Raw genomic sequence first — 72,089 nt, 5'->3', positions numbered from 1 at the left:
TGGCATATTATATAGCTACTACACCTACTAGCAGGATTATACACAGGCCATCATATATCCATCATTTCTTACAAATAACTAACAAAAATGGAAGACTAAATTAGATCATCTTTATAGAAGATTTATACCATTGTATGCCAAGGTTAGGGTAGAAATAGAGGGGGAAGGGGAGGGGGAAGAGAGGGGTGTTGGGGGGGGGGGGTGGTGCTCAGCCGTTCTATTTTAGTAATAATTAATAGATTTGTTTGTTTTGGGATAGTTGGATATCAAAAATTACATTTAATTAATTCTATGTATTGAAAGGCTATTAGCTTAATTGGTAGAGCAATGTGCTATCTTGCACTGTATGTGGGTTCGACTCCCACATAGCCTAATATATTTATGCCGAATCATGAATTTTGGTCATTGCTAATATTTCCTTTGTTTCAAAAAAAGTTGCTACATTTTTACTAGACTTTATCAAAATTCCTAATAATTAATTAGAGACTCAGTACTCAGTACCCCCACAACGTTAAATTTTGCTGATGATATACTTTGCTTAAACATCACAATTCGCTTTTAGACTCTCGAGATTAATTTTGCAAGATTGGGGGTATTATGTATTGTCACTGCGAGACTTTATCAGGCTTAACTAACCCGTTAATAATTTTGCCAAATATTGACAGCTGTAAATGCATACTATATCGAACACACCAACATTATTAATTTAAATGTTTATCACATAGCCTCTTTAAACTTACATATACACCACAATCCGCTTTTAAACATATACATTTAATACCGCTCTTTTGATAAAAAAAAAAAATCACGCAAGTTATACTTTCCGTTTCATTTCACAAAATTTGGGGGGCGTCCGCTTTGCGGGTGCTCCAACAACTAGTAATATAAATATGAGAAAAACACCTCATAAATTAATCTTGAAAAAGTCAAGGACTTTATGAAAAAAGTCTAATTTCTTCGGAAATTAGACTATTTCTGACCCTTTAATATTGTTTTTCTATAGCTTTGTATTTTAGGTTTCAATAAATCTACACGAGTAGTGTAGATATTCGTCGTCTCCCTATGGTGGAGTCGTTAGGTTTTGTTAGTTTAGTTGTTTGTTTTTCGTTAGAGTTTATTTGTGTGTCAGGGCTTATCAAAAAAGTAATCATCCTTTGCCCTATTATCAGTTCATTGGTAAATTTTTATTCGGGATCGCAACGGTTGTCGAATTCTCAAATGTGTTCATGCGAATCATATAATAATCATCCTTACAGCTACAACAAATCGTTAGACCGTCTCTCCGAAAAGGCTACATTTTTTAGCGATGTGTGCGAGGGATGTACCACAGGGCAAGATCTTTTCAACGATCGTAGCTTTGGTAAAGGAAACCTTTATTTGATTCAATTTTATGTAATTGTTAATTTAAATTTCATTTGTAGATGCCGGATGGTTTGTTTATTAATGAATTGATTTTGTTAAAAAAAAAAAAGGACTTTCTCAAAAAAAAAAATGAAAGTTCTTTATTTCGGATTTTTATTTGATAATGTGAAAAAATACATTAAATATTATTATTATATGTATTAATAATTATGGATATAATTTTTGCAGAGGAAGAAAGCTATAATAGCAGAAGTGACAGAGAGCATCCACTTCTTTTAGAAGCTCCGACAACAATAGCGAGCAATTGTTTGTAAAAGTTGCCCAACGCTTGATAATCATAACAGCTCTGTGCTCACTTTATTAAGGACAAGAAGTGATATTACAGGAGATTAAGAGATTACAGATTAAGAAGAGTAAATGCTGACAGAGTTTAAGGCGGATTCATTTGGGTGGATATGGTTAACGTCAATTGACGGAAATGGTTACTCTACCACTCCAACCAAACAAGTTGTAACAGGATCTCTTATTAGAATATGTTTCCAATCCCTTGAAATGCATATACCAAACATGCCCATGTACTGTGCCTCTTAATTCTTTATCTAACATATCTGCTACTGGATTTCATGTTAGAAGATAAGATTGACATAAAGAAGACATTGGCTCCGGGCAAAATGATAATATTTTTGTTGAGTAAATAATTTGTTTTTATAATTATAAATATTTATGTAATTTGTAATTGATTCATCCGTTATTTTAATTGCACTATTTGGACTTTTTCACTATTCACACACATCCTTTAGGTTGTAATTTGTTAATTGATTCATCCTTTAGGTTGCTGACCCTGAGACTAAAATGTTATTGTTTGTGATTGTTTATCTAAAACTAATTAGTCCCTTAATTTAATTGGATCAATAGATAATGTCATTCTTCTTCTTTCTCTATGAAACTAGAGAGAAGTTGGATATAATTTAGCTTATGTTGCTTTTGTATCGAATTGGTTTTGTATCGAATTGGTGACACTCCTCTCATCCTCTGTATATCGGATGTTCTATTTATTGTCTTTTATGTGAAGTGTGCTTCTTATTTTTTACTTATATCATAATGAAATTAAATGTTCGCTTATTCTCACAATTTTGTCTCTTCTTCTGATTCCTAACTTTTGAAGGTTTTCAGGTTGTTTTAAGGGTTTTCCAAATTTAATTACCCTTTTTAGTAGGAATTGGAATCTGTCATAGACAATTGGGTCTTTTTTGAAATTTTCTTTGTTTTGGATTTAGATCTCCCGAACTTTACTGCAAATAAGATATCTTGAGGTGGACTATGTTGAAAAGCTGGAGTTATTGTATACAATGGTTATGGACTTATGGTCTTTCATGTTTATCACAGGTTCATTTACTTACTTATCAGCTAATGTTTACAGATCTAAACTTGGTGAGGAGCCAGGATGCGATACAAACTTAAGATACGATATTGGACAAGTAGTTAAATGCGGAGTAGCAAGATCTGATCCTACATCTCGTCGTATCTATCTCAGTCTCCTTAATTCTCCAACAGAGACTTGTGAGGATGACATGATCAAGTTGGGTTAGAGGTGTTTGTTGAATAATCCGTACTGTAAACCAACAATATCACACTGTATTTTTGCAGTATTGTGTGGTTTGCAGTCTGAAAATATTGTGGTGCAGTTGGTGTTATCGACAGAGTGCGTTTGCAATATAATTATAGCATAAATAGATTATCAAGTATGGAGTAGTTGTATTTAGATCTAATTAATATTTTGGATTTTAAGGGTTACGCCCTCAACTTATGTACCTAATCTATTACTAGTAAAATATTACTCACTAAACACATTTTATTCTCTAATGTCTCCTATATATTTGTTAGACTCCATTTATATCCTACAAGTGGATAGTGTGGTTTATGGAATTGTCGAGATAGTGTCACTTATTACGATGATAAACTCATCCCTCATACGATACTCTACACGTCTTAAACTTATCAACTTACTAATGGAGTTGCACGTACAGTCCTAAACTGTGACATGTATCATAAAACTTATCTACAATTCATATGCTCCGTTAAAATCTCCACTCAAACAAAATTCAATGAAAAATGTCAAGAATAACCTAATTTGAAGTAGTTAAATGTAAATAAATGTATGTAATATCTAATGGAATATGATCAATACTCCAACGAAATTAGTGAAGATTTTAATAAGTATAAGACTTTAATATGTAGATTGAGAACAATGAAAATAAATAAATAATAATAACCATATCTAATTAGAAATAACCCCGTGCCTTTCAAAAAAAAAAAAAAAAAAATTAGAAATAACCCCGTAGGAAAATAGTCACAATTGAAGTACCATCATATTTGCTAAAGGCACAATAATTAATTAGATACTACTCCGTATCAATGACCATGTATCACAATAGTCATTAGTTTGTTACAACCTCAGCCTACACATTTCAAAAAGACAAATGAAGAAGTTCTGCAACTCTGCAAGGCTTGGCAGCTATGGCTAATCCCTTATTCATTATTTAGTTATTTCTTCTCCCTCGTTTTCTTTACTATACATCGCGATTAGTACCAAGTACAATAAAACTGGTGGCATAAACTTAAGCTAAATTTTCCACGTCAATGCTACTACTACGTATCACAATTCACAAGCAGTGATCTTGATAGATAGTCTATTCAACGATAATAAGACTTTAAGTTATTCAATGACAAGACTATAATCAGGCAGACTAAGGATATTGTTAGGAAATATGTTCAAAGCAATGACTGGTCCATGAAAAATCCTTCGCTTCTTTCCAAGTTGATGGAGTTGATGCAGGAGCTTCCAGCATGTCTGCGAGCTCATTACAAGCATGCTGAAGCTATTGAGATACAGCAACACATCAGAGAGTTTATAGTAGCTAGCTTCAACAGTGATTTCCTGCCCAAGTAGCACTATAAAGCTAGTAATGTTCAGATCAACTTGCCCATTGCTGTTGTTTGCTTGTTGGTTTGAATAAAAGTCTGCTTTCCATCTCACAAGCTTCTATTGATATTGTACCATCTGAGTCAGATTTACATTCAGCCGATAAACCCAACCACCGCATCTTCACCAGAAGTAGCCAAGTGATCTGAAGTGTGAAGACAAAAAAAGGGAAATAAAGTCATTTTTCTGTGGTACTTGAGTTTTCATGTGCAATTCCCCTTGAAGTCTCTTTATAGAATCTGGAAATGAAAGAGGTTAAAGAAAACAAGGTTTGCAAATGTGTCAATACATTCATCAACACCAAACATACAAACAAAAAAGCTAGTTAAAATATTGTTCGTTAAGGAAACAAACAAAACTTCAAGCTCGTTTTAAACAAGCCTACCTTGAACAACTTGGAAGGCTCATGAGTAACTCATCATATGCCACAAGCTCTGCAACATAATATATGCCTATACGGTGTGTTTTGGATCATGCCAATCATGCTTAAGGAGGAAGCTTATTTCTAGCTCACGAAAATAACCCAACTCAAAGTCATAACCCGAACTCACAGCTCTTCCCTTCAGATCCCCAAACACGTATAGTGCCAGGGAAACAAAACGAAGCCAACAACTTTCTGACATTCAGTGATCCAATCGAACCCTGCCTATAGCCATGATAAATGATCTTACCAGACACAATGACCAGGGCCCTCAGTGAACTAGCTCCATATAGGAGCGTGTACTGAGCACATTTGTAGTCTAATACATTGAAAGCTTCCCCTTTTCATCAAATAAGAATACTGATATAACAATTTACTATAGCATTGAATGGTATCTGTAATTAATCATCAATGTCTTTAAAACGATTTGCTAAGAAACTACGCCAATGTTTACAAATTACAACTACACATCATTGGTACAAACATGTAGACTACATTGATAGACGAAAATTCACATAAAAAGGGAGAGATCATTTGAATTCACCTGCAGCATAAAGCCTATAATTTCTGGAAGATCATGCAAAACGAGATTGTAAGTCTGAATCAAAAAGCCAATATTACAGAGTTGTTCATGTAAAAGCGCCAGGGATACCATGATACAGAATTACAGACATCAGAAGCAAAGCAACAAAAAAAATAAAAAAAATAAAAAAATAAAAACCAAAATGTGAATGAAACACCAGGCCAACAGCCAAGTCTGAACTATACAAAAAATAACAAAAGTAGTAAAGCTGCAGCAATAACATATAACTGCATAATTTATGCCATAGCTAAATTCAACAAGTCTATACATAATCTTAAGCAACCTCTTCTCTTCTCTGAATGCTCCCAAGTAATAAAAGCATGGAATGGCTATCCAATTATAACTTATTATCACTACTACTTCACACAGGAATTATGTCAATTGGAGCTAACAGCGGTCTGATATTCATAGATTGTCTAGGAGCATCCTACTCCATCTCAAATTTCTCTGCAGAGAACATATTCATAGATTGTCCAAAAACTTTGCATACATTTTAACAGGAATTCAGCTGATAAACTTCTTAAGCAAGTCCTTGTTTGAGTCACTTAAGTTACCAGAAGAGATAAGGCCAACAAACAATGAGAAAGTGTCTGCATCAGCTTCAAATCCTTTTCCAACCATAAGATCACAATAGTATAATGCATTTGATAAGTCATTATTGAGTATATAACCTCTGATTATCGTATTATAGGTTCGATCATCAGGGGGGCAACCATCTTCCTCCATTATCCTCAGCACTTGAGCAATTTCACTCATGAGCCCTTTCTTGCAGAAGCCTTTGATTATTGTAGTGTATGTTTTAACATCAGGTTGCAGACCTTTTGTTACAAGATCTGAAAAGAACTTTGCTGCATCTTCAAGTTGTCCAGCCTCACACAAGTTGTCTATTAAAATATTGTAGATGACAATATTTGGCTTAACACCATTATCCTCCATTTCTTCAAGTAGTTTCACTGCCTCATCAAGCAGCGCACTTTTGCAAAGGCCGTCAAGCAAGGAGGCATAGGTGACAACATTTGGAGCAATTCCATGAGCCAGCATTTCCTTAAACAGCTTACGTGCAGATGGGAGTCTATTGGCTTTACACAGCCCATCGATAAGAGTGGTATAGCAAACAACCTCAGGGGTTATCCTTTTCCGAAACATCTCATGGAATATGGTTAGGGCCTTGTCAATGTTATTAGCCTTGCAATATCCATTAATCATAGTGCTGAAACTTACAAGATTAGGCTCCCAACCATTTCCAGCCATGAGATCAAGTAGGTTCTCTGCATCTTCCATCTGACCACGCAAACAATAACCATCAAGTAATGCACTATAAGTAAGGATGTTTGGAGGCACACCTCTCTCAATCATGTACTTTATAATGGACTGAGCTTGATCAACACAGCCATCTTTACAAAACATGTCAACCAGCATGTTGTAGGTCTCAACAGTAGGTGTTATGTTGCTCTCTAGCATTTCAGTCAACACACGCTGAGCCTCATCCCCAGAGCCAGAATTGTAGAGGCCTCGAACCAAGGAATTATAGGTGACAACATCGGGTTTAATGCCCTAAGATTTCATGGAGGAGAACAGGTCTAGGGCCTCTTGTAACAACCTGTCCTTGCAAAGACTATCGATGATAGTGCTGTATAAAACAATGTCAGGCTTAAAATGAGATCCAGATTGTATTTTCTTAAGAAAAGCGAGAGCAGACGCATTGTCGCCAATCCTACAAAGCCCTTTGACAATAGTATTATAGGTAACAACGGAAGGTTGGAGACCAAGCTTGACAATTTTATTCAACAAATGAGCAGCTTGGGGTAGCTTATCACAGTGAACATAGCCGTTAATTAAGGTATTAAAGATGACAGAATCAAGGGGATAACCAAGCTTAAGTCTTTTAGCAAGGAGAGAGAAGCCAAAATCAACTCTGCCCAGATGACAGTAGCAATTGGCAAGAATACCAACAGAATGCATATTGGGTTTAATACCATACAACTCAAGCTGCCTGAAGAGAGAGATAATGGTGGAATGTGGATTAAAGCGCTTCAATTTGACAATAGCAGTAAAAAGCTGATTAAAATAGATAACAGACGGAAGAGGGCGCAAATTAATCATTTGATTGTATAGAAAAAGGGGGGATTTAAGATCAGAAAACCCTAATTCGGATTGTTCTGTAACTGAACTTAGAAACAATTGACGATCTTGTAAAGAAGAGAAAAATCGAAAATGGGAAAGGAAAGAAGGGGAAAGAGACTTACCGCCATTAGAAAAGAAAGAAGAAGCTTTAGAAGAAATCATCATCCAGAGAACTGAGTAGCGTAGTGAGTTCTCGCAATCTTCTTCTTCTCGTTGTTGTTATGCTTTGAGTTTTTGACAGTGTAAGGCTTAAAAAAAAAAAAAAAAAAAAAAAAAAAACCTTTCCAAAAAAAGTGTCCTAGTGCAATCAATGACAGGTAAATTTGTCAATACGTAACATCCTTCTCCGTTTTGTTGAGTGTTACGAATTACTACCTGTTTTTTTTTAATGAATCAGTTTGACCGGTAAATTTATCAATACGTAACTTTGATTATTAATATCTATAATTGTCGATTAGTAAAACCTGTAACAAAATTATATTATGAAATTATACATTGTGACGAATCTAATGATATACTCCCTCTGTTAAATATTATCTGCAACTTTTGTCATTTTTGTCCGATCAGATTTATGTGCAATTATCTGTTTTTTTTCCATTTTTAGTAAACACACCCTTAAAATTACATATTTACCCTTAAAAAATTTAATGTTCTTAATTTTACCCTTATCTTATTTTAATCACAATAACCTTTTTTAATCTAATCTAACATCATGAACCTAATTCTACCCACTCATCTCCTAGTTTACCCACCACCCATTCATCTCTTTCTTCAACCTTCACCCTCTTCATCTCTTTCATCTCTTTCACCTTTACCCTCTTCATCTCTTCCCACCACCATTCTTTCTCCTCCTTCACGACCACTGCCCCTCCCACCACCATTCTCTCTCCTCCTTCACGACCACTGCCCCTCCCATCACCAATCTCTCTCCTCCTTCATGACCACCGCCCCTCCCACCACCATTCTCTCTTCTCCTTCATGACCACCGCCCCTCCCACCACCATTCTCTCTTCTCCTTCTCGAATTTTAGCCGGATTTGCTTTGGGGTTTGATTTTGTACGTTTGTCGTTTATTTTTTGGGTGATTTACGTTCGAATTTTCTGGGTTTTTTTTTTCCGATTTTATGAGTATTGATTTTATGGGTTTTGATTTCGATTTTATGGGTATTGATTTTATGGGTTTCGATTTTATAGGTCTTCGATTTTATGGGTATTGATTTTATGGGTTTTGATTTTATAGGTTTTGATTTTATGGGTTTTGATTTCGGTTTTCTGGGTATTGATTTCGATTTTCTGAGTTGCTGTTCTTCCTCTGATTTTCTGGGTTTCTACGGTGGTGGGTGGGTATAGGGGGTGGGTGGGTTAGGATTAAGGGGTTTTCTACGGTGGTGGGTGGGTCTGAGTACATGGGTGGTGGGGTGGTCTGGGTTGGAGGTGGTTAGGGCTGGTGGTGGAGGGGAAGGTTAGATTTCTGGGTTTTCGTGAGGGTGGTGGTGAAGGCGGCGGTGTGGGTGGTGTTGCCTGGTCTTAGTGGTGGCAGTGGGTTTTGATTAATTAATCTCTCTCCACCTTAATTATATATCACAAGTGCATTAACTTTCTCTAATCTTTGCCCTTTAAAAATTGCATTGGCAACCGTGAATTGTACTGCAGTTGCAGATAATATTTAATGGAGGGAGTATTTATTTTATAATATCAAAAAAATTAAGTCAGACATGACATGTGGATGCATTGATAGGCCGTCGTCGAGCCTACCAAAGATAAATCCTATCTTGGTCTCACTAACTAATAGCAAGGGTAAGATAGGGTCGAACCCAAGAGAGGCGTTGAATCAACCACCGAGGTACTACCGTTCAAATAAGCTAAATGAAGTCGAAATTGGTTTGGTTTTAGGTAACTTCTACTAGTTCAATTCAACTAAAAGCTAAGGAGACTAAAAATATTAAGAGGAATCTAGGGCTCAGGTTACACCACTCAACTTCATTACAAATCACAATTAACATGCATCAATCAAGGTAAATTAGGGGAAGTCATCTGAGGTACCCAACTACTCTCTCAAGCTAGAGGGATTACTTGAATCATGAATATAACCTACTACCGTGGTTACAAAGCATAAATCAAGTATTGAAGCATAATCACGATGACATAAACATTCGCTTGAGTGGAAATTCCTATTCTCATGGCATTTTAAGTCAATTAAGCATAAGGGAGCTAACTCAAGTTCATCTTTCGATCCTCGTTGAGAAATCTTGATAAATAGTTCTTGCAATGGCCATATACAAGAACTAAACAATGAAACCACTTAAGCTCAACTAATTAACACCCCACAACAACCAAATTAGCACATGTAACAAGTTCTTTATGACTACATTGAGGGTTTTACCCAAACCTTAGAAATTAGACTACTCACAATCCATGGAAATTAAAGTAATTAAGGATTTCAAACAATTCATGAGCAAGATCAAATTAAGAATTAAGCTAATTAACAATCTAAGCATACAAGAACTAAACAAGTAATTAACAACTAAGATGAGGGAAGATAGAAGAGAAAGGAAAGAGAACGTTACTAGAAGCTTCAAATTTGAACAACAATGGTGGAATCTTGTCTTCTACAATGGTTGAAATTGAGTTTTCCAAGCTAATAATTAAAATCTAACTAATGATTTGAGAGTTTTAATGTTCTAGGATTACAAACTAAGAGAAAGCTCTAAAAAATTCAATGCCCGTACAAGGGGAGCCAAGGGGGTAAATATATCACCCTCAAAACAAAAAGGACGGAGAAAATGAGGAAAGAGCCCGAAAACAGGCTTGCACGGACGTGCCAAATTCGGCACGGACGTGCAAGGCTCTGCACGGACGTGGCGAGTTTGGCACGGACGTGCAGAAGGGTGAAAAAGTGGGCAGTAGTATTGCCAAGAATCGAGCAGGTCTGCACGAATGTGTAGATTTTGGCACGGGCATGTAGCATTGCACGGGCGTGCCATTTTGTTGCACGTCCATGCAGAATTCCCTGCCTAGACAGCTTAACTTTGGGAGGCTGAAACTTCTTCGTTTCTTGCCGGAAATGGACTTGTGACCATTCGTTGGAAAGTTATTGAGACGAACTTTAATCTCCAATTTGAATCACTTTAAAAGGTTGAGTAGATCAAAAGTTATGGTCAGTTGAAGTTGACGCTTACGCAAACAACCCTTCAAGGCTCTCCAAAAGCTTTTCATTTCTCTTTAAGGCACTCCTCCTTCTTCCTCCATGGCTCTATCAACCAAGATTGCCCTTATCCTTGCTCACTCATGCTTGATCACATCCATGGTGCTAAAAATAGCTACATTACATCAAAAACACAAACAACCCGTGAAGCATGGATGGTACAAAATTTGCATAAAAATAGGATTAAAAAATGAACTTTGATGCCGAGTAATAACAAAAATAAGGTTCAAAAGTACCCTAAAATCATACCAAATAACAAGTTATCATGCATTTAAAAAAAATGGAGGGAGTACTCAGTTATTGTAGTTACATAGGGCAAACCAAGTAAAATGAAAATGAAGACCATATGGGTACTACTGTAATATATGGGGGCACTTTTGTATTAAAAAGTAGATAGACAAAGTGTAAGAGATTTATTAAATAAAATTGAGTCCATAAGTTAGGATTATAGATGATAAAAAAATGAATAAAAAATGAAAAAAGTAAAGAGAGTAAAAAGTTTAATAACGGATGAAAACGAAAAGTGATTAAAACTTAGAAAACGGAGGTAATACATATAATTAAGCTTCAAATGTATACTACAGATAAGGCACAAGTTCAAATTCTCCACCCCTATTTGTAATTTATATCGCCCTTTTATGCCTTATAAGTTGTGGCTCATTTGCGAAAAATAAAAATAAAAAAAATAAAAAAAAAAGTAACTAAAAGGTAATTAAAAACTAAAATTATAAAATAATTAAAAAATATTTTTCTACTAAAAAATCAATTTTTTGTTTCACTTGAACTTAGGGTTCCTTTGTTTTATATAATATCATCTTGCTGTATTTCTTTTCAAATAAAATACTACGTTTAGAGTTGGTGGAGTCGTAGACATGGTTAACTAACTACAAATTAAATAGATTAATAGGAAGAAGTGAGGCAACTCATACAAGTGACACAAAGAAAGATTTCAGTCAAGTAACTCATATGATGATTTAAGCATTTGTTCCCCCGAAAATAAGTTTGTTTACTAGTTATATACTTATATACGAAGTCTTAATGACTTGTCTTCAAAAAAAAAAAAAAAAAAAAAAAAAAAAAAAAAAAAAAAAAAAAAAAACTTCCAAGTATTGAGATTCTACAATAACCTTGAAGACAGACAAGTAGACAACATCGTACCTCTATATATAAAAATTTTGCATTAGTACAAACATTATGGAAATATTGACAATATTGAGGTAAAGTCAATAAATTACGACTACGATTCTCTAATAAAGTAATACTAGTAGTCGAGTATTATCTCCCAATCTGAATTCCAAGACCAAAAATTGATAGCAAAAATGAAGCACCAATCATCTCCTACACCTCATATGCTCATCTTTTTCACTTCCATGACAAGGCCATATAACCCCTATGAAACTTTGCTGAACTTTTTATGCCTTGCAAACATCAAGATAACCTTCGTTATTACAACCCACAGCCACCAACGCCTGACCCAGTACACTGACATCGAAGCTCGCTTTGCCTGCTATCCAGGGTTCACGGTACACGATAGGCTTCCTGATGAGCTGTTGGTAGGAGCAGCAGAAAAAGATAAAGTTACATGTTCTGTATTGGATGGATGAGCTTTCCTAACGATGTAGCAGAAGAATTAGAATATTTAGGTATAGAGAGTGAGGGATAGCTCAAGTGGGGTTAGAGCTCCCCTCCCGGTTTCAGGTGATCTTGGGATCGATTCTCATCACCCGCCCTTATAGCTCTCTAAACACCAAAAAAAAAAAAAGAATATTTAGGTATACTGATGCATGATTCTATTAGTCTAATTACTGAATGTATTACAAAGCTCACCGAAGCAGGGGAAAGGGAAATACTCTTCAAAGGTATGCTATATTCTATATGTACCCCTTCATCTCTATGCAAAATTATTTATTTCTATTTTCAGAGCAAATAAGGGAATAGGGATAGCTTAAACTACTGTAGTTGTTAAAGAGAGGCGTAAAGGCCAAATAAGAATCAAACTTCGAACTCCTAAGATCATTTTTAACAGACAGACAAACAGCATTTGCCTGTTGCACCAGCTCTAGCCACAAAACTCTATAGTAATGGTAATGTGTGGGGGAGGGGGACTAGATGATCACAAGGAACCCAAGGGAGGGAGGACCAAATCCAAGACCAAAGTCGCAGCATTTCATCAGCAGTAACTGACTTAAGTGAGAGCTTGTTTCGTTCACCTTATTTCAGGTCAAATTTCTATTTTCAAATTATAACAGACTGAAAAGAAAATATCTAAATCAGATCACCTAAACTTTGAGGAAACATAGAAATACAAGTTATAGTAAGTATAATCTTTTTTTGCTTCCAATTAGATGTTTAATACATAATGTGACACAAAATACAGAAAGTTAAAGTGTTACTCAGAAGGCAGAATGGACAATCTCTTATGTTCTTCAGGATGGAAAAAATGGAGGAATTATGTGAAAGAAGTTGCTTAACTAATCCCCTTGAGTATCTTTCAATCAAAAACAAAAACATCACCCTGAGTAGTAGTTGCAATGTTCAACCAAACAAATTTTGGCACTTGCTAGAAAAAAGAAACACTCAGGAATCACAACTTGATGGGAAGAGATACTTCTATGACTAAACATATATATTAGATGAAGTATTAAATTAGGTACTGTTTCATGCCATACATGGTCCAAGTAACCAAATCTCTTCCCTCTACTTCTATACTTGTGTCAATGTGGTTTTTAATATATGTCAAAATGACAAAATCTATACAGATGCTTGGCTCAACAGGAGAGTCCAGCATGGGTACACCACAACCTATCCAAGTCCTACAATCATCCAATATTCGTGTAACTATTTAAGCGAACACAACAGCCAAATAAACCTAGTAATATATCTTCTACGATCACAGATCATCGATGCTAAGAGTCATGAAAGGGTCATCATTCATGAAGTCTGGAGGAACATTACTCTAAGCAGCATTTATTTATAACTTAATCTTAATATTAACTTTTTTGATAGCAGTATGACTGTTGTCAGGTAGCTTTCTTATGGTCTTTGCTTACTTTATATATGAATTACAATTAACAAAAGATGATGAAGAAATGGATCAGCTAGTAAAGAATGCACCTGGGATGGATATCTTCCTTCGCTACTGTGACCTTCCCAGCTTCTGTCAAAACCAAGACATATCCTCCTGCCATTCCATCCAAGACCGGCGAGGTACAACAAATCAAGCAAGCCCACTCCATTCTCAACGCATTTGAGGATCTGGAAGGCCCAATTCTATCTCACATCCATTCACATTCCTCAAGGGCTTACACCATAGCACTACTACATTCTCTTTTAACATACAAACTCAGTCCAAAAGAAACAACATTGTCTTCCTCAAAAAAAAAAAAAAATTGTCCAATAACTTCTCTAGCCACTTGTGGGAAGTTGATTGACGTTGGAAATCTTGGTTGGACTAAAAGGCAGACAAATCCGTTATCAATGTAAGTTATACTTAGCTCAACCATCCTCACAAAGGATCAGCTGATAGAACTACAGGCAGGGCTTGTGCAGAGTATGAAGTACTTCCTTTGGGTTATAAGGCCCAGTCTCATAACAGGAAGCGACCTAGATAGTAGATAGTACAATCTATGGAGAAAGTTTTGGCCCATGGAGCCATTGGCGGATTCTTGACCCATTGTGAATGGAACTTGACAATAGAGAGCATTGTAGCTGAGGTGCCAACGCTTTGTTGGCCTTACTTTGCTGATCAGCAAGTGTACAGCAGATTTGTCAGTCAAGTAAGGAAAATGTTTGGAGTTCAAAATTGTATGCATCTATTGTTTTTAGTTTGGTTTACTATCCAGTCCGTTTGATCACAATGTTTTTGTGGAACCCATTTGACTAAACAAAATAATACAGTATTATGTAACTTAGACTAAAGTTTCTTCAGCTAAATCATACTTCAAAATACAGTAACAAGAGGATGTATAGGCTACAACAAACTTACTAAAATAACGGACCACAATACATACTGACATGGTGTATTTAATTTGGACAAAGTTACCCTAACAAATGATGAAGCAGTTGTATTTGACATAAATCAGCCATGATATCTCAATAAAATTCGATTAAAATATGCAATTGCGATTTAAAATTTTGCAAGTTAGATAAGAAAGTAAATTGCAAATCTGGAAATTGTTATGACTAAAACCTTGTGGCCGGAAAAATGGTGGAGTAGAGCAGCACCTCTGTCGTCCGACGACCAACAACTGTCACACATCATCTCATTAAAATCCAACCAAGTACTCACGTAAATCATCAAGCTCAAATAGCTGTAGGAATTTCCACAACTTCCTTTAATAAAAATGAGAAAGTGTCTGAATCAACTTAAGTTATCAGAAGAGAAACTTCTTAAGCAAGTCCTTATTTGATTCACTTAAGTTGTTAGAAGACAAGAGGCCAACAAACAACGAGAAAGTGTCTGCATCAGCTTTAAATTCTTTTCCAACCATAACATCACGATAGTATAATGCATTTGATAAGTCATTATTGAGTATATAACCTCTGAGTATCGTATTATAGGTTCGATCATCAGGGGGGCAACCATCTTCCTCCATTATCTTCAACACTTGAGCAATATCACTCATGAGCCCTTTCTTGCAGAAGCCTTTGACCATTATATTGTATGTTTTAACAGTAGGTTGCAGACCTTTTGCTACAAGATCTGAAAAGAACTTTGCTGCATCTTCAAGTTGTCCAGCCTCACACAAGTTGTCTATTAGGATATTGTAGATGACAACATCTGGCTTAACACCATTATCCTCCATTTCTTCAAGCAATTTCACTGCCTCATCAAGCAGCGCACTTTTGCAAAGGCCGTCAAGCAAAGAGGCATAGGTTACTACATTTGGAGTTGCTCCGGCAGCCAGCATTTCCTCGAACAACTTACGTGCATGTGGGAGTCTATTGGCTTTGCAGAGTCCATCGATAAGAGTGTTAAGGTAACAACATTAGGGGTTATTCCTTTCCGAAACATCTCTTGGAAAATGTTTTGGGCCTTGTCAATGTTTTTAGCCTTGCAATATCCATTAATCATAATATTGAAACTTACCAGGTTAGGCTCACAACCATTTTTTGTCATGAGATCAAGTAGGTTCTCTGCATCTTCCATCTGACCACGCAAACAATAACCATCAAGTAATGCATTGTAAGTAATGATGTTTGGAGGCACACCTCTCTCAATCATGTGCTTTATAATGGACTGAGCTTGATCAACACAGCCATCTTTACAAAACATGTCAACCAGCATGTTGTAGGTCTCAACAGTAGGTGTTATGTTGCTCTCTAGCATTTCAGTCAGCATACGCAGAGCGTCATCCCCACAGCCGGAATTGTAGAGGCCTCGAACCAAGGAAGTATAAGTGACAACATCGGGTTTAATGCCCTCAGTTTTCATAGAGGAGAACAGGTCTAGGGCCTCTTGTAACAACCTGTCCTTACAAAGACTATCGATGATAGTGCTGTATAAAACAATGTCAGGCTTAAAATGACATCCAGATTGCATTTTCTTAAGCAAAGTGAGAGCAGACGCATTGTCGCCAATCCTACAAAGCCCTTTCACAATAGTACTGTAGACTATTAAGCCGGGTTGGAAACCAAGCTTGACAATTTTATTAAACAAATGAGCAGCTTGGGGTAGCTTATCGCAGTGAACATATCCATTAATTAAGGTATTAAAAATGACACAATCAAGGGGATAACCAAGCTTAAGCCTTTTAGCAAGGAGAGAAAAGGCGAAATCAAGTCTGCCCAGATGACAGTAGCAATTAGAAAGAACACCTAAAGAATGCATATCATGTGAAATACCAAGTAATTCAATCTTCCGGAAGAGAGAGATAATGGTGGAATGAGGTTCAAGGCGTTTCAATTTGGAAATGGCGGTAAAAAGCTGAGTAAATTGGATAAGAGAAGGAAGAGGACGCAAATTAACCATTTGATTGAAGAGTAAAAGGGGAGAATTAAGATCGGAAAACCCTAATTGGGATCGTTCAGTAACAGATTGAAGAAACAAGTCACGATTTTCAAATGTATGAGCATAATTAGGGTAATGATGGGAATAATATCGGGAATAAAATTGAAATGGGGAAAACTTGAAGAAATGAAAAGGAGAGAGAGAAATACCGCCATGAGAGAAGGCTAGAGAAGCACCAGCAGCTCTGAAATTCATCTTCTTCCTTCGTTTCCTTGCAAACTAGATTGAAGATCATTAAAATTAAATTATCTAATATTACCTCCGTTAAATATTACGTGCAACTTTTACTATTTTTGTCCGCTAAATATTACGTGCAACTTTCTATTTTCTTTCTATTTTTAGTAAACAAAAACTCTAGAAATTACATATTTACCTTACTTAAAAATTTAGATTTTCTTAATTTTACCCTTATCTTATTTTAATCGCCTTAATCTAAAACATAATCAGATTACCCTAATCTAATTACTCCCTCCATTTATTATTCCATTTTCCCCCAACTACTCTCATTTACTCACATTCCCAACCACCAAAAATTAAATTCTGATGGCTGGGCTGCCTTTTATTTTCTAGAGAGTTCTCCATATGAACCCTAGTTCATCTTCTTCGTCTTTCTCTCTCCTGTTCGTCCTTAGTTTTCTCCAATCTTACTTTCTAGATCTTATCTTGAGACATCAGATCTTGAAAAAAATGAGTCTCCCAAGAACATGATTAACCTTGATCCACTTCACGAGGCTTTCATGGCCACCGACGACGTCGGTGAGGGTAATTTGATTGTGTCCCTGATTGAATCTATTGAGACCGGATCTCCTTTTCCTCGCCAATTCTATGAGTCTGGTGAGGCTGGTCCTTACTGTACATTGACTACCTACAAGGCTTTTGGCAAGGTCCTTGAAGCCGTTGAGAAGGAGGAGCGTTTGTTAAGGGCTGAAGGTCAAGTGGAGTCTCGTGGCAAGAAAACGCTTGATTTCAGTGCAGAAGCTGCAGATCCAGTCCTTGGAACTGGTGAGGGGAGTTCGGTGCCCACCATAAAGCCCTGATGTAAGAGGGCTAGGCCACCCCCGAAGATTCGGGCTAAAAGGAAGGCGACGTTGGTGGCTCTAAGTCGAATGCGTGGCCTACCAAGTCATAAGATAATCTTGGTGTCCTCTGATGATGAGCCAGAAAAGGAGGAGGGTTCATCCCCTTCTTCAAAGAAGGCTGCCCCTCCAATGGAAGATGGTGAAGTGCAGGGCCCTCCTTTGAAGCACTGTGCGAGGCGGATGAACTCAAAGGTTCAACCCTCCAAGTGATTGCTTGCGTAACGACACTACAAGAAAAAGGCCAGATTCCGACGGAAATCTTCCGACGGACACAAAATTCCGTCGGAAATGCTATAAATTCCGGCGGATTTATATTCCGTCGGAAATTCCTACGGAATACAAATCCGTCGGAATATATGGGCATTCCGATGGAATTATTCGTCGGAAAATGTATATTATGACGGAAACAAAATCCGTCGGAAGTTTCCGACGGAATATTCCGTCGAAACATTAATTTTCCGACAGAATTAAAATCTGTCAGAAATTTCCGAGTTTCCGACGGAATATTCCGTCGGAAATAATTAAATAATAATAAAAAAAAACCATTTAAAAAAAATCTCTTTAAAACCTAAGAAAACCCTAACCCATACACTCTTTCTCTCTCCCTGCCTCCCTTCTTTTTCTCTCTCCTCTCTTCTTTCCTCTTCCCCTCTTTCTCCTTCCTTTCCTTCTTCCTTTCCTCCCTTCTCCTTTGAATTTCCGGCGCACACAACCTTCCTCTTCCCTTCTTTCTCCTTCCTCTCCTCTTCCCTGTTTCTCTTTCCTCTTCCCCTCTTTCTTTTTTTTCGTTTTCTTTGGCAATCGAAGATAATTTCAAGAAATTCAATGGCAACTCATGAAAATCAAGGTTTTCATGTCAAATTCGACCATAAAACTCTACATCTAGAGTTTTCATGGTCGAATTTGACCTTATAAACCCAATTTCGACGTTTTTTTTTGTTCAAATTAAGGTATGTTTCTCTTTTTTTTCTTCTAAATTTTGATTTTAATTAATTTGTTGAATTTTCTAGTTTTTTTGCAATATATGGTGTTGGTGAAGTATGGATGTTTTTTATGTTTTTTTTTTTTGTGTTTTTGGTGGTTGTTTCGGTGGTGGTGAGGTGGGTTTCGGTGTTCTTTTGGGTGGTTTCGGTTAGGTGGGTTTCGGTGTGGGGAGGTGGGTTAAGGTGGTAGTTGGGGAGGTGGGTGGGTGGGTCCGGGGAGGTGGGTTAAGGTGGTAGGTGGGGTTGTGGGTTTCGGTGAGGTGGGGAGGTGGGCTAGGGGATGGGGGCAGTGGGTTAAGGTGGTAGGTGGGGTTGTGGGTTTCGGTGAGGTGGGGAGGGCGATGGGTCAGGGTTAAGGTGGTAGGGGGTAGGGGCAGGGGGTAGGGGCAGGGGGCAGGGCAGGGGGTAGGTGGCAGGGGGCAGGGCAGGGGGTAGGTGGCAGGTGGTAGGTGGCAGGGGCAGGGCAGGGGTGGTGGGCTGGGGGCAGGACATGGGGTAGGTGGGTTAAGGTGGTAGGGGGTAGGGGGCAGGGGGTAGGTGGCATGGGGTAAGGGGCAGGGTAGGGGGTAGGTGGCAGGGGGCAGGGGGCAGGGCGGGGGTGTTGGGCTGGGCTGGGGGTGGTAGGGGGGTGGCTTTTTTTTTATTTTTTTTTATTCAATTTTCCGACGGAAATTTCTGTCGGAATATACAGTTTCCGACGGAAATTTCCGTCGGTACTTTGCGACTCATTGGACTTCCGACCAATGCAATGGAGTGATGATGCATGCGTGCATATAAACTTCTAAAGAGTGGGTTCCAACCCTGGGTGACACTATTTAACTCAATCCATTATCACGGAATTTCGGTTAAAGTCAAAACCAGCTTCGACAGAACGTATTCCGTCGAAAATTCCGTCGGAAAAGTGGCTTCCGACGGAATTTCCCTCGGAAAACGTCGAATTTTCGACAAGGGCTGTTCCGATAGACAGTTTTCGACGGAATTCCATCGGTATGCCGTTTTCCGACGGATTTTCCCCTGTTTCTGACGGAAAAAGTCCGTCGGAATTCAGCTGTTTTCTTGTAGTGCGATTCCTAACCCTAAATTATTTAATTTTTGATTTGAGTCCCTTTCCATTGATTTGTTTTATAGTATGTTGATTTGATCTGGTGGCTTGTTGGCTTTGTTGCTTATTTCTGATTATGTTGGGTTATTGTACCTGTTGGATGTTTGGTTGTGTTGAGTTCATTTGTCTGATCTTTTGGATTCTTGGCTATGTTTGCAATTTTTTATTATGTTGGCTTCATGTATGTGTTGGTGTTTTTGTCTGATCTGGTGGCTTGTTGGACTTGACATCCTATACTGGTAATTGTTGTTGATTACTGGCTTGTTGGAATTCTTGTAACCTTGTTGTGAAGGATTATGTTTGCTGGTTAGATTATTTTTGGTTTGATTGATGGATTATGTTGGCTTGTTGTTGCATCATGCTACATGTTTTGGTTTCATAGGCTTCTATGATTGGTTTGGTGTTGCCAAAATGACATATGGTGCCTATGGGGGTTTAATTGATGAATGATGAGGCTTCTATGTGCTTTCTTTTTTAATGTTGGCATGGTTATACCTTACAGTGTTCTCAATGACATTTGGGTAGAGAACGCAGCTTAGTCCCTTAGTGTTTTAAAATATTTCTTAAAAGAGTCCCGATTGATTATCTTTTTAGCCTGATTTGTATTAAGTCCCCCATTTAACTGTGTTATTTACTTTTTCAAATCCAAATGATGAAGGGACTCCATTGAATTTCACTAAACCCAAGTGTTTTGCTCCAACAATTTGTTTTATGCTGTTGTTGTTGAGGTAACTTTGTGATTTAGTGTTGTATTCAACAATGACATACAAAGCTTCTGATGGATTGAGTACCCACATAACAACTGATTCTTTTTCATTTCTATTCCATTCAAAATGTACCATACCTTTATCAAAAGACCTTACACACTACTAGAAAACAGTCGAATTCCGACAGAAACGTTCCGACGGACACAAAAATCCGTCTGAAAACGAAATTTAGACGGACACAAAAACGAAATTTCCGATGGATTTATGTTCCGTCGGATATTTCCGACGAAATTTAGAAATCCGTCGGAAAGTGCGTCGGAAATTTCCGACGGAAATAAATTCCGTCGAAATATATGTGCTTTCCGACGGCTTTATCTGTAATTTACAATTTTTGACGGAATTAAAGTCCGTCGGAAATTAATTAAAAAAAATAATTTTTTTACCAAACCCTAGCCCATAAAACAGATACCCCCTTACCCAAACCTTTTCCGCCTCTTTCTTTTCCTTATTCTCCTTCTCTTTCTCTCTCCTCTTCCTCTTTTCTCCTTCGTTCTCCTTCTCTTTCCTGTTCTTTCTCCTTCGTTCTCCTTCTCTTTCCTGTTTCTCTTACTCCTTCGATCTCCTTCTTTCTTCTGGTTTCTCCTTCGTTCGCTTTCCTCTTTTCCTTCCCTTTTTCTCTTCATCTCTTTTCTTTCTCTGTTTCCGGTTTCTCCTTCGTTCTCCTTTTCTTTTTCATTTTTTTTCCTTGAATTTTCGACAAGAATGGATTATGTGTGGGCTGGTGGTCGTCAACAAACAAATAATTATGGTGTTTATGGTTAAATTCGACCATAAAAATTCCAGATCTGGAGTTTTTATGTTCGAATTTAACCATATAATCCCAATTTCGAAGTTTTGGAGGTGGAATTGAAGGTATTTTTTTGTTTTCTTTCTATTAATTTGGTTTTTTTTTGGTGGTGTTTGAATTGTGGTCGTGGTGGTGGTTGAATTGGAGGTGGAATTGAAGGTATGGTGGTTTTGTTAGGTTTCGGTGGTGCTTGGTTGGGGAGGGTGGGGGAATGGCGAGGTTTCGGTGGTGGTTGGGGAGGGTGGGGAATGGTGATTCGGTGGTGGTAAATTCCAGATCTGGCGGTTTTTTTTCATTAATTTGTTGTTAGATATTTAATGTTTTTTCGGTTGTTTTTTCGAAAATTTTTGATGTTTTATTGGGTGGGTTTCGGTGCTGGGTATTGGTGGTGAATTTAGGTGGGTTTCGGTGTTGGGTGTGGGTGGTGGTTTTAGGTGGGTTTCGGTGCTGGATGTGGGTGGTGGTTTAAGGTGGGTTTCGGTGCTTGGTGTGGGTGGTGGTTTAAGGTGGGTTTCAGTGCTGGGTGTGGGTGGTGGTTTTAGGTGGGTTTCGGTGCTGGGTCTGGTGTGGTGGCGTCGTTGGTGGGTTAGGGGTGGCGGTGGGTTGGATTGGGGTGTTGAGCAGGGGAGGGGGGAGTTGGTGGATCTGGGTGGGTGGGCTGATTTTTTTTTTTTTTTTTTTTTTTTTTTATTCAGCATTCCGACGGAATTTCCGTCGGAAGTATAGTGGTTTCCGACGGAAAAATCCGTCGGAAAATATTGTATAACGACGGAAATCTTTCCGTAGGAACCTTGCAACGGATTTCCCGTTTAAGTCAATTCTGACTCCGACAACCATCATTCCGTCGGAATGGACCTTTCCGACGGAATTTCCGTCGGAATATAGCGGAATTCCTACAAAATGTAATACGACGGTGCGTTCGACGGAATTCCGTCGGAAACCGACTGTTCCGACGGAATTTTGGGTTATTCCGACGGAATTTTTCCGTCGTTGAACGGCTCTTTTCTAGTAGTGTACATAAAACTGCCTTACATGTTTGCATCATTGTAATCAACAAAATACTCCTAACCACCTAATAAGTGAATGGAAAAAAAAATATTAACAGAGCTAAGTGGTTATGTGTGGCAGTCCATGTGTTTCTTCATTGTTGTGATGAGTCCCCCAGTCTGAATCTACCTCCATATCTTTTGTTGCTTGTTCAGTGCCTTGATTTGCTGGCCAAAACATAGTGTTTAGGTACTTCACAACCTCCATCACTGCTTCCTTCTGCACTTCTACTTGATCTGGTAGAATGCCAAGATTTTCAAGTTTTGTTTGTTCATGTGGGGTATTTTGTACTTGTTCCCACCTTCTGCCTTGAGGATCTTTATCATGCAATTTTTCAAAGTCACCCAAATGTACTTGTTAACTTGAGGATTGAATGTGTCATAAGAGTCTATCACTTTTTCAACTAGCTCATCTAGGTTGCTAGGAAAAGACTGATATTGCAAAGATTGAATAGACCTAAATAACCTTAAATCAAGCACATTCATATCAGGTGAGTGTGCTGGCTGAAAAACAAATTGAATGTTGAACCCATTTGTTGTTGTTGCTGTCATAAACTCTTCATCCTTAGGAACTTGGTGAGGCTTGCATTGTCCCATTGAATGACAACATTTTTTGCCAGACTTTCAGGCCACTTAGACATAATTGCTGGTATGACCTTTGTCAGCAACATATCTCTAATCACTTTTCTATCTACATTCTGAAGTATGTGCCTTTGTTTCCCAAGTTCTTGCTGCTCTGTTTTTGCTGGATTTCTTTGCTAGTTCTTTGACAGTAAATGGGAATATGCCATACTTCCCATCATGGAGTAGTTCCCCATTTGTGTCATACAATGGCTTCTGAATTAAGGCCATAAACATTGCCTTGAGCTTGAATCTTCTTGACTGTATTGCCCTGTATGGATCTTCCTCACTTGGTAGGAGATAAAACCTCCTCTTATCAGGGTTCAGATAGAACCATTTCTCATCTATGTGTATGACTTGGTTCATATCAACAAATGTGGGGTCCTCATTACCTGTAATTGGATTAATATGTGACAGAACCCATTTGAGTCTGGCTACCTTGTGGTCTGATGACAGTGCTGGCTTGTTCGCTGCTTGTGTGTGTTCTTAGCCTTCCCCTTTTCTTCAAATTGTGAAGAGTGACATGAGAGATCTTCATTGTAGCTGCATAACTCTTCTCTGTCTGCCTTAAATGCAAAGGGACTGACTACAGGAATTCATTAGAAAATTCCATTGGATTTGGACCTGTTCTGCCATACTTCTTAGTCCTGACATCAATCAAATTCCCTTGTGCCATCTATTTTTGTTATGTCTATGAATATTCTTGTGATAGTGGATTTGTGAACATTGAATTGAACTAATAAATGTTTCATGTGACCCTTAGTAAATTCCCCTCATGCATTTTAACCAACATTGCACCAACAATTTCTCTTTTCTTTTGCATGGTGAGCTGCTTTCTTTGTGGAACTTGATTCCCTTGTTCAATTGGTTGTTGCATTTTTGGGGAATCAACCTCAACTTGTGTGTTTTGCTCTGTGAAGCACGGACACGCCACCTAGCAGAGGTGTCCGAGTCGACACGCGTGTCCGACACCGACACGGGTGGGACACAGGGCGACACGTGTCCGACACTTCAAAATCCGTGTCCCAAATTTTTTTTAAAAAAATACTCCATGGACACGGACCGTGTCTCCATTTGACACGGCCCGTTTTAACTTGGACACGCCATTTTGCTATTCCAGCCCAAATTCCTCAAAGTTTCATTGTCTCAACTCTCAAACCCTACTGCTTTCAATCTTCTCTATCTCTCGTCACTCTCAAACACACCTCAACGGCTCAACCCAAATCGCCGCCGACTGACATCGCCTGACCGTCGCCCACCGTCCACCGTCCACCGTCACAACGTCAGTGCGTCACTCGTCGCTCGTCTCAACCTCAGTCATCACGAAACCCACGCACTTTAATACTCTATTCCTTCAATCCTTCGCCGACTCGCCGTCAGTCCACCGTCCACTCTAGCTCGTCGGCCGCCGGTGCTCTCAGCCTTCTCAGGTAATCCTCTCAATCTCTCATTCTCATTTTAATTTGATTTCATTCCTTCACGATTTTGCTCAAATTGGCTATTTTGTATCATGGTTTTGTGGTTCAATATTCTTTTCGAGGGTGGTGAAACCCTTTGCTGTAGAAATTTGTGATGCGTTTGGGCTTTGGGATCTCATTCTCCCCTATGTCGATTATGAAAATTGTAACAGAAGCATGCTGAAAATCTAAATGCACTCCTTTTTTCTGAATTTTGATCATAATTAGATCCATGAATCTTTTATGTATTTGGTATTGCCTTAATTGAAGTTTGATGCCTGAGGTCTGAGGATAACAGTAGGTTTTGTAATATTCCTTGGAATAACAGTAGGTTTTGTATATTCCTTGCATGGTTTTGTAATAGCTTACTCTTGGAATAACAGTTTGCAAATTCCTCAATTTCTTCTTTGGTATTGGGTTTCTTTTTTCTTATCACTGGATGACTCATTTCTCAAAACAATTTGCAAGAATGTCTTCTAGTATTGTACATGTGCATTGTGTAATTTGATTGTGTTGTTTGAGCTTAAATGGAAATGTTTGATTTGCTGAAAATGTGTTGTTGTCTTGCTGAAATTGTCAGGAATGTCTTCTAGTGGTTCTAGTGCCTCTGCTTCGTGCAATGTCAGTGGTAGTAGTAATTCATCTGAGTCTAAGAAGAACCCCTACCCTTTGTGGAAGTTTGTTATTAAGGGTGATAAAATATCGGGTGGTGGAGGAAATTGTAATTGGAAATGTAACTTTTGCGGTGAAGTTAAAAATGGTTCATATATTAGAGTGAAAGCTCATTTGCTATGTGAAATAGGGAAAGGGATTCAAACTTGTAGTAAAGTGAATATTGATGACCTTGCTAAACTAAGAAAGCTTCATCGTGAATCCGAGGATTATAAAAAATCTTTGTTACCAAAAGTTCCACCTTTTTCAAATGAACCCATATCTTCTCACACATGAACTGAAGCTACATCAGTTAGACTAGGTTCATCTGATAATGTTAAGAAGAGGAAATCAAACAATACAAATTCTGATGCTTTTAATATGAAATCTCGTGACCAGTTGGATTCTGAAATTGCTAGGTGTTTTACACAGGGGGGTTGCCTTTTAATCTTGCTAGAAACCCTTACTATGTTAGTTCATATACCATTGCTGTCAATTCTAATCTCTCTGGCTATAAGCCTCTTGGATACAACAAACTTAGAACAACTTTGCTTTGTAAAGAGAAAGAAAACGTGGATAGGTTATTACAACCTATTAAAGCCACATGGAAAACAAAGGGTGTTAGAATTGTTAGTGATGGGTGGAATGATCCACAAAGAAGGCCTTTGATTAACATTATGATTGCTTCCGAAATAGGTCCTATGTTTATGAAAGCTATTGATTGCTCGGGTGAGATTAAGGACAAAGATTTCATTGATACCTTATTAAGTGAGGTGATTGATGAAATTGGAGATCAAAATGTTGTTTAAATAATCACAGATAATGCAAGTAATTGTAAGGCTGCAGGGGAATTGGTTGAGGGTAGGTATCCTCATATATGTTGGACACCATGTGTTGTTCATACACTTAATCTTGCAATGAAAAGCATTTGTGCAGCTAAGAATGTGTTGAATAATGTTGAAGTGTATGACGAATGTCATTGGATAACGGAAGTTCATGCAGATGCCTTGTTCATTAAAAATTACATAATGAATCATTCGATGAGGCTTTCAATGTTCAATAAGTTTTCTCCATTAAAACTACTTTGCATTGTCGATACTCGTTTTGCTTCTATTGTGTGCATGCTTAAAAGGTTGAAACTCCTTAAAACATCACTTCAATCAATGGTTTTTAGTGAGAATTGGTCCTTATACAAGGATGATCGACGCGAGCAAGCCTCACATGCAAGGGAAAAGATTTTGGATGAAATATGGTGGGACAAAGTTGATTACATTCTTGACTTCACACGCCCAATCTATGATATGATTAGGGTTTGTGACACCGACAAATCTTTCTTGCATTTGATTTATGAAAGATGGGATATTACGGTTCAAGGGGTGAAAGATGCCATTTACAAGAAAGAGGGTAAACAAGATTATGAAGAATCTACCTTCTTTAATGTAGTTAAAGGGATTCTTAGTAGTCGTTGGAGTAAGGGTAGTACTCCACTCCATTCATTAGCACACTCTTTGAATCCAAGGTAAATTTTGCTTGTTTAATTCATTTTTATTATCTTTATTTATTTTTCCTTGTTTTTTTTTATTTCTTATGGCTAATCTTATTTTGTTGTTAAAGATTTTACACGGAAGAATGGCTTAATGAGGTCCCGGGACGAGTTGCTCCAAGTGCCGACAATGAAATTTCCACACAAAGATTACAATAATGTTTTCGAAAGCTTTTCCAAAGTCCCGATGAAAGATTCAAGATCAACACGGAATTTGCTATATTTTCCCAAAAATCGGAGGGGATCTTTCTCAACATTGATTGCATGCATGATATGGCTTTGATGGATGCTAAAAATTGGTGGGCAACTTATGGTTCTCAAGTGCCTATGCTTCAAGGTTTGGGTTATAAGCTATTAGGCCAACCTTCTTCCTCTTCTTGTAGTGAAAGGAATTGGAGCACCTATAAGTTTATTCATTCTTGCACTAGAAATAAGCTTACTCCTAAACGTGCTCAAGATTTGGTATACATTCATAACAACCTTCGATTACTTTCTAGGAGAAGTGAAGAGTACACTAAGGGGAGATCTAAGTTGTGGGATGTGGGTGGGGATGAGCATGACAACCTAGGAGAGGTTGGTATTCTAGAGATGGCCGAGCTTTCACTTGATGAACCCGAGATGGAAAGTATGATTTTTGATGATGTACTTGATGGTGAAGAATGAAACTATTAGTACTTATGTTTATTTTATTTATGATTTGTAAAACTACTTAATATTAAGACATGTATTTGGTTTGATGGTTTCTTCCTATGTATGCGACTATGTTCGTACACTTTGTTTATTTACTTTGTTTAAACAGATTTGTGTGTTTTGAGGCTAAATTTTTAGTGTTTTATTGAACAGGTTGTCAAATTCTCGTTTTTTGGATATATTATATGTCTTGTTATACGCCGTACCTGTGTCCCCTATTTTTAGGATTGCCGTTTTCCCGTGTCCGTATCGTGTCCGTGTCCGTGTCCATATCCGTGCAACATAGGTTTTGCTGGCCATGTTCTTCTTCTTGGTTGTCTTGCATGTTCTCATCTTCAGATTCATAGTCCTCCAAGCCTAGATCTTGCATATCTTCTTCATGATCATAGTACAATTCTGCTAGATCTTCTTTTGTTAGTATTTGATCAACATCGAAAAACAGAGGTTCAACAAATTCTGCCATGTGTTGTGTCTGATTTGTTTTTCTTCAGATTCAGCTTGATGATGTAAGGGTGGCTGATGATTTTTTTTGGAGGAGATGAAGGCTGCCCTATGTGGATTTGTAGATAATCAAGGATGCTAGGAGATGCAGATTATGAAGATTGATGATGTGCATCACTAATTTTAGTTTAGAGGATTTTTTTGGGTTTTAATGGGCTAATCATGGGTATTTAGTGCTAATTTTTGGATTAAGAAATTCAACTTTTGAGAAAACTTGATGTTTGTAAATATTGGTGACACATTGAATGTTGTTGGAATTATGGAGGCTGGTATTTATATGTCTTTTAAATGCTGAATGTAGGCTTTAAATGCCTTTAAAAATTTTGAAATTGTGGTGTTTTTTTTTTTAAAAAAAAAAGTAGGAGGGAAAACAAACCCACCCAAAAATTTAACCAATTCGAATTTTTGGTGAAAATTTGGGGGGGGGGGGGAGGGAAATCAAGTCCCTCCTAAACGAACCAGATTTCCCCACCAAAAAAGCAAGTGGGTGAGCCTACTTTCTCTCTCCTATTCCTTTAATTAAGTTCTTTAACATTCTCTAATCTTTGCCCTTCAAGTTTTGCTTCGTAAACCGCAAATCCTCTCAAAGTTGCACATAACTATTAATGGAGGTAATATATAATTTAAGAGACGTTTTAATAAGAGCGCTCCAAAATCCAAATACTTGTCTCACATTCACTCCCTTCCAAATACACTAATCCCTCCAAAAATACCTACCACTTTCTAATTAAAATTTTTAAAACAAACACTTTAAAAAAAAAACAAAAAAAATTAATTACATAATAACTGTCCATTACTGTCTACAACAGCACACTTTACATGGTTATAATATAAACTACCCACAAAACTCATAGTTAGTTCTTCATTTCATAATCACTACAATAGCACACCTTTTTTTTTCTCTTCTTAAATTTCCATACTCCATAGTAACTAGCACGAGATTAATTGGTTATGTACTGATGCTTTTTTTTCTTCTTAATTTATCATAACTTTCTCTAATCTCTACCCTCCATTATCATTATGAAAATAAGAAGTATTTGTTTACCGTTAGTAAGTTTTTGTTTTTAGTGAGAAGTATGGTGGGATTTATTTATTTTTCATTGAGAAATTGGATTGTGAGAGAAATATGTATTAAAACGACTCTTAAATTATATATTAGATATATAAATTCATGAGAACATTGAATTATTTTGACTTTCAATTTTATTCTTCATTTTTTTTAAGCATCTTATGGATTATTCTTATGGTGTTCTCATATTCGTGCAAGTGCTATTTTTATGTTACGCGGCATAATATTGATTCATCTGGACAAAAAATGGAGTTAAATGCATAGGGGTACAACTGTAAAGAATACGAAGATTTTATTTGAGATAGTAAAATCAACTTTACATTTTTTTTTGGTCAAATTGTTTTTTTTTTCTTTCCATTTCACTTAGGTTTTTTCTAATTATTGTTATTATTTATTCATTTATGTTAACCATTTTTTTTTTCAATTTAAGCCTATGTACATATAACTTTTTTTTTTAATCCATTGTTACTTATAACCCGTGCATAGCATAGTGTCACGTGGATAGTTAACGTGCTCTAATGGGTTGATGACCTACCGGGGTTGCTATGAATAAAAAGGGTTTTTTCCAATGAATAAATGGTTATTAAAAAAATGTTGGATTATTTTAGAATAATCAATAAGTTAATTATTTCTTGAAAACCAGCAAAAGGTTCAATATTGTAGGCAATTTATCCTATTAACAATAAAAAAATACTTTCCCGTTTTCATTTAGTTGACACGTTTAATTTAGGCACACATATTAAAGAGAGAAGAGCGAATGATAAAACAAATAGAGTACGCTAAAGAAGCAAGATATAAAACTTGTCCAAAAAAAAATACGTGTCAAATAAAAATAAACTTTTTAAACAGAAATACGTATCAACTAAAAAAAAGACTAAAAAAACGAAGGTACGTATATTTCTCTAATCTTCTTCCTCCAACCACAAGCACAATAGCACACCACACTTGTTATTATGTTCATCCATGAACGCCCACCTTCTTCCACGAACACTGAATCACCGACGGATTAAATTTAAAGTAAACTCTAAGAAAAAAATACATAAATTAAGGGAATGGTTAACCAAAATGGTAGGTAAATGTCGAGGGTACTTGAACTTTTACAATGGAAGTTCTATTAAAAAACGTAGAGCTTGAAGAAACCTTCGGTGGGGTTTGAAAACAATTGAAGAAGGTAAGAGCCACATTCTACTATAAAATTGATCAAAACATGTTTTCGGTGGTTCATCGTGATAAGTGGCGGTTATTGTATTGGCGGAGTAGCAAACAACGAGATCCATTGTGAAAGATCTCCATTGTTGAAGCTCCAATGTTGGTGAATTTAAAAAAGTATCCCTAAACAACTCACAATATGACATTTATACCCTTGATAATAAACAACCTTTTTTTGAGGAACTTGCTAATAACTTGTATTTTCTCCTTTAAATTGGAATAAAAATAATTTTAAAAAATCAATCAATACCAAGTACCCTTGATCATTGCTTTTAACCAGCTATTTCCAATGAGCCGAAGTATCTTGTTACTTTGTTAGGAAATCTGTTCAAAGGAATGATTGTTCCATGAAAAATCCGCCGCTTTCTTCCCAGTTGATGTTGTTGATGCAGGAGCTTACAGGATGTCTTCGAGCTCATTACAAGCATGCTGAAGCCAGTGAGATCCAGCAACACATTAGAGAGTTTACAGTAGCTACCTTCAACAGTAATTTCCTGCTCAAGTAGCTCTCTATAAAGATTAGTTTGTTATCATAACAGTAATTTTATTTTTCTGCAATTGTAACTTGTAATGATCACAATACACAAATACGTAAGCAAATAAAAAGCAGCATAAGCTGAGAATCATTCAGTACTGAGGGATTACAATAATAGCTGTGCTGCTTTCTCTAACACCAATTTTCAACTTGCTTATTTCTGTTGTTACCTGTTTGTTTGAATAAAAGTCTGCTCCCCCATCTCACAAGCTTCTATTGATATTGTACCATCTGAGTCAGATTTACATTCAGCAGATCAGCAGATCTAGAGCCGATAAACCCAACCACCGCATCTTCACCAGAGGGAGATTCAGAACATAGGTCTGACTTCAGTGTTAAGGCCTAGAAAGAAGTAGCCAAGTGATCTGAAGAGTGAAGTCAAAGGAAATACATTCATTTTTCTTTGTAAAACATTGAGTTTTCATGTGCAATTCCCCTTGAAGTTTCATAATAGAATCTGGAAATGAAAGAGGTTAAAGAAAACAATGTGTGCAAATGTGTTAATACATTCATGACCACCAAACATACAAACAAGAAAGCTAGTTAAAATGTTGTTCGTTAAGGAAACAAACAAAACTTCAAGCTTGTTTGATAAAGAAGCCTACCTCAAACAACTTGGAAGGCTCATGACTAACTCATCATATGCCATAAGCTCTTCAACATAATGTCCGGTGTGTTTCGGATCATGCCAATCATGCTTAAGGAGGAAGCTTATTTCTAGCTCACGAAATAACCCAACTCAAAGTCATGACCAGAACTCACAGCTCTTCCCTTCAGATCCCCACACACGTATAGTGCCAGGGAAAGAAACAAAGCCAACAACTTTCAGACAATCAGTGATCCCATCCAACCCTGCCTACTGCCATGATAAATGATCTTACCAGGCATAATGACTTGTGCCCTCAGTGAACTTGCTCCATATAGTAGCATGTACTGAGCACATTTGTAGTCTAATACAATGAAAGCTTCCCCTTTTCATTAAATGAATACTGATATAACAATTTACTACAGCATTAAATGGTATCTGTAAATCATTATCAACGTCTTTAAAACGATTTGCTAAGAAACTACGCCAATGTATCCGAATTACGCCTACACTTCATCATTGGTACGACATGTAGACAACACTGATAGACGAAAATTCACATAAAAAAGGAGAGATTATTTTAATTCACCTGAAGCATAAAGCCTATAATTTCTGGAAGATCATGCAAAACAAGATTGTAAGTCTGAATCATAAAGCCAAGATTACAGAGTTGTTTATGTAAAATCACAGGGATCCCATCCATGATACAGACATCAGAAGCAAAAAAAAAAAAAAAAAAAACAAACAAAACAAAATGAGGATGAAACACAAACAGCCAAGTCTGAACTATACAAAAAATAACAAAAGTAGTAAAGCTGCAGCAATAACATATCATTGCATAATTTATGCCATAGCTAGATTCAACAAGTCTATACATAATCTGAAGTAACCTCTTCTCTTTTCTGAATGCCCCCAAGTAATAAAAATATGGAATGGCTATCCAACTATAACTTATTATCACTACTACTTCACACAGGAATTATGTCAATTGGAGCTAACAGCGGTCTGATATTCATAGATTGTCTAGGAGCATCCTACTCCATCTCAAATTTCTCTGCAGAGAACATATTCATAGATTGTCCAAAAACTTTGCATACATTTTAACAGGAATTCAGCTGATAAACTTCTTAAGCAAGTCCTTGTTTGAGTCACTTAAGTTACCAGAAGAGATGAGGCCAACAAACAATGAGAAAGTGTCTGCATCAGCTTCAAATCCTTTTCCAACCATAAGATCACAATAGTATAATGCATTTGATAAGTCATTATTGAGTATATAACCTCTGATTATCGTATTATAGGTTCGATCATCAGGGGGGCAACCATCTTCCTCCATTATCCTCAGCACTTGAGCAATTTCACTCATGAGCCCTTTCTTGCAGAAGCCTTTGATTATTGTAGTGTATGATTTAACATCAGGTTGCAGACCTTTTGTTACAAGATCTGAAAAGAACTTTGCTGCATCTTCAAGTTGTCCAGCCTCACACAAGTTGTCTATTAGGATATTGTAGATGACAACATCTGGCTTAACACCATTATCCTCCATTTCTTCAAGCAATTTCACTGCCTCGTCAAGCAGCGCACTTTTGCAAAGGCCGTCAAGCAAGGAGGCATAGGTGACAACATCTGGAGCAATTCCATGAGCCTGCATTTCCTTAAACAGCTTACGTGCAGATGGGAGTCTATTGGCTTTACACAGCCCATCGATAAGAGTGGTATAGCAAACAACCTCAGGGGTTATCCTTTTCCGAAACATCTCATGGAATATGGTTAGGGCCTTGTCAATGTTATTAGCCTTGCAATATCCATTAATCATAGTGCTGAAACTTACAAGATTAGGCTCCCAACCATTTCCAGCCATGAGATCAAGTAGGTTCTCTGCATCTTCCATCTGACCACGCAAACAATAACCATCAAGTAATGCACTATAAGTAATGATGTCTGGAGGCACACCTCTCTCAATCATGATCTTTAGAATGGATTGAGCTTGATCAACACAACCATCTTTTACAAAACATGTCAACCAGCATGCTGTAGGTCTTAACATCTGGTGCTATGTTGCTCTCTAGCATTTCAGTCAGCATACGCTGAGCTGTCATCCCCACAGCCGGAATTGTAGAGGCCTCGAACCAAGGAAGTATAAGTGACAACATTGGGTTTAATGCCCTCAGATTTCGTGGAGGAGAACAGGTCTAGGGCCTCTTGTAACAACCTGTCCTTGCAAAGACTATCGATAATAGTGTTGTATATAACAATATCAGGCTTAAAATGACATCCAAATTGCATTTTCTTAAGAAAAGCGAGAGCAGACGCATTGTCGCCAATCCTACAAAGGCCTTTGACAATTGTATTATACATAATTAAGTCGGGTTGGAAACCAAGCTTTACAATTTTATTCAACAAATGAGCAGCTTGGGGGAGCTTATCACAGTGAACATAGCCGTTAATTAAGGTATTAAAGATGACAGAATCAAGGGGATAACCAAGCTTAAGTATTTTAGCAAGGAGAGAGAAGCCAAAATCAACTCTGCCCAAATGACAGTAGCAATTGGCAAGAATACCAACAGAATGCATATTGGGTTTAATACCATATAATTCAAGCTGCCTGAAGAGAGAGATAATGGTGGAATGTGGATTAAAGCGCTTCAATTTGACAATAGCAAACTATTTTTGATAATTTGGGTTTATTTTTGGCTCCAAACTTTCCCTCCAAATTTTCCCTCCTTTTCTCTTGCATCTCTCCCTTTATAAATAACCCTTTTCCTCCTTAATTCCCCCACTGCTAACCCTCTGAAATTTTTCTTACATTAGCCATGGCTGAAAAATGGGCAAAGATGAAGGTATGCAACTGTGTGCCTAAGAAATACGCTGACATCAAGATATCAGACTCAAGGAGCAACCCAGGAAGAGCTTACTACAAGTGCAACTTGTGTGGATTTTTTTCGTGGGTGAATGATGAAGAAATTGTGTTCTGTAGTAGGGGAATTGGGTCTGCTATTGCTGCTGGAGTGAAAGATGGACTTAGCTGTTGTGTGAAGATTGCAATTGTGGTATTGTTTGTGTATTTCCTGTTTAGTATGATGGAGTAATTTTCATGTACTGTGATGTAATGTAGGACTTAGGATTGTATGAAATGCACTGGTATTTGAATATTAATTTGTCAGGTTGTGGGATATAAAATGAAGTGGTTGCAGTCTGATATAAACTAATTAAGTACAAAATACATATCTTAAGTCTGATAGAAAATACTTTAGTACAAAATATTTATAGGTAATAATTAATGTTTTGGCTGATGATATTTGTCATAAAAATAAGAAAGTTAAGCTTAAGGCTGTGATGTAGCAACTGCTGCAGCAGATCTTGATCTTGATCTTGTCCCTAATGCTGGTTGAGAGGATGGTAGTGCTTGTTACTTCTTCTTACCCTTTTTACCATAGCTTGCCTTTTGCTTAGCTGTCATACCTCCTTTGCAAGTAGCTGCATTGTGGCCAAAAGCTTTACAGTTGCAGCACCTAACTGTCTTAGCCCTTTTGCCCTTCCTTTCTTCATCATCTGCTCTCTTCCTCTCTCTAGAAGGCCTCCCTATGCCCCTTTTCATGGGTGGTGGATTAATGTGAGGCATGTCTATGGGTGGCCATTGTTCAACATCTGGTATGGATTTAATCCCACAGCTGTAAGCTTCCTTTTACTTGATGACTGAATACCAGTCACTGACAAATGAGTGGGGGTCCAACCTTGCTTTAATGATGGCTCTTATACCATGCCTGCATGGAATTCCAGTCAGCTGCCACACATTGCATAAGCAAGTGTGGTTGTTGAGGTTTACAGGGAGCACTGACTTGCCATCTTGAACCTCATACTCTCCTTCAGCACTCATATATGCAATGCAAGTCCTATTCTCATGAACAAGCTGTTGTATCCTCTTTATAATGTGTGGGCATATGTCTTGCCTCTTCCATGTCTCACAAACCTGCCTCCTTTTTGCCATTCTAACCATAGTGTTCCTTCTAACACCTATAATAATCAAAGGGAAATTAGTAACAGATAATTGCAACCCTTTTGCCAAGCATTATAGCAGATAAATGTCATTGTGACTTACTTTCAAGTAATGTCAGAACTGGTCTGCTCCTATCCAATCCTAGTGTGGCATTGAAGCTTTCAACAAAATTGGTGACATTGACATCACACTTCAGTTCAGTGTTGAACTTGTGTTTACTCCACCTCTTTTGATCTCCTAATTTAGAAAGCCAAACCCTGCCAGCTGGATTAACTTTGCCTAATTGATCCATAGCCTTCTTAAAAGTGAAATCTGAGTTAGCATTACATGCTCTCCAAAACAAAGAGAACAGCAAAGGCCCTGGAAATGACTTCTTCCAATTGACTGCAAGGTGCTTGCAGCAATACCTTCTGTCAACTTCTGGCCATACATCAGTCAATGCAATATCAATACCCTGCATTTGACACTTACATGATGTTAGTGTGGTATCTACATCAATTAAATAAGGTAAATATGGTAAATTAAGTTGAGTAATGTAAACCTTTTGCCTGTCAGAAATGATGCACTAATTGTCTCCCCTTCCAAGTGAAGCTAAGGCATTCTTTAAATGTCAAACAAAAAAGGACCAGCTGTCACCATCTTCAGCAGTGACTATTCCCCAAGCAAATGGGAATAGCTCATTGTTCCCATCCAGTGCAACAGAAGAGAGCAAGACACCACCATAATTTCCTTTGAGGTGTGCCCCATCAACCCCTATCAAGGCCCTACAACCCCTTAACCCATTAAGTACACCACTAAAACTGATGAAGATACTTTTGAACACCAAAGGCCTCTCAGGTTGGTCTGCTAATTCTTTCCATGCAGCAAAAGTAGCTGATCCAGGGTTTGTCAGCTTTATGACTTCACAATACTTTGGAAGATGGGCATATGACTCATCATGTGACCCATGAATCTGAGACAAAGCATGTTGCCTCACTCTATACAGTGTGCTTGTTGCCATTTGCACACCAAACCTTTGAAAAAGAAGAGTGTTCAATGACTTTGCAGTAATGTCATTGTTTGCTCTCACGTCTTCAAGAAGCACCCTCACAACCCATGCACAACTCACCATTGAGTTTTTAACATCCAACCCACTGCATGTGTGCTCAGAGTTGGTAATACTCTTAATAGCCCAAGACACCCCATCAGCTAGCTTAGATGTATGCAATCTCCACTCACACCCCATAGCAGCACATCTCACAGTGTACCTATGGTTGTTTGCTCTAACCACAACCACAGAAAACCCACACTGAATACAGTATTCCCTCACCACATCCCTCAAGTGTTGTTTATCAATAAACAACTGCCATGGTTTCAACACTATTGTTCCAAACTCCTCATTTTTGTATATCTCTCCAATTCTGTAAAGCCTATTAAAGTAGTTGTCATCACCCCCTATCTCATCATCAAATAGCTCACTACTAAAAGGATCAAAGTTGTCATGGATGGCAATAGCTTCAGCACCCTCATCATCCTCTAAGTCACCCTCATTTTCAACACTGTCATAATCATCATCATCATCATATTCATCTAAGTCCTCCTCTCCCATAGGGACATACTCATTCTCCTCATCATCCTCTATGTCATTGAACATATCAAAGTCATCATCCTCATCCAAGTCAACAGCAACATCTGTTACTACCCTATTTCCTTGACTTAAACTGTTGCTACCCCCCTGACTCACAGATGAATCAATAACAATCCCCTTTCTTCTAGCTGTTGTCATAGGAATTCTCCTTTTTATTGTGTTTGGGACAAAAGAAGACCTACTTGAACCACCTTCTGCTATGTCAGGAGTTGGGTTATTTGGTGTGGGAATGAAAGAGATTGATTTCATGACAATAGGTAGTAGTTCAGCTTGTGTTTCAGAGGGTTGCATGGTCTGTGTTACTGGGGGTTCAACATTTAATTGATCATTTGATTTTGTTCTTTTTCTAGGACTCCTCCTAAGCACAAGAAGTGGCTTAGGATCAGTTACAGGAGGCTGTGTTATTGGGGGCTCAATTTCAGTTAGTGGTTTTGCATTGTCAGGCAAAGGGTTGGATGAACTAAACCATTCCTCAAATTAAAACCCTGTTTTTTTACCTCTACCTCTTCCCCCTCTACCCCTCCCCCTCCGCGCCCTCTACTTGAAGCTTCTGCACACCCCTTTCCTCTCCCTTCTCCCCCATGTACCCCCTCTGTGTTCTTACTTCTCTTAGGAACTAACTTGGTTAGTTGTTTCTTAACATGTTGCTTACCCCCTTCCTTATCCCCATCAAGCACATAAGTCACTAATTCAGTTGTTTGTTCTGAAAGAGGTGGGTTGTCAGGTTGTGGGTCAGATTGTTCTAATTCCTTCCTAGCTTCTTCCCTCCATTTTTCAACTTTCTCTTTCTCAGATCTACCAGCTCTTAACAAAGATGCAGCTTGTGCAATATCAGTTTCACCCTCACCATCATCTACCCAAATATGTATCACAGTTCTACCCTGCAGCCTATCAAACATTACCATCAAATCATTGTCTGTCCTTAACTCATATTGTTTCATCTTCCACACATATTCAAACCTAGGGTATCTTGGTGTGGGGATGGAATTTAACTCACAAAATTCCCAATAATCTATGATAAGGTCTATAAGCACAACCTTATTAATGTCATCTACTACAATGTCAACATCAATACTCTTGTATTGAAACTTTAGGGTGATTGGGCAGTCCATTCTGCAGTAATTACATATGAAAATATCAATATAAAATGTTGATGAAGATCAACTGTAAATTCACAATACATATAACGAACAAAACAAAACTCTAACTCCCGCAATACATATAATTCACAGTACATATAATTGTCCAACAACTGAACCCTAATTCCCACAATTACACAGAAAATACCATTAACCATGCCAAAATTCAACAATCGAACCCTAATTCCCACAATTGCCCAGATTTCAACATTTAATCCATAATTTGCCAACAATCAACAATTTAACACCAAAATTCAACATTTTAACGCCAAAATTAACAACATATAACGACTAACATGCATAATTTAACAAAAAAAACCCTATTTTTCGTCAGTCATTCAATTACATAACGTCGAGCATTTCACAGATTAAACCCTAAACTATAACTGAATAATTAACACCTACCTTGATGCAGCAGCACACAAAATCAAGCCTTTACACGCAAACTTCTCTTCGACCTTCAAATCCCCTCCCACAATTGTGTTCTTCGATCTTCCTTCAAAGCGTGAAACAAAGTAATGAGAAGAAGATGAATGCACAATGGTTTAAATGCAGTTGGGTGGGTGGGTTAATGTCTTAAATGCTGACCAACGTCAAAATATTTAACCATAGTTCAAAGGTAACGGTTTCAAAGTAAATAGGCTACGGAAGCAACTTTTTAAAAAGTTCAGGGCTACCATTGAGATTTTTTTAAAAAAAACTGGCTACCATTGAGAATTGCCAAAAGTTCAGGCCTACCATTGAGAATTTCCCTAAAATATGTCAGTTTCATAATAATAAATTAAATTTGGATGAGTTCTAAAAAAAATTTAAAAATAAATATTTTTGCTACATGTGATTGAGTATGTGACCTTTGAAATGAAAATCTTGTAAGTGACATGAATTAGATGATTATTGATTAGAAAGGTTAAGATCGATAGGTTGTGCACAATACAAATTGAAATCCCTTATCTTCATTTGCAATTTGTATCGCCCTTATGGCTCATAAATTCAAATCCTCTATTGTTATTTTGAGTTGCATTAAATAAAACTAATGTACTCCGTACTATATTTGTCATTGAAACAGTATGCTTTTAGTCTTTCACATTGAGTTATGTTCTATCCAATCTAAACTTGCATAAGGCTTCATTTGAAAAGAATATATGTAAAAGCTACTAAGTAAAAAGTAAGGAGTGATGATCAAGGTCATGATTATGGTAAACAAATAAAGAGGGATTTGTTTAAGAGATAGTACATGTTACTCCGTAGTCCGTACTACTTACTAGTGAAAAATAAGATAGTGAAAGGACAATATTTCACAGACCAATTTCTGATAGGTTTATTGCACAATAAATGGTAAATTAGTGATGGTTATCATTACATATGTATCCATTTTTTTTATTTAGTTGATTTAATATATATATATATATATATATATACCCCTTTTTTTTATGTATTTTTTGTAATTAATGAAGTGGACAAATTCCACAGATAATGTATTGGGTAAGTGGTTAAAAGAGTTTTCCTAAAACACTATCCCTCTCCCCGCCAAACACTCAAACAGAGCAAATGAAGTAATTATCCACTACTACATTTTTAATCTAATACAACATTACAAAATTTAGCTAATACAACGGCTAATTTTATACCGTTGTATTAGACTAGGCTAATACAACGGTTATACTAAAACAGGTCTAATACAACGGTTTATACTAACCGTTGTATTAGATATAAGAATTCGTTGTATTAGACCTACTCTAATACAACGGATTAGTGAAAAGAAAAAAAAAAAAAAAGGAAGTCTTATAAATAGTCTAATACAACGGATCAAAAAAAAAAAGTCGAGTAATATATTAAGGGGGTAATAAAAGTCAAACTTGAAAAAACATAAGTAATTAGATGTATTGTTGTAGACTTGTAGAAGGCACGGTGTTTACAAATGAAATAAAGTAATTGTGCCATGAGGAAAAGAGAGAGACGGAGGAATTATTACCCTCATAATGAGGGTAATAGTTACCCACCCTCCCCCTAGAGTAACTATTACCTCATATCACAACTATCACTACATAATTTTCCTTACAATCACACCATCATTATCTCTTCCTTCCCTATTTTCACTTTCATTTTGCTTAATTTTACTTTTATTGCCCTAATAATACATTTCCTCTGATCCAAGCATGCCCTAAAAGTAACATCATCAGGGGGGGCAACCATCTTCCTCCATTATCCTCAACACTTGACCAACTTCACTCATGAGCCCTTTCTTGCGGTAGCCTTTGACCAATATATTGTATGTTTTAATATCAGGTTGCAGACCCTTTGATATGAGATCGGAGAAGAAATTTGCTGCATCTTCAAGTTGTCCAGCCTCACACAAGGTGTCTATTAGGATATTATAGATGACAATATCTGGCTTAACACCACTATCCTCCATATCTTCAAGTAATTTCACTGCCTCGTCAAGCCGTGGACTTTTGCAAAGGCAGTCAAGCAAAGATGCATAGGTGACAAAATCTGGAGCAATTCCATGAGCCTGCATTTCCTTAAACAGCTTACGCGCAGATGGGAGTCTATTGGCTTTACACAGCCCATCGATATGAGAGCTATAAGTAACGACATTAGGGGTTATCCCTTTCTGTAACATCTCATGGAATATGGTTAGGGCCTTGTCAATGTTATTAGCCTTGCAATACCCATTAATCATAGTGCTGAAACTTACAAGATTAGGCTCACAACCATTTTCAGCCATGAGATCAAGTAGGTTCTCTGCATCTTCCATCTAACCGCGCAAGCAATAACCATCAAATACTATAAGTAAGGATGTTTGGAGGCACACCTATCTCAATCATGTGCTTTAGTATGGACTGAGCTTGATCAACGCACCCATCTTTACAAAACATATCAACCAGCATGCTGTAGGTCTTAATATTTGGTGCAATGTTGCTCTCTAACATCTCAGTCAACACACGCTGAGCCTCATCCCCACAGCCGGAATTGTAGAGGCCTCGAATCAAGGAAGTATAAGTGACAACATTGGGTTTAATGCCCTTAGTTTTCATAGAGGAGAACAGGTCAAGGGCCTGTTGTAACAACCTGTCCTTACAGGTCAAGGAAGTATGAGACAATGTTAGGCTTAAAATGAGATCCAGATTGCATTTTCTTAAGAAAAGCGAGAGCAGACGCATTGTCGCCAATCCTACAAAGGCCTTTGACAATAGTATTATAGGTAACAACGGAAGGTTGGAAACCAAGCTTGATAATTTTATTCAACGAATGAGCAGCTTGGGGTAGCTTATCACAGTGGACATAGCCGTTAATTAAGGTGTTAAAAATAACACAATCAAGGGGATACCCAAGCTTAAGTGCTTTACCCAGGAGAGAAAACCCAGTAGCAATTGGCAAGAATGCTAATAGAATGCATATCGGGTCTAATACCATACAATTCAAGGTGCTTGGAGAGAGAGATAATGATGGAATGAGGTTTAAAGCGCTTTAATTTGACAATAGCAGTAAAAAGCAGAGTGAAATCAATGATAGAAGGAAGAGGGCGCGAATGAATGAATTGATGGAAGAGAGAGTGGAAGTTTGAGATCAGAAAATCCTAAACTGCATTGATCTCTAACTGATTGTAGAAACAAATCACGGTCATCAACAACAGTACGAATTCGATTGAAAGTGAAAGTGAGGAAACAAGAGAAAAGAAGAAGGAATACCGGAACGAAAGATGGCGGAACTACCAGCTCTGCAACTCATCATCTTCATGATCATGTGTGTTCCTTCAGATCGTGTGCTTTCCTCACTGTAACAAACCAACTTTTTTAACTTCCTATTTAAGAAATTCAAATACTCTGATCACAACATTGGCCCAAATTTGGTTTGACACAACCCATTGATCTACTCTAATTATATACTCGTGAACAAGATTATGCACAACAATATCTAATGATTGTATGAATAACATACTCGTTCAAAGATTTCAATCTCAGTTTAAAGTATTTGTTACGGAATATTTATACAGAATACAGTACATGCATAATGCAGTGATACAATATAAATCAACTCCTGCCCTGCATTGGCTCTTTATATGATGTTTGTATAAGTTGAAGAGTAAAAGCAAAAGTGAGATAAGCTACGTAATTTCAGTAATTCGATCATCCATAAATTTACAAACGAGTTATATCGGTTGACATATTGAACCTGTTATACCTATAAAAGACGTAAGACATAAAACAAGGAAAAAGAAACATGAACAAATTCAAATAAGTGTCTCTACTCTCAAGTTGTTTGGATCCTTCCTGTTTATTATCCTTGATTTCCTTGATGTAAAGGGTTGCTCAAGTCCAGAATATGGCATTTTAAGGGCATATAATGACTTCTGTAAAATGTTAACACAGACTACATTCTTACCTTCGCACTTCAAATCACCTCGTACAACAAAAGTCATTGAATCAACATAAAAACTAAGGGGAAGAAACTTGTAGAATAGAGCATAGCAGTTAAAACCCACGCAATTTCACATTGTTGAAAATAGGAATGATCCGAGTGTCACAGTAATCAAGGGAAGCAGAAGAAATATTACATGTACTAGTAGAAAACATGGTTTCCCCCTTGTATCACCTAGCACCAAAGTTGTTCCTAAACAACTGTGCATTAACATGGATTTCGAAATTACTTTGGCCATTCCAGGCTATTTACATAGTCACTATTTGTCATCTCTCTTTAGGTCAGTTCATCATTCCATACACAAAACTCAGACATCAACCACGACTACTTTGTTAAGTCTTTAAACTGAAATGTTTTTCTTCCATCCTCTGTGACTGTTTTTAGATAATTCCCAAGTACACCATAGTTATGCAATAGCACCAGCGCCAGCACCAACAGCATCTTCGGTGGGCCGAGGAGCATACTTGTTCATTAGCTCGGTCAAGGCAGCATCAAATTCCCTCTCCAGCTCCACCTCCTCCTCCCAATGCCTCTTCTTCATCTCAATCTTCTTCCCACTGTGAATCTTTGCCAGTTGCTCTCTCTCAGCCAAATACTTGTCAATTTCTTGGTTCTGCATCTCCTTAAACTTGGTCGCCTCCTCAGCCCTGAAATGGAAGGGAAAAGAAAGCTGACAAGTGTATGCTACTACATATTTGCAATATGCATGTCGATACGATTGTAACAAGGCAAACTCACAGTAAAGATAAACAGGCTCCAAGTTACATCATAGCCAGGACAGATGATTGAGGAAAGAACAATATAATCATATCGATTGCACATGTACTTTCTTGATAATCACCTGTGTGACGCAAAGCAAGATTGTAAATGATACTCAGAATTAACCCAGAGTGAGATCATTACCTGCGCCTACCATCCTCTGTGTTTGAGGCTACTGTCTTGAAATCTTCAATCTTCTTCCGCTCCTCCTGCTGAAGCTTTTCAAATTGGTCCTCCTTCACATTTGTTGCTTCATGGATTTTCTGGATCTGATCATTAAAGAACTGCTCTTGAAAATCCATCTGCAAGAAGGAAAAGAATTATAGTGCATACTAGATGAAAAATTCAATCGTGTCCATATGACCATAAGTATGAAAGTGCCAGACATATTAGAGCACAAGGACTAAGGAGACACCATCATGAAACAAGCTCACAAAATTTCAGTAAGCCTTCAATACTTGCTGTTAAAAAAAAAAAAAAGAAAAAAACAAAACTGTGGTGCTGAATTATCAATTAAATAAAAAAATGAGGTACCTCTTCTTTATTCTCCTCATGCTGTTCTTTGGTTCTCTGTCTCACGATCCGATTTTCCTCCATTATGTTCCTGAGCTTCTCAGAGAGAACGTTATTAAGTTCCTCATTCGCCTTCTTTTGCCGTTGATAGAGGGCGGATTTATTCTTAAACCAAGTGAGTTGTTGATTATCCTCACTCATCTGCTTCAAGGGAACAACTACCATCTCCTGGTATGACCTAATCTCATACTTCAGTCTTGTTTTTCCTAATCTCGACAGAAAAAGAACATAACAAATACATAATTAAGGTTGTGTTTGGGAAACAATTGTTCATTCCAAATGCTTCATTTCAGCTATTTAAATTAAAATTCGAAACGATTCCTAAACATCTGTTAGAAAAAACAAGAACATTTATTATTATTTCCCTTTAGAGGACAGAAAAAACGGAGAAAGAGAGGATTAGCAGAGTTGGATGACCAACAGCCATTGCTATTTGATACGTAGAGAAAATTAGCTTGAGGAAAATGAGAAAGCTGCAAAGTTGGCGATGATGGTGGAATGGCAAAAGCACAGAGAGGGGAAAAAAATCCATCATTGGTGCGCATTCTGAAAAATTAAAAAAAATGAGTAGAAAAGACTTGGGAGAGAAACCAATGACAGAAATTGATGAAGTTATGACTAATGAGCAATTGAGGGAGAGAGAAAGAAACATTCATGGGCTAATGGCCATCAATGGTAGGGTTTTGAAGAAAAAGGAAATGGTGGAAGCATGATGATGTGGGACTTGGAAATGACTACTATTTGGAAAGAAAACAGGAAAGTCAGAGAGATGGCCTTCTTTAACGAGTACATCAGATTCACTAAATCTAATTCCAAATGATTTAAATTCCCAAACAGGACATTTGCCGTGGATCCAGATTTGCAAGGAAATGACAATATCTAAACATAATACCATGTACCAAGTAGACTTGAATTTCAACAGTCCCTTTAATTTTGTTATCACTCACAGTCCAAAACATAGTATAACAAAGACGTATACCAAGCAGATTCTGCCACTGGTCTCACAGGAACTCAAATCAAGACTACAATATATGGCATGGATAACTTGCAAGTGTGGATGTACAGCATACATAGCTATAACAAAATATCATATTAAAGGAGATAGAAAGAAACCTTGAGAATGCTTATTAAATTCTTCAAGGTCATCCTTCCTAGCAAAAAAGCCATATAGTTGGCGCTTTCCTCCGGCATAAAACAGAGCCTTTCTACTATTATCCCATGCACTTCTCCCAGTTCCCTGTTGTTGGAAGTGCTTGTGAAGTCGCTCTGCTTCCACAAAGCCCATAGCCGAGCTCTCAAATATCAGGACGCTGATACCACGATGCCCCTTAGGGCCGTACGAGTGTTTGGCTCTTACAGCTGCATAGCCTTTGAAGTAGTCTATAAGCTCTTGATTTCCCATACCAATCCACTAAACAAAACAAACAATAATATTAACAAATTGAAAACATGCAGCCTTCAGATCCACAAGGGATGGCAGTACATATTATGGTAAATATATGTGAGGGTTCAAATATACATAGACATTACGAGACCAATTAACAAATGTATAAATAAAAAATCAAATAAACATAAATGCACACCTTATCATTGTCATCAGTGTCCAGCAATGTGTTCATGATCATAACCATAGGAGGCCAGACAATGTCATGATCTTTCACCTCTTGCTTCAAACCCTCCCACTGAGCATATGATTCTCCAGCAGGCACCACAGAAGTTCCTTTTCTCCGAAGCTCTTCATCCAATATATCTGCAAATGTTCGATGGAGCTTGACTCTTTGAGAGCCCTTTGTCCTAGCATGCGCCATTAAGGGCTGGAGACCCTTATACCAATCGATGGCACCAGGACCACCATGGCATGCAGGACAATGCCATTGCCGTTCAGGTTCATTTATTTCTTCAATGGTCAGGGCATCCACAATTTCAACAAACTTCTTCAACATCTTATTGTTCTTCATCGACTCATGAGTTTGCGGTCCTTCATCAGAATCAGAACCGTCGCTCAGAAGATAATCATCATCATCAGAGTACACTTCATCCTCTGAATCATTATGTGCCTTCTCCTTTGTTTCATCAACCACCTCTTTTTCATCAACGACCTCCTCCTCTCTCGGTTGAGAGGATCCGCTTTTCACAGACCAATTCCTGTTTGAGGCATTACAGCTACGTATGCCTAGTCTATGAGCAGTATCGGGCTGACCCCATGCTTTTGGTGGGGGGTTTGGTTGGACCCATGGTCTTCCCCTTCCAAATTTCTTTGGCTTCCGGATGACATCTTCCCAGGCCCCATCCTCAGCAAATTCGAGGCTGATATCATTAACAGCCTTGCTCAAACCATCAACGCCCTTTCTTGAACTCATATCTTCAGTTTACTGTCCAATAATTCTCAATCAGCAATTTATACACAAGTGAATAAACACAATGTAGGACACAATGTAGGCCTCAACAATCATAAAGCAATCAATAATGAATCCACCAGTTCTACATTACAAACTCTTAAAAGACTGAAGCTCATCAGACTATCAGAGGATCTCTAACCCAATGAAGAGGACAACACTATACTTTGCAAAGAAAGGGAGCCAGATAATTTTGACATGAACAACGCATATCAGTTAATAACCAAATTTCACCAAAAAAAGAAAAGAGTTGACAAAAATAAATTTGAGTGTCAAACAAGAGTGGAAGAACTTTAAAGTCCAAAAACAACAATACCTTGTATTCTCATCGCTTTCATAGAAAGCACATTGATGAGCTAAAATAGATGCCACAGTTGAACATACTAGCCAATGGCTGAAAAAAGCATCTTCATTTAATATTTTAATGTATACCGGGTGGTCAGCAAGTAGTCTATGACAATGTTAAGCAGTAAAAGTATACGACAGAAACTTCATATGATACTTAAAATAGAGGTAAACATCATGATTGCCCACACCCATCCATATACCTCATTATAAAACAAGCAAAATTACACTTGACAGATAATGACAGTAACTGGGATTAGACTTACTAACAAATAGCTCCATTACACATTAAGTTCCATATGAAAAATGCTTAGCAAGACGATAATCCATTTCCCCAATGACCTCGTGTTGCCAGGAAACCAGCATTAAGAACATGTATTTTATCTAGATAAATGGAAGCCAAATATAGAGTCACAAATTGCATTTGCATAGTCCTAACATAACAGAACACCAAAGAATTGCCCACAATTTTAATATTTAATCATGAAAAGGAAAAGTGCAAAAAAAATTGCCTACAATTACACATTTACACCACTTCTAAATGAAAAGTAGAAAAGAAAAAATCAAAACACGGAAGCAGTAATCCTACCGACTGCTAAGAATCACGCCACATAACTGTGAGATCTAGTATTCATTTGCTGCAAAAGAAATGGCCTTAGGATTCATTCTACACAGCCAAAAATACCCACTCCCCAAACTTAGACATTTACAAGACGACACTGCTCCCACCAGGGCACTTTAGAACAGACAATAAAGCAATCCCCCAAACTTCTTGGTATATACCAATCAAGCTATCAGCAAATAAATTGTACCATAGATTGACACAAAAACACCATCATCACAAAAAATAAAAAATAAAAACTACAATTCAAAAACAATGTGACCAAATTTGTTAGGTCAAAACGAACAAGGGAGGCAGCGTAAGGGCATAAAATTTTTATATGCTTAATCGAAACATTCCTGTCTATATATACATTTCCTTCCTAATCAAATCAAGGATACTCCTACAACTGCACATAATCCCTCATAATCATCCATCAAACAACCCTTCCTAAATTACAGCCTTCCAAAGTCACATGCATCACATTAGCATAATTCAGGCATTTGAGACACACAGACCTATTAAAATTTCTAGCATTTATATAACCAAAATTACATAAATTAATCAAATTAAAAAAAAAAATTACACACAAAAATCAAACAAAGAAATTATACAAACATTATTTCAAAAATATATATAAAAAAAATATTTAAAAAAAAAACAAGAAGAAAATAGAAAGAAACTCATCACAAGCAAAAACCCTAGCATACAATTAACAACAGAAAACCAGCAATTTACTCCAATTTATAGCACAACTTTCATGAACATGCGTACATACGTAAAATTTTCAAGAAAAATCACTAAAAAAACCAAAAAATTACGAGAAATTAATCAATCAAAAATAAACACAAAAATTCAGCAAAATAATTCAAAAACAACATCATCAACAATCAAAATAAAGGAAGAAAGACAAAAAGAGGAAGAAAGAGAGAAAGAAACGACAGAATCTTGCGTCACCTTCGAGTTTTCCGGCGATCGGAAGTGAAATGCAGCAGCAAAGAGAGTTCGCCGGAGAAAAATCGCCGATGAAGCGCCGACGAGAGGAGAGAGAAAGTGTTTTGAGTGAGAATTGGAGTGAGTGAGAGTGGAAGACTGGAAAGTATGGGGAAGTGAAGTGAGAGAAAATGAAGGAAAAGCAGAAACCCTATTTTAAAGGGGAAAATTGTGGGCCCGGATTCGAAAATTTTATTCAATTTAAAGGATTTGGAAATTTTGATTTTTACCACATTCAAATAACCACTTAATTGAATTTACCACTCCAAAAAAAAAGATTTAATTTACTACCACCAAAATTTCCAAAAAATCGATTTTACCACCAACTACCAGATTCCGTCCATGAATCCGTTAGTAGGGCCCACATTTTTGACGTTTCTTCTTCATCTTCCCCGATCTTCCATGTCAACCAACCAGCAACGAAATCAACTACCTCGGTTAGTCGGAATTTCGTGTGGGTTTCACGTCTGGGTGGTGGTGGTTTCGAGTCGCGATGGTTTCGCGTCTGGCTGGCGTGGTTTCTGACGGGTGGTGGTGGTTTTGAGTCGGGGTGGTTTCGCGCCTGGGTGGCAGTTGTTTCTGGTCTGGGTTTGGGTGGTGGTGGTTTTGAGTCGGGGTGGTTTTGCGTCTGGGTGGCGGTTGTTTCTGGTCTGGGTTTGGATGGTGGTGGGGTTGGTCGTAGCTGTTAGGTGGTGGCTAGGGTTTTGAGGTCGGAAATTGGTGGAAAGGGGTAGAAATCGGTGTGGCTGTGGTGTGCGGTGCGGTGGTAGCGATTAGGTGGTGGGTTGGTCGTAGCTATTAGGTGTTGACTAGGGTTTTGAGGTCGGAAATTGGTGGAAAGGGGGTCGAAATCGGCGCGGCTGTGGTGTGCGGTGCGGTGGTAGCGGTTAGGTGGTGGGGTTGGTCGTAGCTGTTAGGTGGTGGCTAGGGTTTTGAGGTCGAAATCGGTGCGGTGGCTGTGGGTCCCGACGGTGGCTGGTAGCGGTTAGGTGGTGGGGGATGGTTGTAACGGTTAGGTGGTGGGGCTGGTCGTAGCCGGTCCGGCGGTGGGGGTCCCGACGGTGGCAGCAACCATCGGTTGCTTGATGGGGATTTTTTATTTTTTATTTTGTTTTTTTTATTTATTTTTTTAAAACTTAACCAATAATATGGCGACACGTGTGCAAGGTAGGCCCCATTAACGGATTTTTGGACGGAATCCGTTAGTTGGAGGTGATTGGTGGTAAAACTGATGTTTAATTTTTTTATGAGGTGGTAAAGTAAATGTTTTTTTTTTGGAGGTGGTAAATTCGACAAAGTCGTTATTTGAAGGTGGTAAAAATCAAAATTTCCAAAGGATTTTTTTGAAATTAATTTTATTTTGAAAAGTATTGAAATTAATTTTATTTTGAAAAGTAAAATTAATTTTTAGAGTAATCACAATCTTGAATTATTTGAGATGTGTTTCTGAATTTGGGGATTTCTTCCCAAATTGGTTGATAGAGTATTAGAGTGGGATTAGGTGAGTGGTTAAAAGGGTGGTAAAAAAAAGGTTGCTCTTTTTGGTGAATATATTGATACGTATACGTTATATCTAGTTTTGGTTAATGAAAAATGAGTAAGGTTTTTATCCCATGATGTTTGTGTTTACGAGTGAGGGATCACCTTAGCTTCTTCCTTAACTCTTAAATATTGACATTATAGTAGTTGGGATACTAGTTCGTGGTATACCATATAAGTCTTTATTTTAAGTTAATCTATTGATCAGAAGGTATATTAAATGTACTTGTGTAAAAATTAGATTGAAATATTGGAGCGGGATCTTATAGACACATGATTATGACCTGTACAAAAACAAATGTGTATGTTAGGCAATCTAGCCATATACAGAGTAATTTCTCATTTTTTGCCGCAAAGTATTTTAAGTATTAATAGAATGATTTTAGGACTAATACCAATCCACGCCATTCCATGAATATATTTTGACCAACTAGCCAATCAGCAAAATGAATTGTAACAAGTAGCACCTTGCTACATTGAAACATATAAATGTTGATTTATTCAACTAACATTGAACTTAGTAAATCGATAATTCGATATAGTTGAATGATTGGAAAATGAGACATTTCGTGAATATACATTAAATGCTGAGATAAACATTTTATCAAATTTCACATAGTAGAGGTAGAGCCATTATAGTATTGAAGTGTATACAATGATAAATGTAGAAGCGTTATATGGGATGATTTCTCAAACTAAGCTTCATTACAAAACTATTTTGTAAAGTAGACTCGTAATCAAATTATTTACCAAACTAAGCTTCTGGGGTAAAACGCTGACTCAATCAGCATTTAACCCCTGTTTTTTTTTTAAAAAAAAAAAACCAAAGTGTAAAAATGTTTGACTTTTTTTTTTATTTCGTACTTTCTGATTTTATATAAAAAAAAATCAAATACACTTAAAACGCTGACTGGGACAACGTTTTTAGGGTATTTGTTTTTTTTGTTTTTAAATTAGAAATTACAAAAGTCGAAAAAAAAAAAAAAAAACAAATACACTAAAAACGTTGTCCCAATCAGCGTTTTAAGTGTACTTGAATTTTTTTTTTTTTTTGTTTTACAAAATAAAAAATTACGAATTTTTTTTAAAAAAAAGGTCAACATGACAACGTTTTATACTTTGAATTTTTTTTTTAAAAAAAAAAAACAGGATATAAGACAGCGTTTTAACCCAAAAGCTTAGTTTGGTAAATAATTTGACCACGAGTCTACTTTACAAAATAGTTTTGTAAGAAAGCTTACTTTGGAAAAAAAAATCCCGTTATATGAATATCACGAACTGTCTCATAATATATGATAGTATTACAAAGTACCTTTTCAACTTCTTCTCCTTTAATTCAACAATAGTCTAAGCTCGAAGAGGAATGAATACCTAAGAGGGCACTATAAAGAATGTGTTTCATATTACAAAAGTAGTTTTAAATTGGAGAATCATGCCCACATTTTCAGGAGTTACTGAAACAACATACAAGTTGAGCTATTAACTCTTAAAATCATCTATCATGAGTTCATGACATTCCATTTTTATCCATTGGTATGGTAGCTATGATTAACCATAGGAGTTCACAATTCTTATATACTTCATATTAGAACAAGCATCACTATAAGAAAAGAAGAATCTTTAATGAACATACAAATTCAACAATAATAAACTTAAGGTGATATGAAGAATCATACGCAAAATTTCATTTCGAATGAACTACTTCGTAAGGATTGGGAAAGAAATTGCTGCAATTCTTCTTCAATAGCTTTGGAATCTATACCTTGACTATTCGAAGAGTATGGATAAATCATCTGAAGCACTCGAAACATAAATACTCCATAAAAGGTAAAGGCATCAGTGCCCTTATTATGCAATCAAAATTCTCATTAGTGTCAAAAGCAATTGATTAAAGTCACTAGCTCATTTCCTTACTTCCTAAGCAAGAGAACAATCTATCCTTGTGCTATTTCTAGCTATGAAAACTAACTATAATTAATGAAATAACATTAGCAGTAAATAAAGCAAAATTGTTGAAAAAATAAACTTAAGTGACAACGATTCTTACTAATTGGCACTTTACAGCTGAAAAAAAAAAAAGATATAAAGGAGGTGTGTTACACAGGTTCCCAAAACTAAAAACAGTGATCAGTTGGTTTTCTTATCGGCCTCGTTTGCTGCTTCAATGGCCTCAGAAGATTGACCCTCATCCTTTTTAGTTGATTCAATGGCCTCGGTAGACTGGCTATCATCCTCACCACCAAAACCGAATTCATTCACCCTCTTTTTGTCAACTGGGTAAACCCATCGTTGATAAACATATATCAAAAATATGATATCTGCAGATACAAACCAAAGTTAAAATCAAACCTAATCACAAAATAGTAAAATGAAATCAACCACAACCAAACATACAGTTTCACAAATCCAAACCAAACCCCCCCCCCCCCCCCCCCAACCCCAAGAAGCGGCAGATATGCTCAAGAACTCCCACAATTTGTTTCAAGGGAAAATTCAGTGTCAAGCGCAATGAAGGTGTTCAGGAGTTTTAAACTAGTCTTACCATCACGGAAAACTGAAAGCCGATGAAGTGTGGGCATCTTGATGACAAAGGCAAAGAGGTCGTCAATAATGGTGTTCAAGAACTTGTATGTCATTTGGCGCCAAGGCATGTGAGCCACAGACTTCAGCTTGTAGTTTATAAACAACTGGGGACACATCATTATGAAGCCTACAAAGAAGGGAGCATATCAGATACTGTCCAATAAGAGAGACATAATAAACAAGTACCCAATCTGAAAAAGAACATAGCACAGTCGAAAATGCATCACGTAGAAAAAAGATTGTTTCGTTTATGACCCAAAAACCACTAGATTTCCAAAAGAAACATCCTTCCTACAAAATCGGCCATATGTTAAAGACTAAATACTTATATATAAACTATATCCAGCTGCTTATGAAGCAAAAACAACACCCGGCATTCCGACAATAAAATTCTAATCACACACATCTGTGAACACTCAGATATTTATAAAAACTATATCAGGGTAATTGCTTAATTAATTAGCAACCTCCAAAATCAAAAGAACAATCCTTTGGAACACATCTCATATTCTCATTCACACTTTCTAACCAGTTTTACCAACCAAAAATTTCTAAACTAATATGTTGCTCAAGATATTAATGGTCAAAGTCATGCCTTGGTAACCATGAAAGTCCAAAGTTGCAATTAAAAGATGACAGAAGTATAAATAACGATAAAAGCTTCAATCTACAATTGTCATATTAGAATTTCAAATTTAGGATACGCACTAGAAACCAAAAGCTAGCGAACACTTACCAAACATATATACACATTGTGTCATTGAAGAAAGAATCCATGAGTACCAACTTTTGTGGCGTTCATACTTCAAAGAGTAAATGGAGGAGCACACAACAAGGAAGAACAAGAGATATGAGAGATATTTCATCGCGATGTCGTCATACTCCTTTGTCTTGTTCATTTTATAGGAATCCCGGTCTTTAAACCTTAGTAAGGGAATCCTGCCAGATCTATCCAACTGAAAAAAGGACAAAAAGATATTGTGAGCCAAGTCAATTGATATGATTCTGAATTTCTATTCACCAAAACTTCACTAAAAAAGAAATGCAGATTTATCCCTACTAGAGTTATTAATCAGGGCAGTCCAAAATAAAGCTCCTCCATTCAAGATAAATGAAAGAAAATTGGCCTCAAAGTTTATAACTTCATAGTTCATACTCCATCTACCAACATGATTTTAGAATCTTCTAATAAAAAATTAGTCCAAAAGTCTAATTTTAACAAGTAAAGTGGCACGTATTTGCAGATTGCAGGGCCATCTGGAAGAATAGACAAATAAAGGATGTAGCATGAATGACAAAGATTACAAATTTCCAGTCGAATATTAGCTCTCCAGTAAACAAAAAGAGGCTACCAAGAATTACAACCAGAAATCATACCTCTATGTGCATCGCCTTCCCTATTTTCCAAAACTCAATGCAGCAACCGATTCCAGAGCTCACAAGAATCATCCATGAAGTATCATTATCCAGGAGATAGAGGAAAACAATCAACTGAGAGATAAAGCTGACAACAACTGACTTAGCAGATAACCCTTCCATTGACTTGTTCTTGTTCCAGAATTGAATATCTGATGTGTGTCAACACAAAAATACAGTTAGATAAAATAAGAACAGGAAACAATATTCCACCAAAGCAACAGAAAACTGTAACTCACCATTTTTGAAGGCCAGAAAGTCAAACAAAGAATGAAAAAGTGAGACTGTCATTGTGATTGCAAGAAGGTAAGGATTCCCTTCCAAGAATACCCTCTGCAAAGAAAATTAGAAAAATACACTGTGATGAGGAACAACACCAAGATGCAATCAAAGAAACGGGGTTCTTATAAACCGATAAATGAAAAATACCCTTTATGAAGATTTTCTAGCAAATAAACTATAATGTGGTAGAACACTAGAAAATTAACGCAAATGGGAAATATAATCAACAAAGTAAAGAAAAACACAAATCCAGGACCCCTCTGTTCTGGACTCACCATCAGAAGAGCAGATAGACATAGACTGGAAAACAAGGGACTAGGGTTACAAAAGAACATAATTGCAGAAATGGAGACACGGCACAGTTTCAATGATTTATTTTAAACACACTTACAAAAATGCTACAAAAAGAAAAGACTTAAAAATATTATGAAACTCATATAAACATTTTGCAATCGGTTACTAGGGTTGTCAAAACTCTCGGTAAACTCTTAATATTCATGATCATAGTTTATACAGAGCTCATTTACTAAATCGGTAGCTCCAGTATCGGCTTCACATAAAAAAACATATCAACAAGTTGGAAAAGCTAATCTCCTCATTTCAATTGGCAGGTCAACACCACAGATTAGCTACCCAATAGCCTACTAAAAAATTTCCTAAAACATGGCAACACTGTTAGAAATAACCAAATTATTTATCAATATTCCTGAAATCATAAACCATCATGAATCAAGAAAATGATAATAACTTCATACAACTAAATGATTCATAGAGACTCCCAAAATTTAAATACCATGATTGCCTAGTGGCATTCATACAATGATCTCAACATTCCCCAACAAATACCTCAGAGAAGCATATTAATAGGGCTTCACAATAAACACACCTTAAGTTCATCAGCCTCGCCTTCAAGCATACTTCCATAAGAGCGATGAATCTGAAATGACTCATCGATCTGCAGGAATAGCTGCCACTTGGTCATGCTCATAGGAGCCACCTCCAAATGTAAAGGAAGTTCAGTCACTGTCTCATTGATCGGTATCAACTTATCTTTGAGCAGCCAAAACTCATTGAAGAATATGGTTGGGAAATAGTTCCCTGTTTTGGGCTCAATATTCAGATCTGTGCCACAAGGTCAAGGAAACTCAGATAGTAAACCACAAATCACCACTCACCAGATGGCTCAGAGTTACACTCCATACTGGGTTGATTCATATGCAAATCATTATAAGTATATCAAAACTCTTACTGGGTTTTGCAATATCAGTGGGAGGATCAATTACTGTGACAAAAGAGGAGCAACAAACAATGTACCAGAATTGGTTGAAGTGAAACTAACACTCTTTACAGACAAACCTACATATACTATACCAGTGAGGATAAATCTCATATTAAGTTAAACGCAAATGCCACCATAGTAACACACAAGTACAAACAAGAGCCTAAGAGGTAATTCAGTGATCAATGCTACACATAAGGGGTTCCTCCCAACAAAATCCTTTACAGCACATTAGCAGAGGAATAATGCTTGCTTCTGAGTTTACACACACTTACACATTCTGTACGATACTAAAGACCAAAAGGTCCAACAGTCCAAATCATGCAAATTAATACCAAAGAAACTTCTAATACAAGGAAATAAAGATCAAAGGATACGAGGCACGATGTTTGGAGGAACAGAATTTGCCGAGTACCTGTCAAAAAAGAAAGAGAGAATTGAATTTTTTAAAAATTACAAATCTTGAAGAATAACAAAAAGAAATTCACAGGGTAATGGATGGTTTCAACATTTAACATTTTTTTAAAGAAGAGTATTACAAATTATTTTAGTTTTTTTTAGCATAAATATTTTAACTTAAATAATCTAGCACATGACTTGAAATATATAGGACCTACCAAATATAACAGCAGCAGAAACAATAAATAGAGCTACAAACGACAGTACACAAACACATCTTTAAAAAAAAGGGTCAATATCTCTCAGCAACCATTAAGAAGCTGAAGACCCCCTTGAACCTTATTGAGGATCAGTACTGAACTTCACAGCTTGGAGACTAAGTCCACCAAAAATTGTAGATATGATGGCATCCCATGGCAAAAAAGGAGCATAGATAGTACAATGAAAAAGAGACTTCAACAATAGTGCACTATAATGCTAGAGAGGAACTTAACACACCTAGTGAAATCATCAACCAAATTGATTGTCATGTTGGGTTTCCAATAAGAAATCCATTCAGGGGGACCTTCATCTTTAGGATCTGTCTGCAAATCTTCTTCAACCTGGTAGCATCAACAAAAACTTCATAAGCTTTTTTCTTTTACTTGGGAAAGCAAATTACAATGATAATCATGCGGCAATCTGAAACTAACAGCATGAAATTATTAGGGTGTGTTCAACATTCCTCGGATGAATTGAACTTTAAATGTTAAGCCTACCATACCCTATCATTATCCTGATCCCTCTTACAAGCCTTACAAGACAAGGTGGGAAGTCAGATTTATGCAGCCTTACCCATACAATTGCAAAGTGGCCCTTGCATTAGACATCTAATTTTGAAGGGTAAAGGCAGCCAACTTGCTCACCATTTCAAAGAAAATAAATATAGGATGTTTTAATGAGACATGAATTAGATGTAATTTGATTCTATGCAGGATACTTTGTAATAAAACTTCCAAGAAAAGTATGAGCTATATACTTGCCATATTTTTTCCATCACAGAACATTCCAACTGTCTATATTCTAGAAGTTGTAAGTCCTCTTCTGGACAAACAAATAACCACTTGGTCTTTACAATTTCAAGTTATTGCACAATAGAGACGCTTATAATTATGTCAAAGATGATCAAGAATTTTATACAACAATCATACAGCACTGACAACCAGAAAACTTTTAATGCATACTTCAGTATGCGGATATGTTATGCACTTACGCCATGCATACAGCAAATCAAAGTATCAAAACTTCTCTAACAACTTTCTTGATCTTTATTTTACATGGGTAAGAGATATCAAAAGTGGACCCTAAGATCATTAAAACCTTATTGTATCAATGCTAGTTCTAGCTTAAAGGTAGCTGCATAACAAAAATTCAACAGAGTACCAACAGGAGACCAATGAGGGATATCTGATACTCAGGAAACATAAATTCTAGACCATGTTAAAGGTAGCTCTAGTACAATCAACAATATATGAACTGCCATTTATGCACAAGTGCACAACATATACAGATAACACAAATTTTATGCACCTTGGGGCATAGATCGGAGAAAGAAAATAATTAGCAATAAATATACAGCTCATACCCACCTTTGACATTGTTTTGTCCTCAGAAGAACTTTTGGTGTCTCCCAATAGGGATTTCCTTTTGTCAACTTTAGACTTGGGCAAGATTGTCACAACAGCTGTAGTTCAAAAAATAAATATTTGTTAAAAGAAATACAATTTGTTAAAACATTTTATCTTGAGTAAGCTTATATGTACACAAAATTATAAGGACAGGTGAGCATACGCTTGCTTCTACCAAAGGTAGCCAATGGTTGGTACTCTGGCTCACTTGGATCAGGAGAATATCCAGAACGAGCAAAGAATACATGCGCATACAAAGTCCCATTATGCTTTAAATCCTGGAGATAAAATGTAACACCAAGCAACAGTTAAAATAGGAGCATTCAAGTATTCAACAGAAGAAATTCCCAGCTAAAAGAATGATATGCATTCAAAAAAGTTCTAAAAATTAAATATGGTGCTAATTCATAGGATAGTATAACTATTTTTATTTGAAAAAAAATAAAATCACCTCAGAAGGCTGATAATTTAAGGACAAGGTCCTGGTACTCTCAGGTTTCCAGACTGCATAAGGGATGTTAGTCTCATGCCAGATGAGAGCTTGTTCATTCCCAAAATCTCTGAATTTTTCATGTTCTGAAAGATAAAACCACATATCCTACAAAAACAAAGATCTATTTGTCATGCTCAGAAAGATATAACCATATATCCCAAAAACACAAATATCAATTAGAAGAAAAACAAAACAATCAGAGAATCAATGTTCTTCCATTGCATAACTCACTGCACTGGTCATGAATGTTATAATAAATACGCTTAATGCTCAATAACATAACCAGAAAACACATACACTCTTGTTATCTGCTTAAAATTTCCTTTGTCAGTGATACATTGATATATTGACAGCTATGCGTCCATGCTGCAATATGCTTGAAAATCCCAAAACACCCAAATCTAAAAGGATATTAATTTCTCTGCCTAAAAAGATACTCATTCCATCAACGCACTTAATAACCTAAGACAAACGAGTACTCAGCCTCGAGAAGCCGGACCAATTATATAAGAGGTTGTCAACAAAATGTAATATCAATGAAACCTAAAGGAACCAACTTTCCATATAACAGAGTTTTTGGGAAAAATCTAAAACCCACAAACAGAACAATAGCATGTCCATGGATTAAAATTAGAAACCCAGCGGCGGAAAGCTGGAAAGTAGGAAGCCACTCATGTTCATCAATCACACATAGGCAAACCAACTCTATAAAGAGAAATTAGTAACCTGGCTTTAAAACCCCAATTAAAACCCTTCACCCAAGAAAATCATTCTTTTTTCTATAAACTGCATACACTTCAAATATTCCAAAATTAAAAACCCAGATGCAATATCATAAAACATATAGAATCAAATTAATTCAAACAAATAAGCAAACAAACAAACAAACAAGACACAGTTAATTCAAATCCAATACTACAAAATCAATAACCAAATAGATCAATGGAGCTAAAACATACTTCAATTGATAAAAAAAAATTAGAAAACCCAGGTCAAAAAACACGCAAAAATCAATCAAATTAACAATTACAAAACTAAATCACCATCCTAAATCGAAAAACACATAAATCAGATCGAAACATAAAGAATAACAACATTCTATAACAAAAAAACGATGAAATTCATACCAAAGGTTCGCCCTTTTGGAAGAGATTGTTCATAAGAAGAGCAGGGTCAGCGGGTTTTTTGGGGGAAAAGAAGAATTTGGATGCAAAATACCAAAAAATCGCCATTCTTAGAACTCCAGAGATCGATTGTCCAAAACCTTGGCGTTGTTGCGGTGGCTGCGCACCTCCTCCACCGCCTTCTGCGATTGCCGGCGGCGCCATGACTAAGTTTTCTCCGTCAATCGAACCGGGTTTGTTCGATGAAGAGGAAGGATTGATTCTCTCACGCTCTCACCACGTCTGAGAGAGAGAAAGTTGTGAGAGTGAAGCCGTGGGAGATATTTTAATGTCGTTTGTATAAAGATTTTATAATACAACTATATTTTAATGTCGTTTGTATAAAATCTTTTAATATCGTTTGTATAAAGATTTTATAATACAAGTAGTTTAAGTCTCGTACAATGCACGGTTTAATTTATCCATTGATGTAGTATGTTGGTTGTGGACGGGGTTGGTGCTTCTATCGAAATAAAATATATGGTAAAATAATGAATAATAATTTAGGATTTAAATTATTGAAAATTTATCATTTCACATTAAAAATTTTATATAACGGAAAAAATATTATATTTATAATTTATTTATATTTAATAAATTCATTATAAATTATAGTAAAAAATAAAAATATACTCGTATATTAAGCTTTTGTAATTTTGTTTAAATTATTAAATACAATAAATTAAATAATTAAAAATCTTAGATGAAAAAACCGTGCATCGCACGGGCTTTCATCTAGTAAATTATAATGTTAATTCAACAAAATAATGAAGGATAACTATTGCATTAAGTTGATCCACTTTATGAAAAAATAAAATAAATCTAAGAACTATAGGGCTCTATTTAATAAAGAGGAATAATGTGCATGCGATATACACACATATATATATCCATCCTTATTTTATTCACACACTTTAACAAATACGAAGTAAAATACTTTATTAATTAGTTAAGAATACATTTTTTTTTCTTACATTTGTTGGAAATATAGTTGGAAATTTTGGACCAAATTTTGACATATGCTACATACTTTCTTTTTTTCTTTTTTCTTTTTTCCTACAGACACAAGCTGTTATTGATTTGTCTTTTAAGAATAGAAAATTATTGTATATACAATAATACATATATATTACCAAAGTGAATTTTTTATCTATTGAAACTTAATGCATTGCCCAAAATCCAAATAACCTAGAGCAATTAAAAGATAGAATAATGACATAATAACACAAAAATATTGAGTAATAATATTATTCTAAAAATATATTGCCTTATCTATGTTCATTTATTTCTAGAACACCTACTTGTAAATTAAATATATAGAAAATACATCAAATCATTTTTTTTCCTTATTTACTTGAGTGTATATGAAAGTCAATATAATTGTCAAAATGCAAGGGAAATATTTTAAGTTGTGGAACAATTAATGAAGATTTGAAAAAGAAGGGGAAAAAAAAGGGAAAGAAAAAAATGGAGGGAAAATTGTTGACCAGAAGATGACATGTGTCACTTCTGATTTTCCTTTTAGTATATAGTTATTGATTGATATGATATATATTGTTGATAATACGGAACTACGGAGTACTTTAATTAGGAGAGGAAAATAAGAAATTATGTTATGTAGTGTGCTTAGGATTTGTCCTTGGGTGAAGAGATTGGAGTTTAGGTTACTTGATAATCTTGCATAAATGCCTAGAAGGTGATACAAGTAGACCTGGTTATTAAATAGGGTAGCCCAATGATAATAGGGTCAAGGTCAAATTTAAAAGTTTCTTAACGGACAAGGTCAATATAGGGCCAAAATGTTTGTCCAATTTAATACATAGAGAAAAAAGATAATGTAAGAAAAAAATTACATAGTATTTTCGTATTCATATATTTAATTATGGCTTTGTTCAATATTATTTTAATTGATAATTTGTTGGCCTCCCATTATCGACCCGTTATTGACCCGTGATCCGCATTGGCCTGACCCGCTATTGACCCTACAAAATGTGACCCTCTTTGACCCGACCCGCACCGACCCTTACCCGACCTGCCCAGTAACTAGGTCTAGATACAAGTATATTATTATAATTGTACGACAAATTGCAAAAATGTATCATGTTTTTTGGTAGACTTTGCCAATTTGTATGCAGTACCATGGAATAGAGGGTCACAAATATCATTTCACTAAAGTCCCTCCGTACTTTTAAAAAAATTGTTATAGACATTTGAGGAAGTTGACACTAGACTTTCTAGTTTAGGGACTTTTCCACTAAAGTTCTAGAACTAAAATAATGAGACACACCCGAATCAAATAAAACTTTAACGGATAAAGAAAAAATAAAAATATTCATTGAGCTTGGCAAGGCTGTTGCTCGACAGCCTCCGCCACCCGCAATCCAAAAAGTTCATTCAAAGTCACCAATTTTTTAATGGAGAGCTCCCCCTCAACACCACCCACTTGCATTTCCCTCTCCCTCTTTCCAAGGATCTGATCCACCGAGCTCATATGACAATCAAATCCATACCACTCCCTCACAACTTTTCTACAGCCTTCCCCCCTTTTCGCACCCAAATTAATACTTGAATGCGCACCACCTGCTGCAACATACCTCTCTTTTCCCCCATTCCTCGTCTTTCCCAGCCCCACCAAACTCCCCGCCACTCCTTCCCCCCCCCCCCCCCCCCCCCCCCCCCCCTTGCATTACAACATTACTCACTACTTCCTCCATCCCCTTACTTGTCTCCTTCACCATCAACACAGCAGCACCATCATCACTCGCCCATTTCTTATCCCCTATAACACCAGCATCATATACTTCCTCCCCACTTTCTTCTCTTTCTCTTGCCTCACCCTCCCACTCGCAACATCATCACCCTCACCGAAGACAAAAATATGTCCAGCCATGTTTCTCTCTTCCTCCTCCCCAAAAACGAGAGCATTTTGTTTTTCTTTAATTCCCTTTCCCTCCTTCTCGCTCTCTCTATCCATCCATACTTACCCCCCTCATCTCCCTCTTTATTCTCATTTCTAGCATCCAGAAAAAGATGCCCCGCCTTTTCCACCAAGCCCACCTCCTCCTCCTACAATTCTTTTGTCACAAAGAGCTGCTTTCTTACTGAAAGAATAGCTTCCAATTCCTCCACCTCCTCCAACCTCCACTTTCTAGGAGATGCCCACAACCACCTGTGCAACACCCCCAAATCTCCCTCTACGGAAGTACTAGTACGTATAATTTTACCGTAGAGATATACTTAGGCGTGTTATCGCCACGTGATAACGTAAGGCTACTTTAAAACTCAAACTCACTAGAAACTTGCACCGGAAAACAACTCTTACTTTATTAATACTTCAAAACCGAACTATTGTTATGAGTTTTCAAAATTAATTAAATACAAAACATTCAAAAACCTAATCTAGGCGAAATCATTCCCGGGATCCCCAAATGCGCATTTAGACTCCAAATGAAAATTCACAACTACTTACCAATAAGGCAAATAGGGCGAACCAAAACAAAATAGAAAATACGGATTAGCAAAACATGCTAAGTACATTTAAGTGCAAGATAAGTAAATCCACTTTATTCATAAACATGCTTTCGAAGACTCAAGTCATCAAAATCCATGACAATAATAATTCTTTTAATTCAAACCTATGAATAGCTCTTTTTTAAATAAACTCAATTCAATACTCAATTATCAATTACTCAAATTCCAATAACTCAAATATATTTCAAAGTATTAAAAATCAATTCCTTTTTAATCCAATTCCTCTCCTAAGTGTGCACACCCCCCAATTTAGTATCTTTATGTAGAAAGGCTACCTTGAGGAAAGATTAGGTCATACAAAGTCCATAGTCTTATCAACCAAATCTGCATAGTGAGATTACATAACATGTGTGTAAAGCTTTTAAATAATAACTCAATAATTCCTCTTGATAAATAAATCATTGTAAATAAAATCCAACTTTTCAATAATAATAATAATTCCAACTCAAAACCCTTTTATTTAATTAACCATACTTTTTAAACTAATTCCTTTAAACATATTGAATAATTCAAAACATGATAATAAAATCAATTCCTCAAACATATTTAATTCATAAAACATGACATTCAATTTAAGTCAAAGCATTCATTTAAATTCAATTTCGCATAAACATGTTGATCAATTCAAGCACTTTAATAAAGTATCTATCCACCTAAACGTACCTTGATCCTCGCTCAGCAAAATCAACAATTAGAACTCAAGAACTTTCCCCCAAGACCACCCTACAATTAAGTTTAACCTTAATTAATATAAGGTCATCAAATAATCACAACAGTACTAGACAAAACTCTAAATATATGTGCATGAACTAATTAAATTCTTTCATAAACTTTAAAATAATTTTTCTGTTTTTATTTAATTAAATCATTAGAGTAGAATAATTAATTATTGAAATTAGAATAGAAGAGAAAGAAGAAGAAAACCGAAGAAGGAAGAGGAAGAAGAAAAGCTTCCACTGGCTTCGGCTGGGCTTTGGATAGCTTCGGCTGGGCGGCAGTAATTGCCGTCTATGGTCTTGGATGGCTACCGGTGGTGGCTGCTGCCAGGGAAAGGTGGTGGTCGCCAATGGAGGAGGAAAATCGAGAGAAATTAAAGGAGAAAATGTAAGATTTTGAGTGGGTTTTTAGGTGTTTATGAGAGAGGTATTTATAGGTGTAAGAGTGTAAGAATTGTGGAAAATATGTGTAGAATGAAATATGGAAATTATGGAGTTAATGAATTACTTGAGAAGCAATAATAAGAATTAAGGAAAGAGCTAACTTGGTGAGCAAGTAGAAAATAGATTATGGAAAGTATGAGATTGTAAGATGATCATGAAATGGATTAAGGAAACAAAAGACTTACTTGGAGGATAATAAGTAGAGGATATTTAGTATCAAAATATATATGATCAAATATACTTTAGATTTATTTGAGTAGGAAAAATATAGGAATTAAGGCAAAATAATTATTTTACAAAAATCTAAACAAAATCCAATTAGAAGTCGTTAACTAGTTGTTAACTAGGATTTTGGGATCGTTGCTCCTAAGATCAAACTTAGAAGTCGTTGCCTACTAAGATTATCCTTCAAAATTCTACCAGTAAAACCACTTAAATTCTTCCATCCATAAATTAGTCGTCAAATGCGCATCAAGAACCCCGTAAATCTCCAACCTCCTTGAAGCATATTTTCCACCCTCACATCAATGTGGTTCATCGAAAAAGAAGTGACATCGACATCCAAAATTCTTCCAAAGAAAAGCAATACCTCCTCTTCTCTTCCTTCCTTCTCCCTCACAATTCACTGCTAACATACCATTAGAATTGATAATGTTTTTGATCCTCTCCATCTCATGATTTTTTAGTCTAGTTTCCTAGAGAAAGATCAAATAGGGATTCTCTAAGATGACAATTCTTCTTAGAGCATTGACTGTAGAGACACTCCCCAAACCTCAGCAATTCCAGGAGAGGGTGTAATTCATGAGTCAGTGAGTCACTGAGGGCCCAAGTTGTGGGGCCCGCCACATTTTGAGTAGACATATCCACCTTTCTTCTCTTCGTAAACTCTGTATCCTCAAAACCCATGTTATCCACTTCATCTCCTACCACTTCCTCATCATTTTTTTTATAACAAGACACTTACATCCCTCCTATCCTCCTTCATAGATTTTCTAGCAATTCTACTCCTCCCTTTCTTTGACTGCTTAGTGATAACTTGCTATTTGATATGATTTTAGGGTGTTTTGAACCTAGTTTACTTGATAAAATTTGCGTTTTGGTTCATTTTTACTCTATTATTATGCAATTTTTGTGTATCCTATGCTTCACGGGTTGTTGGTGTTTTTGTTGAGATTCTAGGTCAAAAGAACGACCAAATGGAACCCATGGATACAAAACCGAGGTTAGAAGCAAGAAGATGGTTGAAAGAAGCCAAGGAAAGGAGCAATATAGAAGAAAAGATGGAAAAAAGGGCTTAAAAGACCCTGCACGGCCGTGCCAGACCTTGCACGTCCGTGCAGGAGGTTCCAGAAAGTTTCAACAAGCTGCCAAGGCCTGCACGGCCGTGCTTAATTTGGCACGTCCGTGCAGAAGAGGCTGCACGGCCGTGCCAGACCTTGCACGTCCGTGCAGGAGTGCTCCAGAAACTTAGAACATTCTGCCAAGGCCTGCACGGACGTGCCAAATTAAGCACGTCCGTGCAGATGTAGCTGCACGTCCGTGCCAATATCTGCACGTCCGTGCGGGGCTGCTCGATTCTTAGCAGTACGTTCTGCCTCAATTCTGCCCCCTCTGCACGTCCGTGCCGAATCTGGCACGTCCGTGCGGACCTGCAGTCAAGCCCGATTCTTGTTTTCTCCGTCCTTTTTATTTGGGGGTCTTATAAATACTCCCTTTGAGCTCATTTGTACGGACTATGCAGTTTTTTAGAGCTTTCCTCTTAGTTTGTAGTCTTAGAACATTAAATTCTCAAATCATTAGTTAGTTCTCAATTATTAGGTTGGAAACATTCAAATTCAATCATTGTAGAAGACAAATCCACCATTGTTGCTCACTTTGAAGCTTCATAGTAACCATTTCTTAATCATCTTTTCTACTTCTCTTTACTTTGTTGTTAATTATTTGCTAGTTCTTGCATGTTATGATTGTTAATTAGCTTAATCCTTAGTTTGAACTTGTTCATGAATTGCTTGAAATCTTTAATTGCTTTAACCTCCATGGATTGTGAGTAGTCTAAATTCTAGGGTTTGGGTAAACCCTCAATGTAGTCACTAATTACTTGTTGCATGTGTTAATTTGGTTGTTGTGGGATGTTAATTAGTTGAGCTTAAGTGGTTTAATTGCTTAGTTCTTGTATATGGCCATTGCTAGAACTATTTATCCAAGCTTTCTCAACGAAGGATCGAGAGATGAACTTGAGTTAGCTCCCTTATGCTTGATTGACCCGAAATGCCATGAGAATAGGGATTACCGGTCAAGGGAATGTTTATGTCATCGTGATTATGCTTTAACACTTGTTTTATGCTATGTAACCACGAGAGTAGGTTTTATTCATGATTCAAGTAATCCCTCTAGCTTGAGAGAGTAGTTGGGTGCTTTAGATGACTTCCCCTAATTTATCCCATTATTTTACCTTGATTGTTGCATGCTAATTGTGATTTGTGATGAAGTTGAGTGGTATAACCCAAGCCCTAGATTCCTCTTAATATTGTTAATCTCCTCTTAGCTTTAGTCGAATTGAATTAGAAGAAGTTACTTAAAACCAACCCAATTTAGAATTCATTTAGCTTATTTAAACGGTAGTACTCGGTGGTTGATTCAACGCCTCTCTTGGGTTCGACCCTTTCTTACCCTTACTATTGTTAGTGAGACCAAGATAGGAATTATTATCTTTGGTAGGCTCGACGACGGCCTATCACTCAGAGACGGTGTGATAGACATTATTCTCACTAGTATTATTTGTGTTGCTGGTGTCCCTACTGTCTTCAATGTTGCTACCGTTTATGGGATTTTCTTCAACATTACTCGATTTTTTTCTAGCCCCACTTCCACAAGCTTGCTGGTCATTTCTTGCACCTGCGCTACCACCTCCTTTTTATCATAGGTTTGTTTCGGTTATGTAACAGAAAAAGTTCTAGCACAATGCACTCCCTGGTTACTCTTTTCATTCCCTCTGGAGAGAATATTGCTCTTCCATGGTGATGCTTTCAACCATACACCAAAGTTTTGCTCACCTTCCTCCCCCTCTTTGCACTCTTCACAGTCCTTCATTCCATGACCAACTTGTTAGGTTTAAAGTGAGTTTCTAACAAGAATTCACTTATAATATCAAGAAATACTTAATAAAATGTGTGGGAAACAAAACCTAAAGAAATTATTACAAGACAAAGTAATGTAATTAAACAAACACAACAATGTGTTCCAATCAAGTATTATAATCTATGAAATTACAGAAATTTCAAAGGAAACACTAGTATGAAGACTTAAACACTTGCCTAAACTCCAAGCCGATTAACGAACACATGAACATGAGAATCGCAATGTCCCTTGAGACTATGATCTTGATACACTGTCAAAGGCGTATGAATACTTTCCTAAAGGGATTAATTTCCCCCACACGGTGCTTGGGTTGATCCGGAAATTCCCTTTGAGATACAATTGACAGCACTTTCCGTTCTTAGCACAAAGAATTGAAACCGATGGATAATTCACAACAAAGACTAAAATCAAGAGGTTTTTCTCAAAATAGTTTGCAAGAAAATTTAGAGAAAATTGGAGAATTCTTGGGGAGAAGATGAAGATAATAATGTTCTGTGTTCTGTTTTTTTGAAAAATACTCATTCCATATATAATAGAATCAACCGTCGAATAAACCGCAAAACAGCAAGAAGCGCGGGCGCGAGCGAAGAGGTGGGGCGCGCCACCACAGCAGCGCGGGCGCGCCTCCTTCTTTGCCTAAAATCTTCGAATTTCCAGAAAGTTAGCGCGATTTTAGCGCGGTTTAGGCGCGGGTCGCGCCATGCCATGGCGCGGGCGCGCCTCCAAACTTTTCCAGAATTTCCAGAAACTCATCGCGGTTTATGCGCGGTTTTGTCGCGGGTCGCGCCTAACTGGCACGAGCGCTCCTCCGACACTCTAAATTATCAACAATCCTCCCCCATTTAGAGTGTCTTCTTTATACATTCTCCAAATCTATCATTTAGCCACATCTTATGCATCAATGTTAATGTCCCTTCGGATTGAATTAACACCTAGTACAACACACTTAACGATGATCATATCCTATGATTTCCATATGGATTGAATCACACGGATATATCCAACCATTCGAAGGTGAAGTACACATAAGATAAATCGAATCATTCATCACTTGACACTTTTAAACAGCCATGTGTCCGTATCTTTCATAAGTTCATGGAAGCCTATATGTCCAACTAGACTTCTTGAAGCGGCTAAACTTCGAACTTATATAGGTAGGTTCTCATATACGTAATTGTGCCCTTGTGACAAGACACTTACATTTAGAGCTTCTCAACTCTAAACCTTTGAGAACTTTTAATTGACGCTACCTCATACATCACAAGTACTATAGCGATATGGGTCATTAAACATTGCTAACAAACATCAAAATTGCGATTCAACCACATTGAATCTAAGACTTGATGTTTCTTTAAGCGTTAGATTGGGTTTCCCAAGTTTGTGTTTTGGACATAAACCCATTCCATTCATAGCAAATATGATGGAATGTCTTGGCATTGCCTTGGTAAAGCAATCCGCCAAATTCATCTTTGTTGGAACATAGTCAAGACTTATGACCCCATCATTGATAAGCTCTTTCACTAGGCTATGCCTTAGTGAAATATGCCGAGACTTACCATTGTACACTTGACTATAAGCCTTTATCAACGGCGAATTGGAATCACAATGGATTGCCACCGGTGGCATTGGCTTTGACAATAAAGGCAACTCAATCATGAGATTCCTCAACCACTCAGCTTCCTTACTAGCTGAAGTAAGAGCTATAAACTCTGCTGCCATAGTGGAATCAGCGATGCAAGTTTGTTTCTTGGAAGACCATGAAATGGCACCTCCTCCAAACATAAATACCCAATCACTTACAGAAGAGTCATCCTCTTTGTAAGTGATCCAACTAGCATCCGAAAATCCTTCTAAAATCGAAGGAAATCCACTATAAGATAGACCATAGTCTAACGTACCCTTAAGGTACCTCAAGACCCTCCTTATTACAAACCAATGTTGTGCACCCGGGTTACTAGTAAATCTACTTAGTTTTCCCACAGCCAATGCAATATCCGGTCTTGTACTAGTCATGACATACATCAAAGATCCAATTATCCTTGAGTATTCCAATTGGGAAATTGTTTTTCCCGAATTCTTAACCAATTTGACATTTGGTTTCATGGGGGTATTCACGGGACACTTATCAAACATATTGAACCGTTTGATCATTTTCTCAATGTAATGAGATTGGCTTAACATAAGCCTTCCATTGTCCCTAATTATTTTGATGCCTAAAATGACATCCGCCTCCCCCAAATCCTTCATCTGAAAAGATGAGGATAAGAATTCCTTGGTCAATTCTACTTGTTGTAGACTTGTACCAAAGATAAGCATATCATCAACATATAGACAAATGATGACACCATGACCTTTGTCATCAAATTTGCTATATATACACTTATCAGCTTGATTCACCTTGATAAGCTCTTTCACTAGGCTATGCCTTAGTGAAATATGCCGAGACTTACCATTGTACACTTGACTATAAGCCTTTATCAACGGCGAATTGGAATCACAATGGATTGCCACCGGTGGCATTGGCTTTGACAATAAAGGCAACTCAATCATGAGATTCCTCAACCACTCAGCTTCCTTACTAGCTGAAGCAAGAGCTATAAACTCTGCTGCCATAGTGGAATCAGCGATGCAAGTTTGTTTCTTGGAAGACCATGAAATATATTAAGAAAAAACCAGATTAGTAATCTTTTTTTTATCATTGCCAACCCAAGAAGGAAACAGAGTTCTGTGGAGCAACCCTCCACTGACGGTCTTGCCCCTATAGTGATTAATGAATGTGGATGTGAGGTCAAGAAAGATTATAAGATTAGAGTTCTTGGTGAACCTTACACTCCTCCAAACATAAATACCCAACCACTTACAGAAGAGTCATCCTCTTTGTAAGTGATCCAACTAGCATCCAAAAATCCTTCTAAAATCGAAGGAAATCCACTATAAGATAGACCATAGTCTAACGTACCCTTAAGGTACCTCAAGACCCTCCTTATTACAAACCAATGTTGTGCACCCGGGTTATTAGTAAATCTACTTAGTTTTCCCACAGCCAATGCAATATCCGGTCTTGTACTAGTCATGACATACATCAAAGATCCAATTATCCTTGAGTATTCCAATTGGGAAATTGTTTTTCCCGAATTCTTAACCAATTTGACATTTGGTTCCATGGGGGTATTCACGGGACACTTATCAAACATATTGAACCGTTTGATCATTTTCTCAATGTAATGAGATTGGCTTAACATAAGCCTTCCATTGTCCCTAATTATTTTGATGCCTAAAATGACATCCGCCTCCCCCAAATCCTTCATCTGAAAAGATGAGGATAAGAATTCCTTGGTCAATTCTACTTGTTGTAGACTTGTACCAAAGATAAGCATATCATCAACATATATTCAAATGATGACACCATGACCTTTGTCATCAAATTTGCTATATATACACTTATCAGCTTGATTCACCTTGAATCCAAAAGACAAAATTGTGTCATCAAACTTCCGATGCCACTGTTTTGGTGCTTGTTTAAGTCCATACAAGGACTTAACCAATTTACACACCTTATCTTCTTGTCCTTCCAAAACAAACCCTTCGGGTTGTTTCATGTACACTTCTTCCTCTAGATCACCATAAAGGAATGCCGTTTTCACATCCATTTGATGGATTACTAGATTGTATACCGAAGCCATTGCAATTAATAACCTAATTGAGGTTATTCTTGCAACCGGTGCATAGGTGTCAAAATAATCAACACCATGCTTTTGCCTAAAGCCTTGGATAACCAATCTGGCTTTAAATTTCACTATGGAGCCATCCGGTCTCCTTTTCCTAGTGAAAATCCACTTGCAACCAAGAGGTTTGCAACCGGAAGGTAAATCCTCTAAGACCCAAGTGTTATTTCCCATGATGGAATCCATCTCATCATTTATAGCCTCTTTCCAAAATGCACTATCTTGGGAAGATATTGCTTCACTATAAGTCTTTGGGTCACTATCCACATTGAAACAATATGGATTAGTAGAACTAAGGACATCCCTAGATCCTTCAACCAAATAAATTATGAAGTCATCTAGAGGATTCCTAATTTTCCTTTCTCTAGTACTTCTCCTCAATTGAGGAGTTTCAACATTCTCATTATCGAATGCACTTTCATGAATTTCAAGTTGATCATCCAACTCTACTATCTCCCTATCATTGGCACTAATTTGTAGATCTTTCGGTCTACTCATTGATGAAAATCGATTTTCATCAAAAATTGCATCTCTTGACTCTATAACTGAATGAACAAATATATAGTCATTTTGTTCTATTACATAGAACCTATACGTTTTGCTATGCTCAGCATACCCTATAAATATGCAATCCAAGCCCCTTTCACCGAGCTTTCTTTTCTTGTTGCCGGGCACTCTTACGATTGCCCTACAACCCCAAACCTTGAGATACTTCAAGTTTGGCTTTCTTTTGTACCAAAGTTCATAAGGAGTAGATTCTTTTCCCTTTGTGGGAACTCGGTTAAGAATGTGACATGCTGTCAACATAGCTTCACCCCATAACCCTTCACTCAAACCTGAGTAAGATAACATAGAATTTACCATTTCTTCTAGGGTTCTGTTTTTCCTTTCAGCTACACCATTTGATTGTGGTGCACAACCAGCTGTAGTCTCATGAATTATACCCAAAGATTGGAAATAACTTGGATCATAGTATTCCCCTCCCTTATCAGTTCTAATTCTCTTAATAAATGAATCTACTTGCAATTCTACTTCCCTTTTGTAAATATCAAACTTGGTTAAAGCTTCATCTTTGGAATTCAAAAGATACACATAACAAAACCTAGAATAATCATCTATAAAAGTTACCATGTATCTTTTGTTCCCCAAAGAAGGCGTACTATGAAAATCACACAAGTCACTATGGATTAGTTCTAAAATGTTAGAACTTCTCTCAACTCTCTTAAATGGAGTTCTAGTGATCTTGTTCAACATGCAAGTAGAACACTTATTAGGAGAACTATCACAACATGAAATCAACTCTTGTTTGGACATAAACAACATTTTATTGTAATTAACATGTCCTAATCTAGAATGCCATAAATCAAACAAACTTAAATCAACATGATTAACATTGTCAACAACATTCAAACATAAATCATCATTACAAACATACTTGTTCTTTAATGAAAGCTTAAACAAACCATTTTCCAAGTAGCAACGACCTATAAACATTACACCCTTAGTAATTATGCATCTATTAGCTTCAAATACTAACTTATAGCCAAGACTA

The 72,089-nt window shown here is 36.9% G+C and overlaps 3 protein-coding genes, 1 long non-coding RNA gene and 3 pseudogenes across 5 annotated transcripts; 2 read left to right on the top strand and 5 right to left on the bottom strand.

Annotated features, from left to right (window-relative positions):
• Window positions 1-5,341: 5,341 nt before the first annotated feature.
• Window positions 5,342-7,831, bottom strand: LOC110736713 (annotated as a pseudogene).
• Window positions 7,832-11,741: 3,910 nt separating this feature from the next.
• LOC110736709 lies at window positions 11,742-16,911 on the bottom strand (annotated as a pseudogene).
• On the top strand, window positions 12,414-14,539 carry LOC110736711 (annotated as a pseudogene).
• Window positions 16,912-24,607: 7,696 nt separating the features above from the next.
• LOC110736712 lies at window positions 24,608-27,473 on the top strand. The gene is made up of 2 exons (XR_002514267.1): window positions 24,608-24,856; window positions 27,297-27,473. It is a non-coding gene; the product is annotated as an uncharacterized LOC110736712 (long non-coding RNA).
• Window positions 27,474-40,853: 13,380 nt separating this feature from the next.
• On the bottom strand, window positions 40,854-41,237 carry LOC110735873 (pentatricopeptide repeat-containing protein At1g62680, mitochondrial-like). The gene has a single exon (XM_021916051.1). It carries the CDS (start codon window positions 41,235-41,237, stop codon window positions 40,854-40,856), a length of 384 nt encoding a protein of 127 aa, XP_021771743.1.
• A 1,305-nt stretch (window positions 41,238-42,542) lies between these two features.
• LOC110736708 (protein SUPPRESSOR OF GENE SILENCING 3-like) lies at window positions 42,543-48,332 on the bottom strand. Of its 2 annotated transcripts, none has more exons than XM_021917010.1 (6): window positions 48,127-48,323; window positions 45,411-46,199; window positions 44,941-45,238; window positions 43,789-44,033; window positions 43,399-43,556; window positions 42,543-43,142 (listed from the first exon to the last, which is right to left on the bottom strand). In XM_021917010.1, the coding sequence occupies exons 2-6, from the start codon at window positions 46,185-46,187 to the stop codon at window positions 42,902-42,904; spliced, it is 1,719 nt and encodes a 572-aa protein (XP_021772702.1). In that variant the 5' UTR covers window positions 46,188-46,199; window positions 48,127-48,323; the 3' UTR covers window positions 42,543-42,901. The 2 variants fall into 2 exon arrangements, 1 of the variants encoding a protein (XP_021772702.1); XR_002514266.1 differs by having other exon boundaries at window positions 42,948-43,142; window positions 43,234-43,556; window positions 48,127-48,332.
• A 3,183-nt stretch (window positions 48,333-51,515) lies between these two features.
• On the bottom strand, window positions 51,516-59,284 carry LOC110736707 (cleft lip and palate transmembrane protein 1 homolog). Its single transcript, XM_021917009.1, has 12 exons — window positions 58,948-59,284; window positions 57,779-57,925; window positions 57,491-57,605; window positions 57,289-57,383; window positions 56,159-56,262; window positions 55,639-55,676; window positions 54,869-55,104; window positions 53,940-54,033; window positions 53,662-53,852; window positions 53,021-53,240; window positions 52,244-52,411; window positions 51,516-52,019 (listed from the first exon to the last, which is right to left on the bottom strand). Exons 1-12 carry the CDS (start codon window positions 59,146-59,148, stop codon window positions 51,829-51,831), a joined length of 1,800 nt encoding a protein of 599 aa, XP_021772701.1. The 5' UTR covers window positions 59,149-59,284; the 3' UTR covers window positions 51,516-51,828.
• Between the last annotated feature and the right edge of the window lie 12,805 nt (window positions 59,285-72,089).

Source organism: Chenopodium quinoa, unplaced genomic scaffold, assembly GCF_001683475.1.
Source record: "Chenopodium quinoa cultivar QQ74 unplaced genomic scaffold, ASM168347v1, whole genome shotgun sequence".
Lineage (NCBI taxonomy): Eukaryota > Viridiplantae > Streptophyta > Magnoliopsida > Caryophyllales > Amaranthaceae > Chenopodium > Chenopodium quinoa.
The sequence above is the reverse complement of the archived record's forward strand: the minus strand, read 5'-3'. Positions and strand labels throughout refer to the sequence as shown.

What these genes read in the sequence shown, in the direction of transcription:
- LOC110736707 (XM_021917009.1), bottom strand. Translation starts at nt 59,148, where the DNA reads ATGGCGCCGCCGGCAATCGCAGAAGGCGGTGGAGGAGGTGCGCAGCCA. An exon ending in TACCTTTGGTAGAAGCAAGC is followed by an intron (nt 57,384 to 57,490) that starts GTATGCTCACCT and finishes TTTGAACTACAG; the next exon opens with CTGTTGTGACAATCTTGCCC. An exon ending in TTGGTTGATGATTTCACTAG is followed by an intron (nt 55,677 to 56,158) that starts GTGTGTTAAGTT and finishes CTTTTTTGACAG; the next exon opens with GTACTCGGCAAATTCTGTTC.
- LOC110735873 (XM_021916051.1), bottom strand. Translation starts at nt 41,237, where the DNA reads ATGCGTCTGCTCTCGCTTTTCTTAAGAAAATGCAATCTGGATCTCATT.
- LOC110736708 (XM_021917010.1), bottom strand. Translation starts at nt 46,187, where the DNA reads ATGAGTTCAAGAAAGGGCGTTGATGGTTTGAGCAAGGCTGTTAATGAT. An exon ending in ATGAGGAGAATAAAGAAGAG is followed by an intron (nt 43,557 to 43,788) that starts GTACCTCATTTT and finishes TCCTTCTTGCAG; the next exon opens with ATGGATTTTCAAGAGCAGTT. An exon ending in ACAGAGGATGGTAGGCGCAG is followed by an intron (nt 43,143 to 43,398) that starts GTAATGATCTCA and finishes CTTCCATTTCAG; the next exon opens with GGCTGAGGAGGCGACCAAGT.